This window comes from Capsicum annuum, chromosome 1, assembly GCF_002878395.1.
Source record: "Capsicum annuum cultivar UCD-10X-F1 chromosome 1, UCD10Xv1.1, whole genome shotgun sequence".
NCBI classification, from domain to species: Eukaryota; Viridiplantae; Streptophyta; class Magnoliopsida; order Solanales; family Solanaceae; genus Capsicum; species Capsicum annuum.
This window is the reverse complement of record NC_061111.1, coordinates 42,993,574-43,061,317: the sequence shown is the minus strand read 5'-3', so window position 1 is coordinate 43,061,317 and position 67,744 is coordinate 42,993,574. Positions and strand designations below refer to the sequence as shown.

Below are 67,744 nucleotides of genomic sequence, written 5' to 3'. Positions count from 1 at the left end.
CAACCTTCTCCCGGATAGTCTCATTCCGAACTCTATCCCCTCTAATCAGCCCACACATCCAGCGCAACATCCGCATTTCTGCCACCTTAATTTTTTGGATGTGGGAGTTCTTAACTGGCCAACACTCCGCTCCATACAACAAGGCCGGACGGACTACCACCCTGTAGAATTTGCCTTTAAGCTTGGGCGACACCTTCTTATCATACAGCACCCCCGACGCGAGCTTCCACTTCATCCATCCCGCCCCAATACGGTGCGAGACATCCTCGTCAATCTCACCGTTACTCTGGATCACGGACCCAAGATACTTGAAATTATCCCTCTTACATACCTCCTGTGCTTCCAGCTTCACTACTACCTTATTCTCCCGCCTCACGTCATTAAACTTGCATTCCACATACTCTGTCTTGCTTCTGCTCACCCTGACCCCTTTAGACTCAAGAGTTTGCCTCCACACCTCTAATTTGTCATTCACACCCCCTCGAGTCTCATCTATCAGAACTACATCGTCTGCAAAAAGCATACACCACGGCACCTCCCCTTGAATACGCCGCGTCAACACATCCATCACCAACGCAAACAAAAAGGGACTAAGAGTAGATCCCTGATGCAATCCTGTCAGGACAGTGAAATGCTCTGAGTCTCCTCCCGCCGTCCTCACCTGGGTTTTCGCTCCATCATACATATCCTTAATTGCCCTGATATATGCCAGCGGTACTCCACTCACCTCCAAGCATCTCCAAAGCACCTCCCTGGGGACTTTGTCGTAAGCCTTCTCCAGGTCGATAAACACCATGTGCAGATCCTTCTTCCTTTCCCTATACTGTTCCACCAACCTCCGTACCAGGTGGATTGCCTCCGTCGTCGAGCGGCCGGGCATAAATCCGAACTGGTTTTCCGAAATAGACACTATCCGTCTCAGCCTCACCTCGACCACTCTCTCCCAGATCTTCATAGAGTGACTCAATAACTTAATCCCCCTATAGTTATTGCAACTCTGAATGTCCCCCTTATTCTTATAGAGAGGGATCATGGTACTCCACCTCCAAGCCTCGGGCATCTTTGCCGTCAATTTTAAGAAATAAGAGAAAAAAGTATCACAATAAAAATTGACAAAATCTAATTATATCTTAACATAATGAAATATATATGTACAACTATAGTCATATGAAAGAGGAAAAATAAAAGGAGGTCATTTCTCTTTTTCGTCACTACTCTAGTCATTCATTACAATTATTTATTCTTTATTGCCCTCACTTCTTTTTTTTCATTTTTCTCATTGACATTAATTTTACAATTATAACTACATAATATATAAAAAGAAATTAATTATCATTAATATTCTGTTATATTAATTTCTCTTGTGGGTTGTCTCAAACAAATGGTGAATTGGGTTCTATTGCAAAAGATCTATTTTAAGGATAATTTTGATTTATGTTATGAAATTTTTAATAATCTATTTATTTAGTATATTATGTAAAAAAAAAAAAAAAAGGTGTCACGTCATCTTATCTATATTTCTTCTTTATATCTATTTTTAGTATAACGGCAAATAAAAGTGAACAAATTATGTAGTAATTTAAACTATATAAAGAAAGCAAAAAAGAATATATATAATTTTTAAAAAACATTCATCTCAAGTGGTTCTTATGTTCTTCTCCTCAAATCTTTACATAGTCAGCATTTCATCTTTACTTCATTTGTTCACTATTTGATCTTCTTTTTATCCCTGTAAAAAATAATAATCACAAAAATTAATATATTATAAAAAAATAAATTTAAATTATACATGTTCTTGCTTAAAAGTTACAAATAATATAAGATAACAATAACAACAAACTTAATGTAATCTCATGTATGAGTTTAGCAAATCAATTAAATGTCAAAGGAACAATGCACGTAGAAGAAGAAGAAGCAATAGCATAACCAAAAGAAAACAATAAGGAGGACATTTCAGAAGGTATACAAATGAATTTTTTTTAAAAGAATATATGAAAGTTCAAAAAATATATAGTGAATGAAATATCCTTAATTTTGATGATGGAGGAAAGAAAACCTATAATACTTCTATTTATAAGACAACAATATGGAATATCAAAGATATCATGAACATGACTATTAATATAATTTAGGAGTTGTGATCATCAAAGGTCATGAGAGTAATGATAAAGAAATATTAAATTTCTATATTAAAGAATAAAAATAAATGAAGGAGTAGCAATTGATTCATTCATTTTGATTATTAAGAAAATTGATTGATTAATGAAAAAAAAAAAAAGCTTAAAAAAACCACAAAAAAGATAAATAGCATTGGAGGCTTCTAAGATATGCCACATAGACAGTGAGGCTCTCTCTCCCTTCCACCATGCCACTAATTTCCTTTACTGCATGACTCTAGAGACTTGGACAACTAGCTTACAAAATATATACAAAGTGTATTGGTTGTGAATACTTACCTTATGTATATAATACTAGACGTGCATGATCCGTGTCAGCACGGACCCAACACTATAGACATCTTTTAGCATCAATATTCGATATTGATGAGATACAAACATAAATATACATTGATTTAAAATGATAATTTTTTAAATAATAACTATTTGACGGTACTCGCTAAAGAGTGAAGCTTTATAAGATAGTTTTTTTTTTCACATGATAAAAAAATATGATGTGGCGTGTAGTCGGGTTATTTTAATTGTTTGATGATAAGATTGAAACTTGTTACAAAATATAGAAAAGATGTAGAATTAATATTCATAGGATTATTTCATATAAATCTGGAACAAAAGATACTTCAATTAACAACAAAGTCTTGGATCATCTTCTCAAAGATGATTATGGTTGAAGCAGCTGCAACAAACATGTCATAAACGCATATTTTTCTTGTTTTAATTAAATACTATTAATTTTCTAATACATAAATGACTTATAATAATTAATTAGGGGTGATATAGTAAAATCACGGCGCAGCTCTTGAAGCAGCCATGTCGAAACCAATGTTTTAATTAAATATTATGAATTTTTAATACATAAATGACTTATAATAATTAATTAGGGGTGATACAGTAAAATCACGGTTGAAAGAGGTCAACTTAATTTAATACATCAAGAGTTAATTTATCTTTTTATGTCTATTTTATTTTTTAAAAAATATGATTAAATTATTAACACTTAGATGATTCATGATAATTAATTATAAGCGATATTTAGCAAAATTATGGTTGAAGCATTTGCAGTAGACATGTCATCTATTTTTTAATTAAATATTATTAATTTTTTAATACATAAATGACTTATAATGATTAATTAGGGATGGTATAGTAAAATCACGATTAAAGCAGCTGAAACAAACGTCATAAATATCTATTTTTAATTAAATATAATTAATTTTAATATATAAATAACTTATAATAATTAATTAGGGGTAATATAGTAAAAAAATTATTAATTCTAACATATAAATGACTTATAATAATTAATTTAGTGTAATATAGTAAATTACAGAGTAATTAGGGATAATATAGGCAGACAAGTCATCAATTTTTTTAATTAAATATTATTAATTTTTTAATAGATAAATGACTTATAATAATTAATTACGGATGATATAGTAAACTCACGGTTAAAGCAGCTGAAACAAACGTCATAAATATCTATTTTTTAATCAAACATTATTAATTCTAATATATAAATGACTTATACTAATTAATTAGGATAATATAATAAAAATATTATTAATTCTAATATATAAATGACTTTTAGTAATTAATTAGGGGTAATATAACAAATCACTGAGCAATTAGGGTATTATAGTAAATGACGAAGCAGCTGATTTTTTTAATTAAATATTATTAATTATTAATATATAAATGACTTATAATAATTAATTAGGGATGATATAGTAAAATTATGGTTAAAGCAGCTCAAAAAAACGTCATAAATATCTATTTGTTAATTAAATATTATTAATTATAATATATAAATAATTTTTAATAATTAATTAGGAGTAATATAGTAAAAAAAATATGATTAATTCTAATATACAAATGACTTATAATAATTAATTAGGGATAATATAATAAATCATGGAGCAATTAGAGGTAATATAGGCAGACATGTCATCCATTTTTTTAATTAAATATTATAAATTTTTTAATACATAAACGACTTATAATAATTAATTAGGGATGATATAGTAAAATCACGGTTAAAGCAGCTGAAATAAATGTCACAATATCTATTTTTTTAATTAAATATTTTTAATTCTACTATATAAATGACCTATAATAATTAATTAGGGGTAATATAATAAAAAATATTATTAATTCTAATATATAAATGACTTATAATAATTAATTAGTGGTAATATAGTAAATCACAGAGCAATTAGGGGTAATATATGTAGATACGCAATTTTTGATCCTCCCTGAGTTTAATATATATATCTTTTTGGTTTTAAATATTTACATTTGATACGATATTATTTTAACTCTTATTTCATTTTTAATGAATCTTTAGTTAAAAAATAAATAACTAAAATAAAGTTAATTTTGGGACATTTTGTTTTATTTTTATTCTAATTTTAAAAAATAATACAAAAACTAAAATATATTTTTCTTTTTAAATTTTAAATAAATAAGTTAGTAGTTTTACTACTATCTTAATTTTGGGTTATTTATAATTTTATTATATTTTTATAAATATAAAAATTAATTAATATATATATATTATTTATTATATTTTTATTATTATTATATATATATATATATATATTAAGAAAAAAAAAGAAAAAAGAACAAACTTTATCCTAATAAAACTATCCAACCTCCCTCCCCTATCTGTATCTGATTTCTAAACTGTTCCCTCCCAAAATAATCCCCTATTTAAGGACTCTCTAACCCCCAAAAGTATACATTTTTGAAACATCAGACAGGCACCGAAACTGAGAGAAAAACACAAATAGAACAAAAAGAAAGAGAGGATTCTACATACTTGGACACTGCATCAATACCTACACTGTATCAGAAAAATCAGAGAAGAAAGAAAAGACAGAGAGAAGAATTAAAAAAAAAATCAGAAAAAAAGAAAAAACAAAAGCACAAAAATTAAATTTCAGGTTTCGGTTTGAGTTTTGGTTTCGGTGATGATTTTTTATTTCATCACAGGTTCTATTCAATCATGAATTATTGTTTTTGTAGACTTTATTATGAACAAGCATGATGAATGAAAAATGTTTAAGTAAAGATTATGCTTTATTCGGTGTATATAGTTAATTGATTACGTAAATTTTTATATTATATGTTATACTATCAAATTAGTTGATATTTATATGTTTGTATTGTGTTGGTTATAAAAATAGTGCGTATGATATTCATCTGGTTTAGAAAAGCAGTAAAAAACAAAATGGATAGATCTGACTTAATTTTTGTGATTTAAAGTGTCTCTCCGGTCAAATTCACGGAAAACAAATCAAAACCAATACCAAATAATTATAATTAGTTCTACCAAAAAAAATAAATTAATCTGCATTGATCATTTACGTTTCAGTTGTGATTTTGATATTTGTATTGTGTTTGGACTCTTTTTATTTTTTATATAAAAACACAAGAAGGATTATTGAATTTTATAATGTTGGATCTTTTTTTTTCCTTCTTATCTAAGATTTAACATTAATATTTGATCAAGATTAACTTTTTAGTGTTATTTTGTTTGAAATTCTAAAAAAAAAAAGGAAATTTTGGATTGAGTAAGAGTATTAAGATTATTATTTTTCTAAAACTTTCATGTTTAAAGGTCTCATAATGCTCCGTGCTGGCACCAATTTTGAAAAATAGATCTGTAGGATCATAATGAAAACTAGCATAATACGATTAGGTTTTTTTATTATATTTATTATTATTTAAATTTTATTTATTTATTTATTGCATTTTATTTTTATTTCAGAGTGTATTTAATAAATCTTGATAATTATTTTGTCAAATTAATTAATTGCGTTAAATGAATTTTGCTCAAAATTTTATTGTTAAAGTTAAATAGCGTCTCGAATAGATAAAATGGTTACGAGTTAACAAGTGACGATTTAAAGCCTTTAATGTTAGGTAAATTTTAGGTATGTTTAAGATATATTCATCTTAATTAAGAATGCAGCGTACGCGTCTTTTCGAGATATTTAAAAATTAAAGGATGCAATCATACACCTTGAAAAAATATTTTTCTAAGAAATTAATTTTCACCGATTTAATACAAGAGTTATAGACAGCTATTAGACATTAAAAAATGAGCGAATTAGGCCTTAACATAATTTATTCAAAATAATTTAAGTCAAGATAAGTCAATGAAAGCGACCGTGCTAGAACCACGGGACTCAAGGGGTGCCTCACACCTTTCCCTCGGTCAACAGAATTTCTTATCCGGTCTTCTGTTTTCGCAGCCCAACAAAGAGTCATTTCCTTTTGATTAAGGATTCAAAAAGGTGACTTGGAACACCATAACTTAATTTCAAGTGGCAACTCTGTAAATAAATTAATCCATATTCAAAACCGTCACTTTAATTGGAAAAACCCTTCGACTCGAAGCCACGAGCGAAAAAAGGGGTGTGACAATATAGATGAAGCACTGGTAGAAACCATAGACAGACATGTCATCTATTTTTTAATTAAATATTATTAATTTTTACTACATAAATGACTTATAATAATTAATTAGCCATGATATAGTAAAATCAAGGTTAAAGCAGCTGAAACAAACGGCAAAAATATCTATTTTTTAACTAAATAATATTAATTCTAATATATAAATGACTTATAATAATTAATTAGGGGTAATATAATAAAAAAATATTATTAATTCTAATATATAAATTAATTAGGGGTAATATAGTAAATCATGAAGCAATTAGGGGTAATATAGTAAATGACGAAGCAGTTGATTTTGTTAATTAAATATTATTAATTTTTTAATAGTTAAATGACTTATAATAATTAATTAGGGATGATATAGTAAAATCACGGTTAAAGCAGTTGAAACAAATATCATAAATATCTTTTTTTTTTAATTAAATATTATTAATTCTAATATATAAATGACTTATAATAATCAATTAGGGTAATATAGTAAAAAAAATATTATTAATTCTAATATATAAATGACTTATAATAATTAATTAGGGGTGATATAATAAATCACAGAGAAATTAGGGGTAATATAGGCAGATATGTCATCTATTTTTTAATTAAATATTATTAATTTTTAATACATAAATAACTTATAATGATTAATTAGGGATGATATAGTAAAATAACGATTAAAACAGCTGAAACAAACGTTATAAATATCTTTTTTAATTAAATATTATTAATTCTAATATATAAATGACTTATTATAATTAATTAATTCTAATATATAAATGACTTATAATCATTAATTATGGATAATATAATAAATCACGAGGCAATTAGGGGTAATATAGGCAGACATGTCATCTATTTTTTAATTAAATATTATTAATTTTTTAATACATAAACGACTTATAATAATTAATTGGGGATGATATAGTAAAATCACGGTTAAAACAGCTGAAACAAACATCATAAATATCTATTTTTTAAATTAAATATTATTAATTCTAATATATAAACGACTTATAATAATTAATTAGGGGTAATATAATAAAAAAATATTATTAATTCTAATATATAAATGAATTATATTAATTAATTAGAGGTAATATAGTAATTTACGAAATAATTAGGGATAGTATAGTAATTGATGAAGCATTAGTCGAAACCAGTGCTTCTATTATATAGAAATATATACACCCACAAACTTATATACAACATATAAACTAATAGTGTATATATTGTGTATATTTATAATAAATATATACACCCACAAACTTATATACAACATATAAACTAATAGTGTATATATTGTGTATATTTATATTAGTTGGCCAAACAGTATATATGGTAACTATGTGTAAGGAAAAAGTGAGAGAATAATGCATAGTGTTAGCCCGTTCTTGATTCGCATTCCAACTCCTTCCCCCTCCTCCCTTTCTGTCTGTCTGTCTATTTATCCCTATCTGCTATTTTCCGTTGATTCAATTTCCATTAGTATATACACAACATATATACTAATAGTGTATATAGTGTGTGTATTTCAACCTTCTTCGTAAATTAGTTGACCAAACAGTATATAGGGTAGCTATCAATAAAATATAGTTATGTTAGAGAAGTGAAAGAATAATGCATGGTGTGTTAGCACGTTCTTGATTTATCCCTATATGCTATTTTCCATTGTAATCCCTCTAGTTGATCCAATTTCCATTATTTCTACCGTTCCATCAATAGAGTCCTAGTTCATACAGTTTTTTGCTAATATAGAAAAAGCCCATTTACAGTGATTTAAGCCCTACTTAACAAACAAGCACAATTAGCATTGATTAGAGAAATGCAGAGAAAGAGGGGGGGGAGGAAGTTTTTAACATATAAACAAAAAGAGAGTAGTACTACATGATAATTTTCTTCCCTGAACCTAGCTAACTGATTGATGATCTAGCTAGATAAGTCATCATGTCTAGAGACGAAGTGTTACAGTTAGTTAACTGTGTGGATCTGGGTCACATAGAGTCGTCTAGTTGTTGATCCAACACGTTACATAAGTCTGTTATATCAATCGAAGGATCGATGCACACTGATGATGCTTCTGCCTGTGATGGTGTTTGTGTTGGTGGCATAGGGAGGTGGTGTTGCTGCAGGGTGGAAATACGGGCTTGAACGTAAGCTAACTCTGCTTGCAATGTCACAGCCTACACACACATATCAAACCAAACAATTAGATACTATCAATGTTCAAATATGTTGAAAACACTTAAATCTTCCTCTGATGATTGCACATAATGTCTTGAAATAAAATGTGAACTCCAACCGCATGTTTAATATATTGGAGTATACGAGTAGAGTACTACCAGAGAAAGATTTAGTATATGTTTATAAATATACATTACCTTAAAGTTGGTACCTTGTTCTACCATGGTTACATTACCTATTAGTTCAATCTCTAAGTCCCCATATATTAAAAACTTATTCATGTGCTAAATGATAAGATCAAGATACTTCGTGGAATTGCATAGAAGCTACCTGTCAGAAAAAGTCTAATTTCCATCAGACTTTTAGTCAAAATGTATAGCTGCTGCAAGTAGTATATAGCTATTCTATACTTGCCTTCTTTGTTTATAGGGAACTCTATAAAAGTCCAAACAGTGTGTGCTATTTATTTTAAATAAAGAACATTGTAATGTTACAATGAGAACTCCAGAGCTAGCTACATATATGTACTCAACATAACTAGTTATCTTTTCATTAATTCATTGTAGTGGCCCATATAACAAAACAAAGATATAAATACCTATATATTGTCACTGATTTAGCAATTCCAAATTTTCTTTTTTATCCGACTAAGTTAAGAGAAAAAAGAAAGATCACGTGCGCTCAATAGTTTTTAATAATATTTTTTAGACTTTCATGAAAGACATCAAATCAATAGGAAACCAAGTCAAATTATTGATGTATTGAATATTTCTCGAGCTGCTAAAGTTGATTAAAGTTACTTGTTAGCTCCGGCAAGCAAGAAATTAAACACTATATATTAAAGTCCACATCAACCATCTGAATGTTTGTTGTCATGAGCCAAAGATCTATCGAAAACAACCTTTTTATATCACTTTTGAGGTAGTCATACGGACTTCGTACACTCTATCCTTTTTAGACACACTTTGTGGGAATATACCGGATATAAATGTTGTTGTTTTTGTATCAACCAACTATTGCATGAGTCCAATTTATATTTCCTATGGGCTGTAACAGTACAAGTCAGCTTAATCAATCTCTGTGTTTGTGTTTGGGGGGGTGCGGGGGGGGGGGGGGGGGAATTGTTCAAGTCATTCTCAATAATTCTTCAGCCTTGAACTTTATCATTAATGTCAGTACGTAGGGTTCAAATAGGCTAAAATGTACTGAGTTAATAAGTGATTTGAGTCATAAATGAGTCAACCTACTCTTCTGCGCTATATTTTTGCATTTCAGAAAATGTTCAACTTTTCCTTTGATCTAGTTTGTAAAAAAACAGTTTACACATATGGTGTGCATTAGTTAGTACTAATTAACTTGATAAAAATGATATCTAACAGCTTGATAACTTAAAGAGTTTCGGTTATATACATCGTTAATATAAAAAATATTAACACTATCAAGTCACTCAAAACATATATTATATCCACAGTTAAACCTCTTAAGACGCGCATGATTTATAATCTTAAAAATAAGATACAATTTACCTGCATCCCACAAAGGTAAGGTGAGATACTGAGAGCGCATATAACTTAAACTCATTGATCATGTCGTAGAAATGACTACTGTTAAATGTAGGAAAAGAATACCTGTTGCTGAAGGGTAAAGATGTGACCAACACAGCCATAGACAGGGTCTCTAACTCTAGCAAGAGCCTCATAACAAAGAGTAACAACAGTTTCTAGACGTTTGTTGGGTGGAATGGTGAGCAATAACTTGGAGGCATTGCTAGCTCCAAACACCTTATGGACAGCAGCAAAATGAGCCATGCCTTGTTCGGAGTCAAAATAAGGTGCAAATATACAACCCTTCACACACTTCCTTCTGAGAAACTTGCATGCACCACAAGGCCCACCACCACCACTTCTCATGTTTTTTGTTTCCATTGATTTTGTGGGGTATGGGGAATGATAATGAAGAAGAACAGGGAGAAGAAGAGTTAAAGATCTGTAAAAGAGAGATAGGGAGTATTTATTTAATTATAGAAGGTAGGTGGGGACTGCTTGTTGCTGTTTGTTACTACAAGTAGTTCAGTTCTACTTTAGATTTTTTTTAGATGAGAAAATGTTCAACCTTTTGGTGGTGGGTCACTTGATAGTTAGCTATGCTACTCCATTCAATCATATTTTCCAAAAGATTTAGTACTCTCTCCGTTTTGAATAAGTAAATTGTTGGAATATTTATTGGTGTTTCAAAATAAGTTAATCATTAAATTTTTTTTTAAATTTGCCCTTATAATTTGACAATCAATTAATTTTTGAAAAGGTATTACAAGGTCAATTTTTTTTATTTTTTTTTAGGTAAAAATAGAAAGTTGTGTTAAATTTATGTCTTTAATGTTTTTTCTTAATATGTATGTCAAAATTCAATAATTCATTTATTATGAAACGGATGGAGTATTATGTGATGAATAAAGTATAATAATTTCAGATTAAATGTAGGATTATTTTTATTTTATTTTTTATTGGAGTTATTAGTTAGTTTCTAGATTATTTATCCCACCATTTATATCTTAATGATGGAATAAGTTATCACATATACATGGTGGAATAACCAGTGGCGGATGTAGAGTAGAAGGTGTGGGTTCCCGGGAACCCACACCCGCTACCATAAGGCTTAAATTACATAGAAAAATTGTCAAAAGTTATAAATATTAATAGGTGAGAACCCATGACTAAACCAAGGGATAACTTAGTAGCAGGAAAGGAGCCCTTGGAAACCCACAAGTTTAAAATTCTGAATCCGCCTCTGGGAATAACTTATCCCAGATAACTAATTTCGGGATAATTTGTTCCCAATCAAACGATAGTGAGTCGTTTTTGTACGGTGTATAAGACTAGTATTGAACGAGGTTTACTTGTAATGCTGAAATTTGACATGTGTTGCTGGGATTAGTTTTATTGAGATTAATTTTTATCCACTGTTTGATTTAGTGTATTTAAAACAATTTTGTTTTTAACCTAGCTTATTTATGTGATAATCTTTGTATTGTTGCTAATATCTTTCATGGTGTGTATTCGTTATAATACTAAATAAGGTGTATAACTAATGTAGTTATACATAAACTGAAAATCCTACTAAACAAATGATTAAACAAATTATAGCTAGTACATGTATTATTTTTTTCTAATATATTCTAATCAAACATCTCCGAGGATCGTTTGATAGCTGGTTATGAGTTAAGTTATTCATGGATTAAAATACGATGTTTGGAACCATTCTTTTGATGGGTATAAAACTCAATATACCTAATACGAGTTTTGATTTATAATTTAGAAACATGTATAAGCTAAAATAAAATTTATGTATTGTTTTATATATGCAAAATGAAATTACGATATTCACGAGTAGCTAAATTTTGCATAAAACAATAATACATGAATATATACTTTCATAATTAATCTATGTATTACTCCCTCCTTCCCATTTTACTCATCCCAAATTAGGATGGCACAGTTATTAAGAAAAATAATAAATAACATGACTAGTTTACCATAGTACACCTATTAAATGATGTTTACATTTTAATTTAAAGAAAAAGTAATTAATGCAAAGGGTAAAATATGGAGAAAAAAATTGTCTTGTCTTGATAAGTAAAAAATGACAAGTAAAATAGGACACCGGATTAGGAAATTCGAGACGGGTAAAATGGAACAGATGGAGTATTAATTAATACTTGCTATCGAATGACCCCGAGGTTAATTATATGCATTGCTAGCATAAGATTTTCTTTATACTATTATGTTGCTTAAAGAATATCCATAGGAAACTATAAGATTCCTAATTTTGAAATAAAACAGGCTTGGTATAACAAGAAGAGCTGACATTCATAACTTAAAATCTCAAAATAACTTAAAACTCTTTTTGAGATTTTATTTATATGGTCTTCTTTATAAAGGTGTAAATTGTACATTAAGAAGGTGGCCATTCATGGATACTTTTAGATACAACACTACAGGTATATTGATATAAAATCTTGCATTGGGGCAAGATTATGTTAGCAAATAACCCTTCTATTTATATTACCGGTATAAAAGAAATGAAAAACGATTCTAAATAGACGGAAAGGGTGCCTTTTTGTGTGTTGGGTTTCATATATTGGTGTAAACTTAGAAGTCAAGGGAAAAAGAGAGAAGCAGAAATTAAGGGGAGAGAAACTGCATCTTGCGTGAAGCAAACATATGTATTAGTGTTAAGAGTTGATACAGGAGAGTAATAGTTCTATTTTAAAAATAGTTGAGTTTTATATTGTCGTTTTTTCAAGAAAAGAAAAAAACTTTCGTCAGGTGTCTAACACCTACTTTTGGAATTTGATTAACGGGATTTACCTCCGAACTCTCATTTTGGAAAATAATTTTTTTTTATATGTCACTCCGTGTCACAATCTTTGATGGTACCATGGTCTATTGAATGAGTGGTACAAGGTTGAAAATTGTGAAGGTATTTGTTCTTCCTATCAATCGGATGGAGAGAACCGATGCGCTTTACTTTACGAATATCAAACTGCGAAGATTATCTTTTTTTGACTGCAGGCGGGTATTAGCAATGGAGGTAGCCAAGTGGATTAAGACATTGAATTGTGAATTTACCACTCATGGGTTCAATTTCTGTCCCTTCAATAAATAGACTGTAGAGATACATGACATGTCTAGAAATCTCTTTGACGGTACAAGAATATGTGGAGCTCACCATGTCTGGAAGCATGAGAGAATGTTTAAGAAATAAGTGAGGACTAATATTAGTACTTTATTAGATGGAGTAGAATATATATAATTTATTTATTTATTTTTGAAAAAAGAAAAAAGAAATTGATGATAAAAATGTTATTCAGTCAAGTAGCAGAGGCACTGTTGAGTGACTCACAACGAGGTACAGACATCCCATCCAATTGTGTCTTAGTTAACCTTCGGCTCAACACTTCATTTTTTTTTTTCTATTGTCATTTCAATCACAATCACACTCACACTCAAGTCTTCACCACTATTACTACTACAGTTACCAATAAAAACTAGACTAGAAAAGGAAGGAAATGAAATGAAATGAAAATGAGGATTTTATTTTTCACCTCAATCAATTTCATAAATACAATGCAACAGTGTGTGACTTTTGTCGATTACTTGTGGGATTTGTTGGTCGCATGTTATACTTTTGTAGTAATTGATGCTGATATATTGATTAGCCCTGCGTCAAAGGGACTAAAACACACATCATGTCAATTTACTTAGTTCGATTTGATTAATTTGATATATACAAAATTAAAGAAAGTAAAAAACACTTTGAAAAGACATGTAAAATATATTAAAATGTTATTTAATTTTGTGGTGCTAAATATGTTAAAGTTTGAACTAAAAAGTTATCAAAAATATGAAAGTAAACACTCTTTTTTAAACGGAGCAAAAAAAGAAAGTAAGAAGAGCAAATTGAAATAAAATGAGTACTTGAATTTGTTGTAGATTAAATATCACAAGGATTAGAAATAAAAAATTTAAATAATAGAGAGACTAAATTAAAGTCCAACAACAACAATATTTTCAGTAAAATCTCACAATAACTCTAACCAATAAAACATTAATAAACCTTATTCCTACTTCACGAGGCATAGAGAAATTACTTCCAAAAGACCCTCTATGTAAATAAGATATATTCTATGTAAATAAGATATATCAATAGATACAGATACATAAATAAAGTAGATCAATTGTATAACCAACTTCCAGTTATACCATTTCCTAATTTAACATTAACTAAGACTTATCAAATCTTGCGTCAGGAGTTAGTTGACGCCGTAAAAACATCTTACATAAAATGAACCTCTACATAGATACTAGTAGTAAGTAAATAATATCACGGCATACAACAAACTAATTAATCAACGTGTGGTCCAATTATTTTCGTACCCCACACATGTCAGGAGCTTAGTGAAATGTTCCGGCATCAAATCAAATTAAGGATGATCAAACAAACTCCTTAATGAAGTTAACAATAGCAGCAGCTCTTCTACTATCAACCATATCAATTCCATGGAATCCAACATCATCAAATCTAGCTTCCACCATAACCCCTTCCTTAACTAACATCTGCACAAAATCTTGTTGCCTATCAACCAAAGGGTCCCCTCCAAATCCAATCACCAAACACCTCCCAAGTTTCTTGATCTTGTCCCTATATGACCCATCCACCATTGGATTACAAAACCTATGATCCCTATCTGCCCCTTCTGGCAATGCCAAATCCCATAACGTATCAATTACTGGCAATGGAAAAAATGTGTCCGCAGCTAGCCTCATTTCTGATTTTGTCCTCGTTTTCCCACCAAATAAAGGTTGATTCATTATGATCCCATTGATACGTAATGGCTTTATTTCTCTATCGAGTAGTTTAAGTGCAGTATTAAAAGCTACATTCCCACCACAACTCACTCCATAGAGGTAACACCTAGAGAAATCTCCATATTCCCTTAGCCATGTTTCACCATTAACGCGATCCAACGCCTGGTCCTTGATCCAAAGAAGGGCGTCCACCGCGTTGTGGTACTGGGTAGGGAGCTTGTTTTCGGGTGCTAGACCATATTCCACCCCCACAACTATGGAGGGGACTTCACTACAAAGATGGTTAAGACTTTCATGGATCATGCAAGTTGCTACATTGAAGTGAATCCACCCTCCTGCACCATGGAACATAATTTTTAATACTATAAATATGTGACATGACTAAAAAGTTCTTACAAAATAAAGTAAATCGTATATAAATCCTCTAATTTTTTCGATAAATACTCCTTTTGTTTCAATTTTACGTGTTTTTAGTCCATTTTAAAAAGAATGTCACTTCCTTTATGTAATAACTCTTCAATTCTAACCTCTCGCGTGTCATGTTTAAGATCATAAGATTTGCATTACATTTTGATATATTGTACAATTTTTTTTTGTTTTAGATCACTAAAGTCTCCCTATATGTTCTAGTATCAAATATGCTGTCTAGTCAAATTCAGGGGCCGGTCCAATCGTTTAGCTAATTATTGTCAGTATAAGAGCTATGAAACCCATAACTCAAACAAGGTAATGGATTTGCCATAAAATAAAAAATCTTACTCATCGAATTAAAATCCTAAATTTGCCTCTATCGATTTAGACATATAAAATGAAATTAAGAGAGAGGAATGTTTATGAGCACATAATTTCAAAAGTGTGATGAGTTCAACGGTATTCAAAAATTTAAATTTAAATATTGAATCAGGCTCTGACCTGAACGGAAATAAACAATGATGGGAAGTTTAGCGATAGATTTGTCGTTGGAAGGCAATTTGGTTGGACGATAAAGTCTCATCCAAGTTGTCTTTTCTTCATTTAAAGTGATGTCTTTGCTAACAACAGCTTGGCCAGGGAGTTGATCTTTATCACCAGTGGCTTGGCTTGTAGGAACCTCAATAAGACGAGTTAAAGTTCCATCTTTGTTGAGCAACACATTGAGATGATCATAAGGATCAAACTTTGACATGCTAGATAGCTTGCTTGTGTTCAAATTTAATTAAAGGGAAGAGTGATGAATTAGATTTATGCAACCAAAAATAGTAGTACTACTTTAACAATGAAAATGAAAAGTTGTTGTATGTTTTTGCTATGTCATAATGAGGTTGTGACAAATAACAAGTTCAACCTTAACCATCGGACAAATTTGTGCTTTTAACACAAAAAGTGGATTTTGGTTGTCAACAAATGCTTTAGTTTTACATTGACCAATTCTTTAGGATGTTCCTAGTGATAGTTATATATATATATATATATATATATATATATATATTATGGACATAATATATGTCACTTGAAACTTTTTCTAAACGCAAGAGATTTTTCCAACTTTGTATACCAAGAAAAAAATCGAAATTTTGACCAAAATAAACTATTTTAAAAATTAATTCACCAAGCTAATATTTTTTGTGAAAACTTTTTAAAACTAGTATAAACATTGTTGGCAGTAATGTATTAGGTTTTTTTAAAATTAACCGACCAAAATGAACAGTTCACGACGTTAAATTAGGAATTATTACTGATAGTAATTTTTTGACTTAAAACGTCACCAACGGCAACGAGACTCTGCAACTCTGCCATATCAGACTCTTCCAAATCAACTCTGCAGAGTCCAATGGGACAAAGTTACAGAGTCTCGTTACCAGTGGTAACATTTTAAGCCAAAAACGTTACTGTCAGTAACGATTCCTAATTTAACGTCATTTTGATCTATTAATTTTTTTAAAACCTAATACGTTACTGCCAACAATGCCATTTTGATCTATTAATTTTTTTTAAAATCTAATACGTTACTGCCAACAACGTTATACTAGTTTTGTACAATTTTCGAAAAACATATTACTACTTCAGTGAGATTTAAAAAATGGTTTATTCCGTCAAAAATTCCAAAAAATCAAAGGGCCAATTTGTTCAAATGTCCTTTTTAAGCAATTATTTGGATTTTATCCTTATTCTAATGCAAATATGGTCCTTGAAGAATTGTCCTTTCAAACAACATTATTATACTCGAGTATACTGTTCGTTCAATTTTGCAAACAAAACATTAGATTATCGTCTAACGTTTGAAATAACTTTCTGGTCGTTGTTGGGCTTCTGCTGCACACGTCCAGTATGTTCCATTCAGAAAATGGAAAGTTAAGCCCATAAACATTTTAAGACAAGTTTGACGATTGCATCCCAGACTAAGCCCATTAAAGTTTCAGATCCGTTAAAAGTTTTCGAGCGTGCTATGAGTTTTTAGCTATGAAAAGTACATAGAAAAATAATTATAATTTAATTAAAAATAAAATTCAGACAAAACTACCATTACTTAAAATACCGATTAACTTATAAAGGTTCGATCAACACGAATCGTCACTGGCTTTGAACCCAATGAATGAAACTCTAGAAAATTTTTGAACCTTATGAACTGTTTCTTGATTTTTGAACTTATAAAATTTCGAACCATTAATCTTTCCTTAATTTTGAAACTTCAACAAATTTTTGAATCGATAAAGTGTTTGTTGAATTTGTCTTCTCAATCGTTCTAATTGCAGCACCTTTGAAGTTATTCCGTATTTTAGTTGGGGTATTTTTATTCAAACTTTATATTTAACAAAAGAAAGGCTAAATATTAACAACTTCAAAAATAATACTAGTGCTAACTAATATTGAATAATAGTAGATATTAAAAGTGTTTTTTTACCTACTTCGTCCCATTTACATTGTCAATGGCACCATAAACTATAAGACATCATCTTTATTTTCTTAGAAAGTATTACTTTCTATTTGGATTACACTTCAATTTCCACTCTAAAAAGGTTCGAAAATTAATATTAAAATTGTTTTATACAGATTGATAAATAGACGAATTGGATATTTTCAATTTAAATAGGACCAAGCTTTTAAAACCTTGGCTTCAAATAAAAATTATTGGATCAATTATTAATTTTGAATTTGTAATGTCACGTGGTGAAAAGAGTACATTATATCTAACAAAATTCAAGTATTTAGTTAGTGTCATAACATTTAAAGATCTCTTTGACGATGAAATCAGAATTTAGATACTATATACTCTAAACGGAGAGAGTAAAGTTCAATTGTAGCATCAAATTCTATCGAATATGAATTAATTACTGTTAGATCCGCCCTTGTATACTTAGATAAAATGATATTCGTATTATACTAATAGGTGCATTTGTTTTATTAAAAATTAAATGATATTACCGCATATTTTCTCAATCACTTTGGCCCCAAATATTCCCTTATAAAATAATTCTTCAGATGATGGAACTGATCACTTGACCAAATCTACTTTTAATGTCATAAAGTGATTATTAAAAAACTAATCATGATTAGCGTTACTTTCAAACTTTAAGTAGCCTCGTTACTACTACTTTGACTCCTTTAATTATTCAGTATCCTTTAATTAATTTAATATTAATAATTAAATATAATTTTACACTAAATAATATGAATCATTAGCTTTCTTCTTAAATAAATCTACATAAACAAACTGATTTTACAATCAACAGCTACAATGCCGTATGTCGGGGTGACATCCTGTCATTTAAAACACAATTTCTTTCCAGAAATTTGGTAAATTGTTATACATTTTAAAGTCTAAATAAATCCAAAAACATCTTAATTTAGAGTACATTCAATTTTATTATACACAAAAAATAAAGTCGTTAGTACCGATAGAGGTCGCGGTGGAATGATAAGTACTCAATCATCCATAATCAGAAACCTCAAGTTCAGAGGCGGATTCAGGATCCAGATTCTTCGGGTGCCAAGTAAACTTAACAATGGATGCAGAGAGAGGTGGCCGGTGAGGCTGAGGCCGTGACCTTTGCCGGCGATCCCAAAAACTCCGACAGCAGCAGCAGCAAAGATCAAAAAAGCAGAGAGCAGTGCTGATTTGGGAATTGAGATTTGAGAGGAATAGATTTTTTTTTTTAATTTGAGGAGAGAGAATACAATTATGCACTTTTTAATACAAATATTAACTATTATTAATATTTGGAAAATAAAAGAAAAATTCAATATAATTACTATAAATACATATATAAAAAAGGGGTTGCCAACTGGAGTAGTAGTTATTTGTGGCTTCACATCACCCTAATCTTTATTTTCTTAAATTCCGTGTCAAGTCAAATAAGGTCATTCTTTTTTAAATGAAGGGAGTAGTAGTTATTTGTGGCTTCACTTCAGCCTAAAATTAAGGTTGCCAGCGGAGGTCAAACCCGCGACCTAGGGGAGCAAATGTGATACTCTACCACTCTGACCAAACAACACTTCAGTCTTGGGGATGGCATGTTAATTATTTGATTATATCCGTATATATATATGTATATAGAGAGATTACTTTCGTCGAAATTTGTGGGTGACGTGGCACTCTTAACTCTCTTAATAGATCCTCCCTTGCTCAAGTTTGTGTTCCCTCGATATATAATCGCACTTTACCCCTACTATAGAACTTCTCACTATAAATTCAAGTTTAGTCTAACTTTAATACAAATAATAAACATTGAATAAAAAATAGTAGAAAATCCTTAGTTTATGTTTCCTAGGTTTTGACCACACGAGTGAGAATCAAAACCTTTAACCCATTATAGCAAAGAAAAATTGCAGCCTGTAGGGCCATAACATTTTATAACAATATATAGCATCATCCAAATATAAATCCATTAACTAATTAGAAGTCTAGTAAGCTAGTTATACATTATTCTTTTGCTTTTTTGACCACAAAAGAAAGAGAAAATTGAACCATGTTTAGATTTTTGGAATTAAACCTTCATAAGAAACTGTAGGAATGTTGTAACTTGCATGGTGGGTTTACCACCGTTGCCATTAAATTACTTAACCATAAAAATAATGGCGCCAAATATTTTGTGCAAGTTATATCGATCTATATATTATTAATATAGTTTGACCTTTTGTAATAACATTTCGTGTCCGAAAAATTAAATAATATTTATTTTAATTTATTTTTGGTTTCGACATCTTGTAAGTATATATTATTTGCACGTAGAAAACAAAAAGTTTAGCAAGATGCTGTTGAATGACCGCCTAAAATGAAAATATATAATAAGTTGATTAATTACTTTCTTGGTGCTAGTATTTTATGAAGGGCAAAAACAATATATTAAATAAGTAGTGAAATACATATTATAAATAAATAAAAGAAGGTAGCAGCTGTCAGACAAAATACAAAATCAAAGTTTCAAATAACGTCATTTTCTTTACTTAGAAAGGACGTCAAGGCAATGTGCATGCTTAATTGCAAATTAAAATCTTTGAAATTGTTAATTTCTAGATTCAGAGTTGTTAAGGTCATACTATTTTTCTTCTCGATGAAATTAATTTGTCCAATATTCTCCAAATCTTATACTATTAAATAAAATAAATTTATCGTTTTCTTTTTATATATGTTAGTGGTCAGAGGTTCAAGGATCAATTTTAGATTGTTAATTTGGTGCGAAAAGTAGATGTATGATTGCTTTAGTGACACATGAATAAAAATAAAATAATTGACCAACATCCATATATTGTGAACCCTTTTTCAATCAAGCTTGTTGTATTTGATTTAATTATCTATTATATAATTTATAAGCTATTATCTCCCCCCCCCCCCCCCCCCAAAAAAAAAAAAAAAAAAAAAAACGGGAACTATGAGGCATAAATCAAGTCATCAAGTTGGGATTAACACCAAATTCATGAATTAAGTTGTGTGAGAGTTTTAGGGTCGTTTGGACATAATTTCAAATCAGGTCTATTTGAAGTTGAAATTATTTATATGTTTGGATGTGTAACTTGAATATAATTTTTTTTATGTTTTTTTCTCATAAATATGAAAATTCATAATTTATGAAAACTATATAAAAAATAAAATTGTCAAACAGTTGATTAGTTAATCTCAAAGAATGAGCAAATCATATATAGGTGATAATACGATATCGAAATAGTCAAAGTTCATGCAATTTGACTTTCGACGTGCGAAAGGTGAAAGTGAATGGAGTAGTTTGATAAAATAAACATTACTTCAGAGTTTGGAATTTGAATTAGTTTGATAAAAGATGCATAACATCAAAGTTTAGAATTTGAGTTCTTGAATGTGGTGATAAATATATGATTATAGACTATAGTGGTGTCAAACATTGTAGCACGTTTTAAAATGAAGTAACGTTGCATGAATGAGGACGGTGTAAGTAACGTTGCCAGTTTGGATCGCTAGTGTAGGGAAGTATTTGGTGGAGGTTTTATTCCTGTTATGATTCCGTGTTTCGTGTTCCATGTTTTATTATAAATCTGTGTGCTTTCCTCTGCTTTCCTCTGTTTTATATTACTTATGGGTGCCGTATTTATGTTATGTAATCTGCTTCTGTGCTTTACTATGTGTTTGTGTGGTATCTCGTGCCTTGAGCCAGGGGTCTATCGGAAACAACCTTTCTACTTCTTTAGAGGTAGAGGTATGGACTGCGTACATCTTATCCCCCCAGACCCCACTAGGTGGGAATACACTGGGTTTGTTGTTGTTGTTGTAATACGATATCGAAATATCCTAATGCGTTAGTAATAATATATTGCATATTCACATCTTTTCGTTTTTCAAAAAATACTTGCAATTAGATCTTATTACAAAATGGTAAATACACATAAATTTACAAAGATTTCCTAATTCAAAAAACAACAATAATAGTAACTAATTATTCTTTGAAATAATCCTTCCATATGAACAATTTCCTCGCGTTGCATATGAACTAGTCTTTTTTTTTTTTTGAATTGATATTATAATTTGAAATTTCAAATGATATGTTTTGGAGAATTTGGGATTTGAAATCATGATTTAAAATTGAAGTTGAAATTTAGTTATGATTACACAAACGAATGTTGATTTAAAATCAAGCTGCCAAATTTTATGGTGAAATGTCTACATGTGCACAATTAGTTTATTGTAAAAATTTAAAAAAAATTAACCAAATATATTATGGTTAACCTCGTAAGTATGGACATGCGATTTGGATTATGATTTGAAATTAGTGTTTGAACATACAATTTAAGATAATTATAATTTCATATTTCAATTTTTTTTTCTTTTAAAAATAGATTGGGGATTTCTATTGTGATTTCACTTTTTTTAAGATATAAAATTAAATTCAAAAATTTATATTTTATTAAAAAAAAAAAAACTCAGCATCTTCTATTTTTCAAGAAAAAAAAAGAAAGTCACGTTCTGCATGAAGAGATTTTTCGTACTATATAATAAAATTATATTAATGAACGTTTAGTTTTTACTATTATTAATTTTATTAATGAACATTTTGTTACTACTATTATTGACAAGTAAATCTTTATAAAATTTGGTGTGTCAAAATGTGTAAGTTTATTGAGAAATGATCATAAATAGAAAGGTGTGAAATTATAGTAGAAAATTAGACGGTCAGAGTATATTACGCTCTTAGATAGGAGTGTTGTTTTTATAATAGTCATAGTACTACGCTTACAATTTTTTATTCTTATATTCTTGTTGAGAGTAATATAAATTATGTATTCTGTATTTTTCTAGACCTGATTGTATGTAAATTTTGAATATGTTATTGTTACTGTGGATAGAAATCTTTCATTATAGGAAATGAGTAATTTCCAATTAGAAACAAAAAAAAAAGGAGTGATTAAAAGGTGACATCAGTGAATGGAATGAATCAGTACTATACCTTGAGGTTCTTGTGTTTGGTGAAAGCGGACTGTTCTAACGTAAGCAAGCGGTCATTTAAGAGAGTTTCACAGTAACACGTGGCACCTCACTATAGAAAGCCTATCTGTCCTTTGCTTCCTTCACACAACACACGCTTTAGACAAGAAACGGACGGCGCGGTCATATACAGCCGTTACTTACTGTTACTGATTCTCATTTACCTTAGTACCAATTTTTTTGACCAATAATTATTTTCTTTAATATTATTTACAAAATTTGTGAAAATTCTCACTAGCAAATACTACCAGTACTCCTATCTGATTAGATGGTTAACTGTGTTCTCCATTCACTTTTAAATGGTCTTGGTGATTTTGAACATTAAAACTGAAAAAATTAATAGTGTTATGTTGTTAATATTAAGTTGAGTGAATAACATTTGCACGTATATAAAAAAAATAAAGAATCATATAAAATAAATTTGTCTTTCAGTTTCACCGATAATTAACTATATCCTCCATTGTAATTTGTAGCAAAAAAAACTTCTAGTCAATACTCTTTCGTATTACATTTGGCTTTTTTCTTCCTTTTTTTGCTAGTTAGCCTATTAGCAATAGCAGTCTTTTTTAGATGTTATGATTTTCAAACTCATGTTATTAATGTTAAAGAGTCTTACATCGAAAAATGAATAGATAATTTATTTTTTTATATGGACTTAATAATTCTTTTCTCATACGCTAATTTTTAGATTGAGTTAGACACAATTCCCAAGTATCATATATCTTTATAACTGGATGTATGTTACCATGTCAACTTCAATATTTATTAAGTTAATTAATGATTAGAACCTATCAATATGAATTGTGGTGTAATGGTGGGACTATTCATCTTTAATCAGAGATTTTGGGTTCGAGCTTTGGGCATGGAGAAAATTCTGTTGAAAGTGTCACCCCAAAATGGGTCTTGCAGTGCACGATCCAAATTAGTTGGGTATAGAGAAAATCTTATTTGGGGTGTCACCCCCATACTTGTCACGACCTAGACTAACGGATCGTGTAGGCACCTACGCTATTCTAAGTAGTTAGGAGAACCTTTATTACCCAACTAAAAATATGCGGAAGACTTAATGTAAAGTGAATTAAATATTAATAAATTATTTTTTTCAAAAACTTCTTACAAATGTCAATCACTATCCCAAGACCTGGTCAGACATGTACAAGAGCTATCTACTACAGCATAGACTGACAATAAAATAAATAATACAAAAACACTAACTTCTGTCCTGCAATGCCACCTCCAGAATGGGCCCTGCAATGCGCGATCCGAATTAGTTGGGTATGGAAAAAATTCTGTTGGGAGTGTCACCCCAGACTGGACCCTGCAGTGTGCGATTTTGATTAGTTGAGACTCCGATATTAATGATTACAACCAGACCTAGTGATTTTGAAGTTAAAAGTACATTTTCTTCATTTTATTTTATGTGAGATATTTTTCTTTATAGTTCGTTCTAAAAAAATCACTTTATTATAATTAAAAAAAAAATTATCTTTAAATTTCCTTAATAAAATAATTTACAACCATATAAATATTTAAGAATTATTTTGACCTTAAATTTCAAAAGTACGGCATTTATATTCTCTCAGTTTCTTTTTTCACATCAAGGAAATAGTTGAGACAGACTCATTTTTAATGTTATAGTAGAGGGTCCAAAACGTGGTGAGATCATCTACACTGTGGCCGTTACGTTCTGGCATCACAAAATCTACGTGGCATCTTCTTATTGGAGACAGAAATGAAACGTCTCACAGGATCCTTTGAACGCCGAACTGTCCCTTTGACTTTATTCTTCTTCTTTTTATTGATAATTAGGTTCAACATTTTTATCTAATTACACATAATTCCTTACATATTAGAATATGTTTTTCAATTTTCTGTCAAACTATTTTTTCCTTAAAAGAAAATATCGTTAAAAATAAAGAAAATGACTTCCCAACTAGAGTAAACAAAAACTCGCTTGGATTCATATTAGTTGTCTGTTTTACTATAAATAGTTTTTCTAATTAACTTGTCATTTTCAAGACATAATTAATTAAAACTATTTCATTTTATCTCTACAACTAATATTTCTTTAAAGTTTAACCTAGTTTATAAAAAAAGGACATATGCTCATTTTATAAGGAAAGGACATAGTGGAAAAAGGATAATAAAATCAATAAAATTATTTATTTTATTTATGATTTCTTAAGGGGATGTGCTTATTAATTTCTAAAGTTGCGTTTAGAAATATTAAATATCTCGCATGTGTTTAGTACTTATGTCTTCCGCACATGTTAGATTCAATGCTCATGTCGCAACAGATATAGATATGCTCGAACCAGTAATGACATTAGGTGTCAACCATTCTCAGGATATAAATTCGGAAATTGACAAATTAACAAAGAAATCAAGATGTAGAAACGTAATAATCATATTCAACAACATTAGAAAAGCTATTAAATTCAATTTTCAAGATGCTAGATAGAATTCCCTAAGGTAACTAATTAATAGCTTCTAAGTCCCCATGATTAAAGAAATCACGAGAATGTTTAATGAATTTATGAATATAGATGATACTTATAAGTGCTTTCTTCTAAATGAAGTGCTCATTAGAGTAGTTTCAGTGATACATTTAGCATGTTGTACTATCATTATGTTAATAGGAAAATTTACACTTTGTCTTTTAATCGTTAGTAAATTCTGGTTTTGAACTTTATACTAATATTTTGTTTAGAAAATTTAATAGTGATTCAATATTTCAATTATCTAAGCTACACGTCTTGAGTCCCTATATATGAAATACATGATAATTAGACTATTTTTAATTAGAATTGTATTACCCTCAATATAAAGTGACAATTAAAAAACTACTACTATCATACATGATAATTGAACAACTTAACGGTTAGTAATTAATTAAATTTGTAAAAGAACTATAAAGAGAGGAATGAAAAATGAACAAATTAATTAAAGATTAAATGTAGCTAACGAAAAACTATAAGGACCAAATAAATTTTTTTCAATAATGACAAATAATATTTAACGGTTTATATAACTGAAACTCTTTTTAAAGCTGTCTTACAAACTTTTCATACTAGGACAAACTATTAGTATAGGAATTAACAGACTGAAAAATTCTTTTTTCTTTTTTGTTCTCTTCGTTTTTGAAGTGACGTGTCTATATTTACGACAAATATTAAGTAGCTACAGTACAACTTTGTCAACATTACGAGTTAAACCAAAGATTATTCCTTGCATTATACATATGATAATAATAGGCTTGGTCAACCAAATAATGAAATGAAAATTAGTTGAGCGAAAATGGAAATAGTTAAAATTATACAACCATATAAATTTACAAAAAAATTCCAACACGTCTTTCATGTGAAATGGCAACATTTCGAAAAAACTATATCTAAACTGATGATATGAATTTATATTGTATTATATTATATTAAATTAATCTTCCGTCTCATAATATACTCGCCACGTTCAATATTTTGAGAGTTATATTAGATGAATTTTGATCAATATTTTAAGATTTATTTTTCATCAACATAGTGATATTAGAAGAATTGTGACTTGCAACACTTTAGTGTAGTTTTGAATAGCTATATTTTAATTTAAAATATTAAATTAACTTCATCTGAATTAACTTTTAAAATTAGTTAAATTAACTCTTAAAAAAAAGATGAGAAGTATTTTGAAACGGAAGGAGTAGCTATTTACTGTTACAACAGGTCACTTACCCTGTTTTATAGATTTTCAGTGCATGCTCTCATGTAGTCAATTTTTTTTTGCCATGAATGATTAACTTATCATGAAATTAATCTAGTAGACGTCTAAGTTTATAAAAAGTAAAATCAGTCATAATGCGTATTTCACATTAATCTTCATCACTAGAACAATCATATATTTCTAATCATGCACGGCAAGAATACTCTAGCGTGACTAACTTTTACTTTTCCGGTTTCTCCATAACGTTCCGTATTGAAGTTTGATTAAATTTAAGTTTATGTAGGGAAATCTTACACCAGGGATATAGTGCTCCTAGCTAACAAAGGCAACTACGCTATATCCAACATGACTCAAGTTGAAGAAATCTCATTAAGGATAAAACAGTATTTACCGGCCTTCCACCACAATTTATCCTTTCATGCACTTTATATTATATGGACAAAATTCATCTTGAGCATTTTTTAATGGTAATTCTGTGAATATAGTCAATTTTAAGAACATACATTTTGAATAATTATTGCTGACACGATATGATTGATAATTCAACTAAATAAAAACAAATGAAATTAAGTTCCTCTCCTGAACAATTTTTTTTAATGGTTAATCTAATCCATACGTATTTAAGTAGTCAGAATTTTTTCCACAATGGGAAAAAAATACAAGCGATGGGACTTCACTTAAAGTGGGGTAAGATATATAAGTAGCAAAATTAGTAGTTTGAATGAGAAAATAAAAAATTTAAAACAAAACGATTGCTGTCAATATCAATATAATCCATATTTTCATCCTAATTTAAAAGTGTTGCAATACCAACTTAGCAAATCTTGTTATGGTTAGACAATGGACAAGAACCCAAGATAATAATTTTGCTACAAATGTTAATTTTAGTACAAAATTGTTACTTTCTTCCTTCTCTTCTTCATTTCACATCTTTTCCTTTTCAGTTTCACGACAAAACTTGACATCTTTCATATAAACATCAATTATATAAATCTCCATCGATTTAAATTATCACTATTAATTAAATATCATGCATATAGTCTTAATATATTTCAGTGTTGAGGAACTTTTAACACCATCAAGTCACATTTGTTTTAAGAAGTCTTATTATGACCTGATCATATATAGACGCTCTTTATAACTTAAACTCAAAAGTATACAAATGTTGTAAGTACTAAAATGATAAAACTCTTTCTAGGTAATTATGTCATTCCAACAAACTCTTTTATGTAATAGAAAAAGAGTATAAAGCCGTTTCTATTTGTAACTTTTTTATTTTATTTTTTAATATAGATACAAAAGAATGAAAAGATGAGGTAGAATGAAATCCTTTTCAACGTCGAAAGGGAGAGATATAGTTGGCGTCTTTTGCCCTCTACGCAGCTTGAAACACGCACAGAAAGGCTAATATAGACACTCCCATTGACACGTTTCAACGCCTCCTTTTCTCTCTCTCACCACAAAAACCATTCTATTAGGGACATTTTGGTACGCGAAATAAGGTGAAATATTTCAGGACTAAGTTTGTTTTTCTATCTCTCTCTTTTTAAAAAAAATATTGTCAACCAGACGTAATATAAATCTTATTCCAGACTTAATACTAAGATATCCCACCTTATTCATCCATCTTGGGATTAGTTTAATTTCTCCCATCTCTAAGGTGGGATAAATTAGTTTAAGGATCCAAGACTATAAACCTAGGATAAGTTAATCAGTGTACCAAACAACCCCTTAATATTAGTTTGTAAGTTAGGTGTCATATATCAATGGTTTTTTCATATATAATACATAAACAAACATTTAGATTTGACGTTTTGGTAAGTAATACTCCAACTTTGAGTATGCATATCTAGACACCTTAACTCGCGTCCACTGTATTAACTAGCTGAACACTCCAGTTTACAAGATGATCATCTCGATACCTTCAAATTTATGTGTCACATCCAAGTGGGGTGTCCACGAAACACAATGGGATGAGTTGGAGTGTTTAGTTGTCAGTTCATACTTTAATTGAGGTGTCTGGATGTGCATTCTCAAAGCTGAAGTGCTTATTGAGGCCAAGTTTGAATGTCCGTTTACGTAAATACCTTTTATTTCTAGTACAAAGCAAGATTGGATGTATTCCTCTTTGTATTACATCAAAAGTGGTATTGAAAAAGAAATTAAGATAATAATTAAAAGAAAAAAAGAATGAGGGAGGGGGGTTGCTAATGCTAAATGCTAAATGCTAAATGCTAGGCTAGCAAAGGCCAAAACTCACGAGAGTAAGGAAGAAAGATAAATAAAAAGGCAGTTGGCTAATCGCATGTTTGCTTCACGCAAGCAGCTAAATGGGGTTTGCTTCATCGCGTGGCTTTAAAGACTTCATTTAGTGTTTAAAACTCCCCCCCCTTCTTAGCTTCCTCCACTAAACAAATATTATTCATCTACTATATTCATATACTTCTACTACAACATACATAAATATATAAAATTAAATAACCAACAAAAAAAAGAAATTAATACCAACAAATACCACCAACCAAACCCTAGTAATAAGGCATACTCTTTTTAATTTCTCCTCTACAAGCCCCTTCAAATTATGTTCCAAAAGAGGTGAATATTTGTCCAAGAAAATGAGCTCAAATCCTAGTAGTAGCACCGGTGGTACTGTTACCGCCACGGTTGGAGGAGTTGGTGGTGGGACTAGTGGAAGTACTAGTAGTGGAGGCGGAGGCGGTGGAGGAGGTGGTGGTGGTGGTGGAAGTGGAGGAGGACCATGTGGTGCTTGTAAATTCTTGAGAAGGAAGTGTGTTGCTAATTGCATTTTTGCACCTTATTTTGATTCTGAACAAGGTGCTGCCCATTTTGCAGCTGTTCACAAAGTGTTTGGAGCTAGCAATGTTTCGAAACTCCTCCTTCATATTCCTGTCCACAAGAGGCTTGATGCAGTTGTTACCATTTGTTATGAAGCTCAAGCGAGGCTCCGAGACCCCGTCTACGGTTGCGTTGCTCACATCTTCGCTCTTCAGCAACAGGTCAGTATATGAAACTTTCAGCGTATATAACTTAAATTCGTGATATATAGCCCTTTGTAATCTTTGGTTTTATTTCTTACATGACTACTAGTATTTTAGCTGACGATCCATCATGTCAAAATTTTGTTTCTTGAAAAAGACTCATCATTTTGTCCTCATAAGAATAGTTTTAAGTTTTTTATTTTTAAAATTTTTTTTGGTTAAGTCTGTCTTATCACTAAAGTTGGTAAACTAAAGACACTGGCCTTTTCTTCTTCCGTTACAAATCGTTTTGCTTCTTCTTTTAGACTTTTTTTTTTTTTCTAACAAATGATTTATCAATATCTTCACTCTACTTCCACTTTGTGTCTTCATTTGTACAGATAAATACAAGACACAATCTCATTTGCGTATTCAAGAATCTATACTACTATTTTTTAACCATTTTCTCTCCATGCGTTACAAATGTGAAACTCTGAAATGTATTCTTGGAGTTATAAGAAATCTCTATATCTCAATGAGAGTTCAGATTATGATGATCCTGAAAACAAAGTACTTTGTTTCAATTTGGGTTGTCCGTTTACAAAAAAAGGTCGGTTTCTTTTTTTAGACAACTCCTTCGTTCTAACTCTCTACATACGTTTAAAGTTTAAGAGTACTCAAGATACAAAATTCTTCTAAATTTTCTTTAATTATGTCAAGTCAAAATCAGATAAACAAATTGAAACGGGGGAAGTATTTTAATTTATTCATTGACCAAGATACAAATTTTCTTTTAAGACTAGTGATGAGAAGAGACAGCTTTTACGCATTAGTGTTTATGTAGGAAATAAAGCTTACCTTCGTATTAATTGAGGAACATGGTGTTGGATCTGGCACTGGTTGTCAAAAGTAAGATAAAAAGACTTCTTCTTAAGGTTGCGATGATGAGTATGTTTTAAGATTTTGAGTTGGCATATGTTAATTTGTCTCCAACATTTTTGTGGGGAAATTTTAGCAATTAAATAAACTCCTATATATGTGACTGTGAGTGTAGATAATATACTCATATTCAGATTACTTAATAGATCTTGAACAAGATTTTCATGTACAAAGGGGAAATGGACCATGATGTGTTGCATTTAGGGAACAGTTTTAAACTTTGCTGAAATCAAGAAGTTGTTTGATAGATTAACTTATGATGATGTGGGCAACAGTGACTCCACTTTTCTCTTCCATAACTCTATCAATTTTGCTGTTATTAAGGAAATGGTGGGCATAGGCATAATTTTTTATTTTTTTTTTCTATTCGATGTTCGATTTTAGAAGCCCGATTAAATTTGAATTTGTACTTGGTTGGACTCATTTATGGGAGGCCATGCTTCTAAAGGAAAACTTTTTATTTCTGATGGTCAAAACCGAGACATCTGATTATGGATTATCTCGTTATCCCAAATTCATAGAAATAGAAATATTCTTTCTCTTTAAAAGAAATGGAATTGCTTTTCTACCTTTAAAGTATATTTTGGTTATTTTTAGCACAAGGGACAATGACCACTCTTTTGTTGTTTCTCTAAGAAGCATGTTGAAACCGATACTCCTCAACAAGTATAATACTTAGAAATTAAAAGAAGCTTTTTTTTTTTAACTGATCCTTCGTTTTAATTTATGTGACATTATTTGACTTAAAATAAAATTCAATATAGAAATAAAGACTTTTAAAAGTCATGTTCGAGAACAAACCGTAGACATTTGCATGACTGCAATTCTATAAATTATTTTATTAAGGGTAAAAAATAATAATTTAGAAGTTAATTGTTTCTAGTTATTGAAATGTAACTTTTCTTTTGACATAGAATTAAAAAGGAGTGTGTCACATAGATCAGTACAGTGGGAGCAGTAAGTAACAAGTGCGACTCTTTCTTTTTCTCATACCATTAATCCTGTTAGCAGCTTGACTTAAGTTTTGATCTACCAATTAATTAGAATATAATAGTGAATTGTGTCTGCTTGTTGATATACTTGTCCTTTTTAAAACATTTTTAACGTTAATTAACAGTGTAATATGTTTGGTATACACTACATTTAGTTGCTTTCAGTATAAGGGATAATAAGTTTGATTCATTAAATGGATTACAAAACTGATTTTTAATTGAAGTTGTAGTTCAATAATTCACTTGAAATGGAGATTTATTAAGATTATTGTCTCCGTGTCTGCTGGTTGACTTTGAAGGTTATTACATTTGGATCATTTAATTTCTTTCAATTTTATCAATTGGAGTATTGGGAATAGGGAATTGCTTTGATGACTTCTATACTTTCAGAAACTAGAACCTAACCCAATTTCTATTCCCTTGAATCCCAAAGTCCTTGCTCTGAAATATGTGGAACCTATAAAATATTCAACTCCTTATGTGGCAACATTTGAGTTTTAACTTGACACAAAATTTAATTTAAAATGACTTTTTTTGAAAATTTGTGGTCTAAAACACTTCTTGATCATTTTTATGAGAGAAAATACTCTATTACCATCTTGAACTATACGCGAAAAGATTGAGACACACCCGAACTTTAGGAGGGTTCTATTACACTTAGACTAGTTAAAATCGTATTTTTAACAACCTTAGTGCCTACGTGGCACAACACACTGAAGGATCCACGTCGGCACACGTGTGTGCCACGTAGACACTAAGGTTGCTAAAAATACGATTTTAATTAGTCCAAGGGTAATAGGACCCTCCTAAAGTTCGGCTGTGTCTCATCCTTTTCGCGTATAGTTCTAGGTGATAATAGCGTATTTTCCCTTTTTATAATGGTAAGTCCTTGTAAAAAAAGGATTTTAAAGTTATAAATATAAGTTTTTTATTACAGTAAGGTATCATTAACTAACTAATGGTGGTTTAGAAAAATGGCATAAGTATGAAAAAAGTGAAGTAAATATGGGACCTTTAGAACCAAGATCTTTGATGATTAATTTTGTCATTCCTATAGCAATAAAATCACCCCCCAGTTTACTTTGTGTGCACTTTGATCTGGCTTTGTAATTTGTGTAAGGGTTGACGTGAGTCCATTAGTTTTTGTTCATAATCTATATTGTATTAAAAAAAAAGAGTAAATATTTAAAAATAAGTCATCAAGGGTAAACACACTGAAGGTCTCCGGTTCGAGTCCGGGCTACACTGGATATATATTGCAGGGGTGGCTCAAGGATAAGGTTAGTAAAACGTTTGTTTTAGGCCTCAAAAAATTTAATATGAATTTTATGATTTTAATTTCACTTAAAATAATATTAAAGATTGTAAAATATAAAATATAAAAGATAAAAAATTTAAATTAAATTAAAAGGAAAGAAGAACTGTCTACATTTTATTAAAAATATTCTAAAACTTTTTATCAAATCATCATAGTAATAAATAAAGTTTTCCTAATAATGTTCAAGGTAATGCATTGCAAACAAATGACTAACATATTATTAGTTAAAATTAGTCTTTACTTTTATAAATAATAAAATTACTATGTGAAGTTAAATGCTTAATGTCTTCTAAGAATACTACACTAAAAAAAAAAATAGTACGTAAGAATAAAAAAAATAACTCTAAATTATTGATAATATTTTTGTTACGTGCATATATTTAAGGCTTCATATTAAAATTTAACTTTAGGCCACTAATTTTAGTGAGACCGTTGTTGTAGTTTGTAAACCCAATTACTTCTGGAAAACAGAAAAGTAAACGTACTAGTGTATCTTAACTTAAGATAGATGTTGAAATTCATAAAATTTAAATAAATCCCAAATCGTCTCGGACCAGGCTTTATATTTGTGAAAGATAAGTTTATGCATACCGATTCAGATTTTAGGTTCCGAATATTTTATGTAACTTGTTGCACAGTATTTTTTTTTGTTTCATTTTGACATGTATCTTGAACAGTTATAACTTTAGGCACTTAATAATTCAAATGTTACCGTAATTTTAATCTCTTCCTCTATCATTTTTGAACTGAAATAATTCAAAGCATAATTAATTTTGGCAAAATGTGCAGCATGAAACTATTCATTTTTCGGATATGGTATGTTATATATCCACTCCCTCTGCCCCAAGTTATGCATCCTACTTTTCTTTATAGTTTGTTGAGTTTCTAACAAAGAATGCCACACTTTTTACTTGAAATTAAATTAACTTGAAATTGTCCATTACTATGGATTGTTTTAGATCATCAATTTTAAAAGTCTTTTATTTCTTAAACTTCATGTTCAGTCAAATACCCAACATATAAACTGCGATGGAGGTAGCAGGAAAAAGTATGACTTAATTTCTATTACAATTTTTTCATGCATCATAAAACTCAGGTAGTGAATTTACAAGCGGAGCTCTCATACTTACAAGCCCACCTAGCAACTTTGGAGCTTCCAACACCACCACCACCTCCACCTCCACAACAACCTCCGACGATGCTCCAACAGCCAGCACTCACCATAGCAGACTTGCCAACAGCAGGTTCCTCATTGCCAGCAGCCTATGATTTATCCTCACTTTTTGACCCAATGGTTCAACCCTCGTGGGCAATGCAGCAGCAGTCTAGACCGCTGCCCCCGCCCCCTATGGAGCCGCGCCAATTTGTTGGCAGTACTAGACCTCCAGTGGACATGTCACCATCCACCTCAGGCGGGGGCAGCGGCGATCTTCAAGAATTGGCTCGTGAACTTCTGCATCGACATGGATCCCCAACAGTGCCATGCACAGAACCATCAGCTTTGCCACCACCACAGACCAAGTGAGAGACACTTTATTCAAAAGTACTGACTTATGATATGTTAAATAGTGGTACTCATGAGATATATTTTTCTAAAAAAAAAAGAAGGTTTCGATTTTATTTAATCAAAAAAAGAAAAAAATACTTAGGTAAAGTCATTTCCATGACTACCCATGGGAAAAAAATATCTTTAATTTTCACCCGATTTGTAATTTTTCTTGATCCTTCCCCTTTTTGTTTATTGTACTTTTTTGGATTAATACTAATTACATTCAATATTAGTTATAGATAATGCTTAATTACTTTAAATTACTCCCTGTGTGTATTCCAATATAGAAGAAAACTTCAAATTTCCTTTGGTGGTTACTTTGTTTGAATTGAGTGTTGAATTTCTATTCTTTGTCTAATTGAGTTTAATTTGTTGATACTTCATTCATGTCTTCTTCACTGTAAATCCAACAACTCATTTATAGTTTTGTTAGTGAGCTATATATGGGTGTAAATTGAATTGCTTTACGTACACTCATATAAGATTTTGATTTATTTTATTTTGTTTCGTTGTTAGATTATTTTTTTTCTTCAGAAAAGAGTTTATTTAGACTAAAATCTACATTTATTTATTGACTCAGCTAATAATTATAAAACATCTCAATCACTTGCGTTTATGTCTTATTCCTTTAATCAATTTAGTGACACTACTGCTTGTATTAGGATAGGTTGTGAAAGTTTTAAGAGGAGAGGTGAATTACTCTTTTCAATTTATCAGTCGACTTATTATTCTAGTCAATCAACTAAGGAAACTATATAAAGTAACTCAAGTGCTACGAATACTGTAAAAACAATTGCTGAAAGGTAAATACGACACCAAGTATTTTATACTGGTTGGGACCTAGAAGAGGTCTTATTCTGATCTCCTTGGTTTGCAAGGAATTCTACTATCTCTTCATTTGGTGAATAAATCAGTACAAGATTTGAGTAAAACTTTTTGGCTTATAGCCTTATACTCACACTCTTTTACTTTTTCTCATTTTTGAATTTAAGTTTGAATTTAAGTTTGATGCATCATACGTGTATTTTTTTGATATACAATATCTCACCACCTATGTCTTTCTCTTCTCTCCTTTTAAATACACAGTCAACTTCTAAAGAATGCAATGTTTAATAAAAATAGAGCAAAAAGCTAGAGAAGTTAAAGACAAATTGTATGTTTAATTTCTTCCTTAATCTTTCATTTTTTAAATAGTAAAGGTTGGGCTACTAGTTATTTGGAAGATTTAAAATAAAAAGTAACTCAAGAGATTTGAATTGAAAATGGAATGTAAAATATCATATTTTCAAGTATAAAGTTAGACCATAATTATGATCTTAATTATCCTAAACCAGCGATCTTCCTTCCTTTATGATAGGGTTTTGAGATAGGTAAAAACTTACACTCGCCCGGTGTATACACTAAGTCAATACATGCATGCCATGTGTTTGAATTTAAAGTTCATGTTACTTAACCATGATTAATGAATATGTATTTTACTTAATTTAATTACATTACCATGATAAAGAACATTAGTTTGGTGTATACACCGGATGCGTGTAAACCTTTGAGATATGTAAATGGTCCTCCTTTTTTTTAGTTCAAAATTTGATTCTTCTTTCCTTTGATACAAGATGGTGCAATTAGTTGTTGAAGGAGTATTTTGATATCTTTTCTTTTGGGCAGTCGTTTGATTGATGCTCTTTACTTATGGGTCTTTTTTTCAACTACTCTTGATTAGTTCTTTCACAGTACAACTCTCTAAAGTTGTCATGCATTGAAATTGGACATTATCAGGTTACTTCTATCAACACCCCTCGACATGTTGAGACCCTTTCCTGAATTTCAATAACGCAAAATACTTTGAACATCGAACGGAATGGTGCTTTAGTTTAGTAGCATCCACTCCATCAGTCATACCTTTTGGACACATGACTAATACTGTTGAACTTAATTCTAGTATACTGTCTTTAATTTATTTGGAGACATATATATCTTAGGATAGACAAAGAAATAAAGTAAAGCACACACAAATAAGAAAACGTATTTGAGATTAACAAGTATTAGATTTTTTTTTTTTTCAAGTTTTAAGTAATCATTAACGAATCTCATGATACAGATTAAGGAGGAGTTTATGTCTTTTACGTCTCAAAAAGGATAATGGGACACCACAAGTCTGTATCAATTTCCTTTTTAGTTTTTATTATTAGTGTTTGAAGTACAAGTTATCTTTTCTTTTTTTTTATTCGGTGTTCGATACCCGCATTGGAGTTTGATTAATTCGGATTTGTGCCGAACCCGAGACCTCTAGTTAAGGAAGGAGCAGCCCCATCCGCTGCACCACATCCTTTGGTGGTAAAGTACGAGCTATCACCAATTCAGAGTGTTGGCCTAGGACTATGATTTCTTTAATAACACCATTTTCTTCCCCCTATTTTATTTTTTGGTAAAGGATATATAAATAGCACTTCGGATGAAATTATTGACACAAAAATAGTCATTGAATTTTAATTATATTTCGTAGTCATTTGTTGGTAGTTTTATACAATACTAATACAAATTTTTACCCATAAATTCGCTGCTCTATTTTTTTTACGAACTGTATCAATATGGTATATAAATTGTATCAATATGGTATATAAACTATATATGAACTACTTGAGCCAAAATGGCCCAAATTATGAAATAGTCATAATATGAAATTTGTTTGGACCGTCTGACCATGAATGTCCAGACTCAAACGTGGACCAATTGTTTTGAAAAGTATCATTCCATGTCCTTTTTCCTTTACTTTTTTTTTGTAATTTTTATTATTCAGAATAATGTGTGTTTATAATTAGTTGCAATCGACTATGCAATCAATTTTTTTTCTTTTTTTACTTTGAAGAAACATAATACTACCATTTTGTTCATTGAAGTTTCTTCATTTTTTTCCACTTTGTTTTGTTTTTCTATAATTTCTAATATTAAATTATTACAGTTTCCTGATCATGCATTTTGGTGTAATAATAAAGATACTGGGCGACGCCCACAAATACATGTTTTTGGGACTGCCATTTAACTTAATTATACCCACCCAAAGTTAATTTATTTATTTTTTACAAGTTAACCGATTTAGGATCAACTTTAGACATACGTGACTGAAGTTGTGAAATTCAGTCTGATTTCAAATATTTATTTTCCGGAGTGTGGTCTTATGATTTTTTATTTTTTCGAAAGTGGTAACTTGGTCTTGTGCCCTATCCCCTTTCATCCTGTGTGCACTTAAGGAGGAGTATATTTCAAACAAGCATTCACATGTGATAGCTAGGTCTTTAGTTTGTAATTTGGATTAGTCGAGATGATTTTATTCTCCCTAATCTTGCTTTTGGGTACACTTCTAATGGGATTGTTTATTCATTTGACCAATCAGAGCCACACATCATATCCATCAAGCTAAACAACATTCTATTTACAATCTGCATCAAGTCTTTCATCTGAAGTGCGACCTACTAGACTGACCCTGACGTGGAGGGTACCTACCCTGAGAACCTCTGCCTCTGAATTGTGAGAAATGAACTTACAAGTGAAAAAAGTTACTTCCAGTCAAGTGTAGAACCAGTTTTCTGATTGAATATATTATATCGACTGATATAGAAGTATGATTAGTTCTCAAAAAGGCTATACACCTATCTTTATCAAGTGAGGTCCAACTTCAGAAGATATAACTTTGTCCTTAGTAGAGTGAAATGGAAGATTTTTGCCATTTGCTGCTTCTGGATCTGCAGTATCTCCTTAGGATCTTGAGTAGTATCCTTAAATCTTTTTTTCTCTAATCCAAACACTTGGATTTTCGCATCACTAGAACAACTACACCTCACTCTCGAACAACTACATGTCAGTCTTAAACAAGTTGGAAATCAGCTAGCTATATACGATTGAATCCTCACTGATCATGTTTATCTATTTAAGTATCAAAAAACAAAACAAAAAAAAGAGCTACAAAGGAAATGGTTTCACATGACAAAAACTGAAGCTGATAAACCAACACTTGAGGGGCATAGTCACGAACACCCTTGTTTCTTCCAACCATATTGTACTCTTGTTGCCGAAAGACCAGCTGAGACGATGTTTCAGCATTTGAGAGTTGCTTATATCCACAAGAACATGAAGAGCTCATCTCTAAATTGTATCAGGCACTGAACCACTTAACAGAAATATGAAAAACATACCTCTGCTTGTTTTGTTGATACAAGCAGCTGTGACTTGTGATACTTTCCTGGGCAGTATGTTGTATCAAACGTACAGCAAGAGTGATGATACCTGAACCAAAGCCAACATTTTAAATTAAAACACTAGGCTCAAAAATCTTGACATAGCCGGTGCACGAGACTATATTGTGCTTGAATATATGCACGTTCACATATTTACGAGTATATTCACCAGGTCAGATTGGAAAAAGGTAAACTCCTGTGTCCAGTTTTCTTTGTTTTTCTACCCCTTTTTCTTATTGGGAAGTGGGAATGGCTGCAGTTTATGTAGACAGGTTTTGGCAAACCAGTTTCTTTAGTGAAAAAAGTGTACGTACCGGCAGATAGGAAAACAAGACTGTTTCTCATATAGATACAACAGAGAGAAACTCCGGGCTACAGCAAGAAAGCATCAGTTTCTCAATGCACCAAGTTTGATGCGTAATCTCTCAAAACAAGCTCCACTTCTCCAACTACCCCAAGTTTCTTGAACCAACGAGCCAATAATTCAGAAGCTTCTCTGCCAAGCACAACACCATCCCTCTCCAAATCAATCAAAACATCAAGTGCCCTGCTCAGGTTGTTTTCTGTTTCATAAACTGTCAATAGCAATGTGATACACTTATCATTTGGTTCTATGCCAACTCTTCTCATATTTTCAAATGCAATACAAGCTTCACTCAATTGACCGGCCATAATATAGGCATTCATAAGCAGACCACAAATCGTCGCATCAGGGATTACTCCTGCTAACTGAAGTGCGTCAAAAACTCTTTGAGCTCCTTTGCTATCACCACTCATCGAATAGGCTCTCAGAAGTGCTTTATAAACTTCTCTTCCGGCATATATCTCTTGTTCTTCCATTTCCTTCAGTAGAGCCTCTCCTTGATCAAGCTTTCCAGCTCTGACATAGGCCATGATCATTGATCCAAAGGACCTCTTATCCAATTGTACTCCAAGCAACCTCATCTCTTCAAAAGTATCTTCAGCCAGCTTTAGGTTACCAGCCTTGCTATACATGTGAACTAAAGCTGTCAGCATCACCTGATCACATGTGAAACCTCTACTCTTCATGCATAAGAGCACACTTTCAGCTTCATTCAGCCGATTCTGCTTTGCATAGCTATGAATTATCTTGGTGTAATCACGAACATTGGCTTCAAATGATTCTGCTAAGAGGCATAATTCAGCTACCTGAGATACAGAAAGTGCACTAAGGAGTTGATAAATTAACTGATTTCCTTGTCTTCATTCAAAAACTTGTTGAAAATTCGGTGGACAGACTAGTAAGCACATAGTTTACTGAAATCAAGAAAATTCACAATAATTGTAGCCCTGTTCCTGATTCCTATCTTGCTAAGTGGACTAGGATCAGAGAAGGATGTGTCTTTAGTCATTCTTAATCAAACTGTGACTCAACAAATGATTTTCTAGATTCCAACAATTCTCGGGCTAGATTGACCACAATTTAATTCACTTGAAGGGTTTAATATTGAAAAGGAGATGAATAACTCTTTATTGAAAAACAACACAATGAAAAAGAAGAATTAAATGCTCTTTAAGAGAATACTAGAACTACTAGAGGACTATCCATAGACTTAAATATTATCACGTGATGGATTTGGAAGATCGGAACTGTTAACCCCTTTAAACAAAAAATGAAAAGGCGATTGAGCTTTTTGTACCGATGAATTTTCTAGGTATAGTGGCTTCAAATGACTCTTCTGAGAGAGAAGGCATATAATAACCAGTCCTAGAAATTTCATAGCCATCGCAAGGGTTCGTAAAGATAATTCTATATTCACGAACCATTAATGAATTAGAGAATCTTCATGGTATTCTAGTGATCCTACTTTCCTGGTTGAAAGGGGTTTCAAATACTAACATGGCAAGCACTGGCCTGATGCATTCATACATCTTATCTGAATAAGCTAGCACTTAGATTTCTGGTCTGTTCCCTCAACCTCTCCAGAAAAACCTCTACCATTTCCCCAGGTCTAAACTAATGAAGTTTTTAGGATTACTACGAAATAGGAGCTATACATGACAGACAGTAAAAGCAACCAGCAATGTCAGCTAAACTGTTCAGTAAACTTACAAACAAGAGGGACTTTAAATCACACCTTTAGCAGTCCACTCGGATTTCAGAGTTCACACTTCACCTAGAAGTAAAGAGATTCTCCTGTAAATCACTTCCTCTAATAAAAAGTGAGGAGATCACACAGACTCTTAACTATTAAAGCCACCTGCACTGAGAAGCAGTTGAGAATAACTTGCTGCCAGGAAGACTGAAGGACATTACTTGTTCACACAGACCTTAATGTGATTCAACTGAATTACTTTTCCAGGCTGAACCTTACAAGATTACACGGATCCCCTTTTCTTCTTCTCATGGAAGACACAGAATATATAAACTCCATTAGAAACGCTATGTGCAACTTCAGGTGAAATAGTTCAGAAATTTGCAAGCAAGACTAAAAATCAAGGCATTATCTGTCCTGTAGAGATCAACCTTCACCCAGAATTTTGATTATTTTACCGTACATCACCTTTCAAGATCAACCCTACACCTGGAATGATTGCTTGAGCCTAGCCATATTTTCACTTCTACAGTCCTTACCCACTCTATAAAAGGATACAAGACTTGGCAAAAGAGACCTTGTTTTTATATTTTTTGCTGGTAGCTGTTTCGATATTCAAATGATATTGCAGTTGCACTTAACTTATTTTTCTCTGGGAAGTGCAGTAGTCGTGGTGACAAGAATGTTACAGAGTGGCCTTCAGGGCTTGGTTCAAGTGGCAAAGGTTGAGGGAGTTGTGACTTAGGTCACAGGTTCAGCAGCTTGTATAAAAGCCCAGTCAGCAGCTAATGAAGGCAGTTACACAGCTAACTTGAACCAAAACTATAGAATTATGTAGGGAAAAGGTAGTGACTTGGTACTTTTAAATCACATGAATGAAATTTGAATGCCTAGGATCAGCACAGGCTGATGGATGTTTCATTTATTTGCTTAAGAAGGTGCAATAGATTAATAATCATCAATTTTAAAACAAGATAGAGACAGCAAACCAAGAAACGTTTTTGCTCTTTTTTTCCCTTTGAGTAGATAAAAGTTCATTTGATGATTCATTACAATAGTCTTCCACACCCTTACCATACTCCCATCTACAGATCATGTCTAAAAATGATCATAGATGTTCTTCACACTTAGGAGCTTTTCAAACAAAGGGAAACACACAGTATGGTAATTGTTTTATGCAGGGGAAGTTCAAACAACGGCTTCCAAATGCATATGAAGCAACGGCTGAGAATATATATAAATCAAAAGCTTAAGAAGAGGAAACAAACATTGTTTGACAAGAAATGGTATCAAATTCCTGTATGACTAAAGTTAACCCACCATAAAGTGATGGCACTAATACTTCAAGCCATTACGCCAAATCACATGTGCTGCCATAGTGAGCCCTCCAACTAAACTCCAAAAGGATGGAAAGGACAGAGAAAACGTGGGGAATGGACTTGGATCCAAAGACAAGGGTATTCAATTGAGAAACTGAAAGAACAAACAAATTAGCATCAATGGATAAGGTATGGAAGACATGAAAAAAAGGAACAATGCACATTATTTGGTCGACTAGATTCAGAACCACTGATGAAAATGGTTGAAAAGAGAACACCTTCAAGCTAGTAACAGCAGGAATATCAACAGTTGTTGAGCAAAAAATTATGGAGATGGTTCCAAACAGTGGCTTAGACACAGAGTGAAGCATAAAAACTCTACATTGGAAAATTATATTGTATACATATGTCAAGAATTACTTACATAGTTACATATATATTAAGCCTTAAACACCCTTAACAAAGTTTCCGGTTTCGCCATTGGTTCCAAATGACCACCCTTGAGTGATGTGCCTTCAGGTGAGCTTTGAAAAGGTGAAGATGGAGGAAAATCAACGACCAACCAATAGCAGGTAGAAAGAATTTCAACTATTTCTGTTTACATCCATCAAGTTTAATGAAGGCAATGTGACAGTCGAGCACGCACAATTTAATCTACGCTTGAGTTAAAACGTGGTTAAAGTAATGGCTTTAGTCAACAATCGAATGCTAATCCAGCAAACTTTAAGCAACAAACTCATAATCACTGCAAACAAAAGCCAACAGCAAGCAAGACTTGGGTGAAATCAACAAAGCGACATTACCTCAAAATACATGGGATGATTCAGCCTGTCCAATTCTTTAAGTACAGCAAGCCAATCAGCTCTCTCAGGCTTCATACTCTTCACCCAAGCCTCTAACAAGAGTGACAAACTACCCTTTTCAGGTGAATAGCATATAATCTGTTGCATTAATGCCTTACATCTATTTATCATCTTTGGTGGTAGCTTCAAGATTGCCTTTTTCTGTTCCTCAGTAATATCAGAACCTATCTTAACCCACTTATACCTTGATTTATCACTATCTAATGCTACATCACTCTCTGCTGATAAAGGCTTAAAACCCAATTCACAACACCCAAAGATGTTAACTTTTTGCAAGAAAAAAACACCCTTTAAAGAGTAATGACGGATTCTTGCTCTTCCAATGGTATTGGTTAGTACATATGGTTGAGTGGAACAAGAAAAGACATCAGATACCACAAAACCCATGTCAAAAAACAGATAATTAATACAAGAACACTGCAAATTTTTGCTAATTGAAGTAATATGCAAGCGGAAAGTCAGTAGAAAATCTAACTTGGCATCATCACTGCAAGCAGCCAATCAAGAATTGGTACAGGGACAAACGCAAGTGTTGCTTGGAAAATAATTGGAGGGGCTAAGTGGATACTGGATAACATAACGGGTTAGTTTTTACTTTATTAAGTGCCAGTTTAATGCGGCCAACACAGAATTTATTTCGAAATTAATTTTAAAATGAATTTATTTTATGTTTAATTGAGCCAAAATTATAAAATATTTTAAAATTATATTACTTTATTTTTATCCACTTATTAAACTTGACCGAGGAGTATTCAAAAATGTTCGAATTTACTTGTGACTATTTTTATAATTTGATTTCATGTTTGTTTTTATTTTTAACAGATTAAAAAAAAAGATAAAAAAAAAATATATATAAAGTTACTATAAACCATTATTTCCTTAATAAGTATGTCAAGTCAAAATATAGTAACTGAATTCAAATGGAGAAAAATAATACTAAATAGATATGATATAGTTTTAGTTTGTTCGGACAATTACTTTTAAAAGGTTTTATAATTTTTTTTATTGAATTACTTGTTTGATTTTCATATTTTATATTTTAATTAATGATTAACCTATAGCTCAAGAAGCTAAGATAATATAATATTATTTTAATTTGATAATACTCTAAATTTCTTTGTATCTGAGATTGTGGTTCAGTTGAAAATTCAAAAGAAATATTAATTTTTGTTTTAAAATGTTTTGACTTAAAATTATTTTTGGCCTCCTTGTACATTAAAAAAATGTTTCAGCTTGAATTATAAATTAGGAATGTAAGTATTTTTTGTAGTTATTTCTTCTTTCTTGTTTAGTTAGAAGAAAAATTAAGTCTTCAGTATGAATATATTTACACGTATAAATTACAATAATCAACAAGTATTCTTCACCTAATTTGAATGATTCATTCATCAGGTCATTAGGTGCATTTATGATTTTACTATAATTTAACGTATCTTAATTACTTAATTTTAAATAAAATTTTAATATTATTAAATTAATTTTTTTTTACCATTAAATCTGTCACCATTGATATTACTATAACTACCGATCGATCATCCCATTACCAAAATACTTTCAATTACAACTTTATTACTACTATCACCATCACCAAATACTAATCACAACTTTGTCGCCACTAACACCAATCACTGCCTTATCAATTATTACAATACAATAATTGTTACAACAACCACCATTATCGCCTCAAACAACTACAGCTAATCACTATCACTATCATTAGTCACTATTTTCTTATTCTTTTTTTCTTGTCTGGTATATTAAAATAAAATATTCAATAAAAATTGTGTAATTTGAAAAATCAATAAATAATTGGTCATTTTGTGTCTATTTTATTCATTATTATTAAATATCATTCATTATTCAGTGCATTTTAAAAAGTATTAAATCTGTTATACTTAAAGAATGATATATTCAAATTAACCTTATTATGCATTATTTCTTTAAGATGTGCGTCAAGTCAATAATAATAAATAACTAATGATAAGCGAAGGAAATAACTGACACAATTATTATCACTGCCAATTATTACTATTAGTCTAGCAACGTTATCGTCAATCATCATCACCAATCATCAAATACCACCACCATTGATAACAACCACTAAGATTACCTTTATCAGCACAATCGCCACTATCATTTCATAATCTAATATTTGTGAATCTTATTTAAATTATTTTATAATTTTTTAAATTAAACTAAATTACAAGTATTCAGATAATTTTTTCAAAAATAATTTTAATTATTTAATATTTGAATCTAAATACTAATATCCCAACAATATTCACAGGTCCTAAATGTGAACATCCTAGTTTTAAAAGGGAAATTTCATTTGACATTCATATAGTAGGGTACTACTAATGTCTTTTTCCAATCAAATTTCCTAAAATACGAAGCAACCACCATGTTCATTTTGCTTTCTCCATGGTCTAATCATCGGGCTACACACCACCTGTTTGATAATATTACTATATGAAAAAAATACCCATCGCGATCTAGATTCTCTCCACTTTCCATCACTCCCGTCACTCAATTCTCCTCCACCCGATCCACATTCTGGCCACCACTATCGCCGCCGCAACCACCGTCACGCCGCCGGGCCACTGGTGAATTCAGATCCAGCTTAATCCGACTCGGGAATGGCTTCTTCGGAAGCCGATTCCCGGCTAAAGCAAGCGCTTATCCCAGCCCTTGAGAAAATTATCAAGAATGGATCGTGGCGTAAACACTCAAAGTTATCTCACGAATGCAAATCCGTTATCGAATTTCTTACGAATCCGAATCCGAACTCGCAGTCTTCAACCCCGCCCACTTCCCCCTCTGCTCAATCCGATCCCGATTCGGCAGCGCATCCTGGAGTTCTTCTAGATCTTTCGTTCAATGATTCGGAGCTTATTCTTAGCCCTTTGATAAACGCTGCGGGTTCGGGTCATCTGAAGATTGCTGAAGCTGCGCTTGATGCTGTGCAGAAGCTCATTGCTCATGGTTATCTTAGGGGTGAAGCGGACCCTACCGGGGGTCCAGATGCTAAGTTTCTAGTCAAATTGATTGAGTCTGTTTGTAAATGTCATGATTTGGGTGATGATGCCGTGGAATTGCTTGTAATTAAGACTATTTTATCTGCTGTAACGTCGGTTTCGATTCGAATACATGGGGATTCTTTGTTGCAGGTTGTTAGGACGTGTTATGATATTTATTTGGAGAGCAAGAATGTGGTGAATCAGACGACGGCTAAGGCTTCATTGGTACAAATGTTGGTGATTGTTTTTCGGAGAATGGAGGCGGATTCGTCTACCGTGCCATTGCAGCCTATTGTTGTTGCGGAGTTAATGGAACCAGCTGAAAAAGCGGATGCTGATGGATCAATGACATTGTTTGTTCAGGGGTTTATAACCAAAGTGTTGCAGGATATTGATGGGGTTTTCAATGCAGGGACTCCGAGGGTTGGTGCTACTACTACTGGTGCTCATGATGGGGCTTTTGAGACAACTACCTCAACCGTGGAGTCGACTAATCCTGCTGATTTGTTGGATTCCACAGATAAAGATATGTTGGATGCGAAGTATTGGGAGATTAGCATGTATAAGACGGCGTTGGAAGGGCGAAAAGGAGAGCTGGTGGACGGGGAAGGAGAAAGGGATGATGATTTGGAGGTTCAAATTGGGAATAAGTTGAGAAGGGATGCATTCTTGGTGTTCAGAGCTTTATGTAAGCTCTCAATGAAGACCCCGCCCAAGGAGGCAGCAGCAGATCCACAGTTAATGAGGGGCAAGATTGTGGCGTTGGAGCTGCTCAAGATATTGTTGGAGAATGCTGGAGCAGTATTTAGGACAAGTGACAGGTATTTACCTTCCATTTTGATTTAAATCTTTTCTATACCTCAATTACTTGTGTAATTGCTCGTCTATATTCTAATAACTGTACAATGGTTCTTATTTCTAAGTATTGTTTTTCTGTCATTGGTTCATTTTTTGTTGCATAAATGTGTAAATGGCACACATCTAATTTTGCTACTTGATCTAACTTGTAAAGCACTTTTCTTTTTTGAATAGGTATTTGCAAAGTACTGTTCTCAATGCTTCAAATGAAAAAAAAAAGTTATTTGTTGCTCTTGTATGCTCTTAAGCTGAGGTATTACCAACCAATATACAAAGAGTCCAAAAAGTTGCTCACTTTGTAATACAATGAGTCCAATTACTTTCCAACTTCTTTTTTAATCTTCATTTGTCTTTGAAATGGTATAGCCTTCCTTTTCCTATTTCACTCTGTAGTCACCATCTCTTTGGTTTACGTATTCTTGGTAGCATAGCTTTTAGACTATTCCCAGGGAATAAAAAGAATTTTCAAAATATAAATCAACTGTCAACATATGAGTATCTATGCCTTTTGTGCTGCTAAAAGTTTGAAAGTGACCTTTTCTTGCTTGGACAACGTCTCCAAGGCTACACTGACTAAATCAACTAAAAGAAAAGAGGAGAAAAAAGAGTTGTCGTATCTTACCTTACGTTGGGGAGTGGAAGCTCACTGTTGTCACTCAGCTCATGTTCGATCATGATCATGTGCTTCCACTTAGTTGGGGAAACATATAGAGTTGCATAACACTATGATGTTTCTGACAAACGTTCATCTTTCTGTGATTTGGATATCCTGAACTATTTGAAGCTGTCAAACCTAAAGCTTATTCTGCTGAACAGCTCTTTAGGCTTCCTTTGTTAATGTGGAGAGCTCTTGAATTTGACATCCTTCAATGCTATCTTTGGGGGAAGAATTACGTTTTTGTAAATCAAGGATTGCACTCTCGAGGTCTGTTGGTAATGCTATGAGTAATGTCATGAGGAACAGAAACCTCCCGACTTTTTTGCAACACCTGTTTTTTAATTAATGGTGTACTTTTATGACCCCGTTACTTCGTAAGGGTGACACTCCTTAGGTGTCTCTTCGGTTAATGAGATTGTTCATACTTCACATTTCTTGTCTATTAAGATGATTTATAGTTTTCTACATAGCTATTATAACTTGTACAAGCTTGAGACTTTCCAATCTTACTGTCCTAGGATTTGAAACGATGAAAGGAGCAAGCCCAAATTACGTGATCGTAGCTAGTTAATATTAGCTACTAATTGTAGGTATGATTACTTAGAGAAACTGCTTTCTGTCATCAATTACTAGTTACTGTTACAGTCTATTTCTTAGTTATATCCTGGACCGCTGCGTAACAGCTCATGAACTGCTGGCAGTTGAACTCGAAAGGGGGTTTGCTGTGAAGTTTGCCCTAGGTAAATCCCAAATTAGAATAGGGGAAAGTTAGGCGTCTATATAGAGGTGAGTTCACGATTCTAACTATCGAGACACGTTCTGGGTTTATTCTTAAGGGGACAAAACCATAAGACCCGAAAGCCTTGAGGTGGCGCAAAGGGGTCAGTCCAAAGCGGACAATACCCCGGCAGTTGCGCTTGGGCATGCACCATGACGTGTTCAAGTTATGATGGTGGTTTTCCTTTCACTTATAAAGCACAAGTCAATGAGTAGTCACAATTTCTCATATTTCTGTTAGCTTGGTTTTGGCAATAACTTTTTCCTTCTGGTCGTCCACTGGTTTGATGTGTAAGTCTCATAACATCTTTTTATTTGAAATGTCTTGGCTTGACTGAATCTTTGACATACTGCAATCAGCAAGGGAACTTCTTTTGCATCTTCCAATTACAATAAATTCTCTGATCTTCGTTATTTTTGGTTTTAATTGCTTATTCTGTTTTAAAAATTCTTACAGGTTTTTAGGTGCTATTAAGCAGTACTTGTGTTTGTCACTGTTGAAAAACAGTGCTTCAAGCCTCATGATTGTCTTCCAGCTTTCATGCTCAATTTTTATAAGTCTGGTTGCAAGATTTAGAGCTGGCCTCAAGGCAGAAATTGGAGTTTTCTTTCCCATGATTGTTCTTAGGGTATTGGAAAATGTTGCTCAACCAAATTTCCAACAGAAAATGATAGTGCTTCGATTTCTTGAGAGGCTTTGCATTGATTCACAGATTCTAGTTGATATATTCCTCAATTATGATTGTGATGTCAATTCGTCAAACATATTTGAGAGGTATCTTTCAAATCCTATTGTCTGTATTATTTAGTTAAAAAAATTTCAACCAGAGTGTGATTTTAAATTCCAATCTTTCGCATTCCTCCTTTATTATCTGCAAAATTCTTTCAGAATGGTCAATGGGCTTCTTAAAACTGCTCAAGGTGTACCTCCTGGTACTACAACAACACTTTTGCCACCACAAGAATCAACCATGAAGCTAGAAGCAATGAGGTGCTTAGTGGCTATACTGAAGTCTTTGGGAGATTGGATGAACAAACACTTGCGTATTGCAGATCCTCTTTCAACCAAAAAGTATGAGGCACCTGACAGTAACTCTGAACCTGGGATTCTTCCCATTGCAAATGGCAACGAGGATGAGCCTACTGAAGTATCAGATTCTCATTCTGAATCCTCTAGTGAAGTTTCTGATGTTTCTACAATTGAGCAGCGTCGCGCTTACAAGCTTGAACTTCAGGTAGGTGATGAATATATTTGTTCTTTTGACCAGTAAGTATTCTGATTGCCAAAAGAATTGTCATGAGCAGTGTCTGGGACATATTCTAATTTGAAAATTGTGCAGGAAGGTATATCTCTGTTTAATAGGAAACCCAAGAAAGGCATTGAATTCCTGATTAATGCTAATAAAGTGGGAGATTCACCAGAAGAAATTGCGGCATTTCTTAAAGATGCCTCTGGTTTGAATAAGACCTTAATAGGTGATTACCTGGGGGAAAGGGATGACTTAGCATTGAAAGTAATGCATGCGTATGTGGATTCCTTTGATTTCCAAGGAAAGGAGTTTGATGAGGCCATCAGGGCCTTTCTACAAGGATTCAGATTGCCTGGTGAGGCACAGAAGATTGATCGAATCATGGAAAAGTTTGCTGAACGGTACTGTAAATGCAATCCTAAAGTTTTTAGTAGTGCAGACACTGCCTATGTCCTTGCTTACTCAGTTATATTGCTCAACACTGATGCCCATAATCCTATGGTCAAGACCAAGGTACACTTTCCATTTTGCAGGAGATGACTGTTTGCTTCTGCCCATTTCCAGTAAATCCGTCTTATATCCTGTTTTACATTCTGTAGATGTCAGCTGATGATTTTATTAGGAACAATCGCGGAATTGATGATGGAAAGGATGTGCCGGAGGAGTATTTAAGATCTTTGTTTGAGAGGATATCGAGAAATGAAATTAAAATGAAAGATGATAACTTGGCTCTCCAACAAAAACAGTCTTTGAACTCTAACAGGATTTTAGGTTTAGACAATATTTTGAATATTGTTGTCCGTAAGCGAGGAGATGAAAGTATGGAGACTAGTGATGATCTTGTCAGACACATGCAGGAGCAGTTCAAAGAGAAAGCTCGCAAATCCGAGTAAGATTCACTTAGATAATTCTTCTATGCTTGGACCTGCAGAGTTACATTTTTGAAGTATTATCTTACTTCCGTTATTCTGTCCTTATTCTTAACCGCTCCTTTTTAACCCTCTGTAGCAGTTTCTTGTGAAGATATTAAAGTGATAGCTTTAAAGGAATAGCTTATCCATCTGGTTTATCAAATAAAAATTGAAGAGAATAATGTATCAATCTGCTGCAGAAAAATGATGATATTTACTGTACTTTTTTGTTAGATCAATCTCGACACATTCTTATTGACAAGGAAGCTTTAGAAGCATATGTTATAATATCTATGCTTATTCTATCTTTTACAGAGAAAGAATATGTAATTTATTCACTATTCATTGTCAATCTTGTGTATCGCCTTCATTCCATTGCGTGGTTAACATAGATCACCTTGAAAATTGAAGTCAACTTGCATTTGCAGGTCAGTTTATTATGCTGCAACAGATGTGGTGATCCTCAGATTCATGGTTGAGGTTTGCTGGGCTCCGATGTTGGCTGCCTTTAGTGTTCCTCTTGACCAAACTGACGACGGTGTTGTGATAGCTCTGTGTTTGGAAGGATTCCGTTGTGCAATCCATGTCACTGCTGCAATGTCCATGAAAACACATAGGGATGCTTTTGTGACTTCTCTTGCGAAATTCACTTCTCTTCACTCACCTGCAGACATAAAACAGAAAAACATAGAGGCAATCAAGGTTTGTGTTTGCTCCTGCTTTTGCATGCCTGTGCTTCTACTGTACTAGTTGATCTTTTCGTTGCAAATCTCATTTTGGTGATCTTATCAGCTATGCATTTTTTTTTTTTGGGTAATAGAGGCCACACATTATATTCATCAAACCATGGATGTATGCATTGTTGTCAGGATTGTTTTCCCCTGAGCTAATGACTTATATGAACTCCAGCATCAAAGTGAATGATTCACCTAGAAGACTTCCTCAGTGTTGGCAGCTACTAATACAGTTTTGTAACATTAGGAAGTCGGCATTATAAATTTTTAACAAGTTAAGAGTGAGTAACAGATTTGGTTTGTGTCGTACACGATGGGTATTGTGTGTTCTGTGGAACTGATTGTCATGATAAATCGGTGGAATTGATTAATTGAGCTAACGTACCTTCTATGGGGTAAAGTTGTGCTAGTTTTCATTAGTTGAGCCTACCCCTATTAGCTTGTAAAACCATGACTCCATTGATATATGGAGCAAGATGTTATGAACCTGAAATAATGTTCGAATCAAAGTAATTGCCATAGAGTTGGGCAATGAGCGTAGTTTAATTGTGGCTTTAAGCTTTCTTTTAGGCATAATATATAATGTGTCAAAGGATAGTTTCACCACATTTTTATACATAAATGAATTTAGACTTCTCTATGTCAAAATCGTTTTAATCTTCATTCCTAGAAAATTATGAGTTGTAACCATTTGTCAACAACTATTCTCAATCAATGTGGAATGCCACTCGTGATACTTTTTTTCACCTACTTCCACTAGCGAAGTCATTTTCCTCATTCTCAAGGAACTTGTTTTCCTTGAGAAAACCAACTGAACATGGGAAACTCATTATGTTTCCTTTTTGTTTAACAGGCAATAGTTACAATCGCAGATGAAGATGGCAACTACTTACAGGAGGCATGGGAACACATTCTGACATGTGTTTCTCGGTTTGAACATTTGCATCTCTTGGGGGAGGGTGCCCCTCCAGATGCAACTTTCTTTGCACTTCCTCAGAATGAATTTGACAAGTCAAAACAAGCTAAGTCTCACATCCTTCCTGTCCTGAAAAAGAAAGGTCCTGGGAAGATTCAAAGTGCAGCTGCAGCTATGAGAAGGGGTTCATACGATAGTGCTGGTATTGGTGGCAGTGCTTCTGCAGGCATCACATCTGAGCAGATGAACAACTTGGTCTCTAACTTAAACATGTTGGAACAAGTTGGTGAAATGAACCGCATATTCATAAGGAGTCAGAAATTAAACAGTGAGGCTATAGTGGACTTTGTGAAAGCTTTATGCAAAGTCTCTATGGAAGAATTACGTTCTACTTCAGATCCAAGGGTTTTTAGTCTCACAAAGATAGTTGAGATTGCGTAAGTCCTTTGGTTTCTTGACATGAAGTGTATTTTTACTTTCCTGTTTGCTTCCTGATAACTAACGGAGCTATTGATTCATTTTGTTGAACAGGCACTACAACATGAATCGTATCAGATTTGTTTGGACAAAAATCTGGCATGTCCTTGGTGAATTTTTTGTGACCATTGGCTGCTCTGAAAATCTTTCAATTGCCATTTTTGCAATGGATTCTTTACGTCAGTTATCAATGAAGTTCTTGGAGAGAGAAGAATTGGCTAACTATAATTTTCAGAATGAGTTTATGAAGCCTTTTGTGATTGTTATGCGCAAGAGTAGTGCCGTGGAGATCAGAGAATTAATCATCAGATGTGTCTCTCAAATGGTTTTGTCTCGAGTCAATCATGTGAAGTCCGGGTGGAAGAGCATGTTCATGGTATCAAATTTTTCCCTTATCTTGCCATGGATTATTTTGAAATTGTTAGTAGTATAGACCATCTTTTGATCTTTGCTTCATTATGGATTGCATGTTAATACTGTGTATGCGTTCTTTTCTTAAATTTCTCATTTGTTCTTTTGACCTGATGCTCTTTGCTTCTTTTTCTGATTCCCCAATGTTTTCAGGTCTTCACAACTGCTGCTTATGATGACCATAAAAACATTGTGTTGTTAGCTTTCGAGATAATGGAAAAGATTGTGCGAGATTATTTTCCATATATTACGGAGACTGAGACCACCACATTCACAGACTGTGTTAATTGCCTTGTTGCATTCACTAATAGTAGGTTCAACAAAGATATTAGTCTCAATGCCATTGCTTTCCTTCGTTTATGTGCGGCAAAACTTGCTGAAGGTGATCTTGGCTCCTCAAGGAACAAGGACAAAGAAACTTCTGCGAAGATTTCACCATCATCACCTCATAAAGGGAAAGATCACAGCATTGAAAATGGAGAATTGACAGATAAGGACGATCATCTTTATTTCTGGTTTCCGCTGTTGGCTGGTAAGGACAAAGACATTTGACTTAGACCAAGATCTCATTCCTGCAAATCATATGCTCTCTTTTTCATAGTAAGACAAGTTCAGGTCAACATTCGGTACAATTATTTTAGAAATTACTCTTTTTCTCTTGCAGGACTATCTGAACTTAGCTTTGACCCGAGGCCTGAAATCAGAAAGAGCGCTCTGCAAGTGCTGTTTGATACCTTACGCAATTATGGGCACCATTTCTCTCTATCATTATGGGAAAGGGTGTTTGAGTCTGTTCTATTTCCCATCTTTGACTATGTTCGGCATACGATTGATCCTTCAGGTGAAAACTCACCTGCACATGGAATTGATGCTGAAGACGGTGAGCCTGATCAAGATGCATGGCTTTATGAGACCTGCACACTGGCACTCCAACTGGTTGTAGATCTCTTTGTTAAATTTTATAACACAGTCAATCCACTTCTGAAGAAAGTGCTGTTCTTATTGGTGAATTTTGTCAAGCGTCCTCATCAGAGCCTTGCTGGTATTGGCATTGCTGCATTTGTCCGTCTTATGAGCAATGCTGGGAATCTCTTCTCTGAAGATAAATGGCTTGAAGTGGTTTTGTCCCTTAAAGAAGCGGCTAATGCAACTATTCCTGACTTCTCTTTTCTTCTCAATGAAAATAACAATTATTGGTCCCAGGAAGAAGATATGGCCGAGAATGACAATGCAGAAACCACTGAGACAGATACTCCAGACGAGGACTTGGAAAACCTGAGGAGGCACCGTCTATATGATGCTATTTCTGATGTGAAGTGTAGGGCTGCTGTTCAGCTATTATTAATTCAGGTATCTAGCAAAGCCACTACTGGGTTTAGTTCTAATTCATTTATGTATTCTCTAGCTTAGAGATGGTCACAGACTTCAACCTTAGTATCAGACCAAGCCTCAGGTCTTGGGATCAAATATCACCGCCAGTTATTATCAAAACAGTAATAATTTATGTATTCTCTCCTGAAGCGAGTAAAGATGGCTGGCTCTACACTATGTTTAGGGGTACAAGATAAAAGGGCTTAATCAGAAAATTGCTTCACGTTCCTTCATAAAAACAAATAATATGGACTCAAAAAGCCCAATGATCGTTGTAGTGTTTGAAAAATCTTTTAAATATATTGTGGTTTGACTTGACATGGTTAGACACAAAGAAGGTGGATAATGTGTCAAATAAGTGGGAGAAATATGGGGTTGTTTTATAGGATTTGGTTGCTGAATGTATACGCGCGGTTAGAATCTTTGGACACATGTAAGTTTGGTGTGCTCCTGTTGATTCTAGTCTTAAGTTAGACATATATATATAACAAATTTATGTTGGAAGTAGATGCTAGTCTTAATTGTCTAGAAGGATATACCTTGGAGTAATTTGATGAAGATTGGGTAAGATATTTAGCTACTCCATTCGATAAACGCCCTACCATTATAATTCAAGAGTTGTCAAAACAGGCTTGTTATTTTTCTCACAGTGTTTAATCAATCTGAAGTTTATATTAGTTTATCTTGATATTTACAGCTAACTAGTTGCACCTTCTCGAAGTTGGTACCAATTTTATTTCATCATAGTTTCACTTTATGTATTGACTAATATTGGGGAAACAGAATCAAATTACAATCGACTAAGACTACGAACTCTCGATGCCTTTCTCAAATTTCGGACAATCTTTCTACTGCTGATCCCTGTAGCATGAGATTAGTAATGTATCTCAGAATTCCGTTGGAAGATCTTTGATATGATAGTGTCCGTATTTTTGGTGTGGGTTTGCATTCTTTTCTAGGTATCTACTTGCACTCGGTTTGTATTTTTGTTGTTGCTTTCTTTAAGGTCATGTCTTCAGAAAGAACATTGACATTATTGGAAATCTTGTATGGTAAATTTGATTATTCCTGTTTTCGTGTAAATCCGGGAAATTTAATTTCTACCATAATGATCTCTTGCGCATTGCAGGCTGTGATGGAGATCTACAACATGTACAGACCTCAGCTGTCTAGCAAAAACATCATTGTCCTCTTTGATGCGATGCACGGTGTGGCATCTCATGCTCATACGATAAACAGTGACACGACACTGCGGTCAAAGCTGCTACAGTTCAGTTCCATGACCCAAATGCAGGACCCTCCATTATTACGGCTTGAGAATGAGGCTTATCAAATTTGCCTCTCATTTTTACAAAATCTTGTGCAAGATAAACCTACTGGTTTTGAAGATTCTGAAGTGGAAACTTACCTCGTCAACCTTTGCAGAGAGGTCTTACACTTCTATATTGAAATTGCACGTTCAGGACAAATGTCTGAGTCATCTCTTGGTGCACAGCTTCGTTGGTTAATTCCCCTGGGTTCTGGTAGAAGGAGAGAGTTGGCTGCACGTGCACCTCTTGTTATTGCAACTCTCCAGGCAATGTGTAGTTTAGGAGATGCGTCATTTGAGAAAAACTTGTCTGGCTTCTTCCCATTACTTTCAAGCTTGATAAGTTGTGAGCATGGCTCAAATGAGATCCAGTTAGCCCTGAGTGATATGCTCAGCTCATCCGTGGGTCCTGTTTTGCTTCGATCATGTTGAGCTTAGGGTACTCATTTGTTTTTTCTTTTTTTGGGCGATATATGGTAATATTTCTTGTATTTTTGCAAATTTTGCTATCATCTAATATTGCAGAAAGTTAGTTTCGGTGCTTCAGAAGCTAGTGATTGTTTATATGCCCAGGCATTTAGAACCTTCTGCAATATATTAAGGGGCTTTGCTCTTTGTAGAGTCATTAGAGCAGGAGTTCGGATGTTGTATGTGTAGCATTTTCCTCTATAATATATGAGCAATTTCATGCCTAAAGATTGCTTGTTCTGTATTGGCTCAGAATTACTTTGTCGGCTTTGTTTATCTGATTAGTTGTAGAGGTTTGGCAGTTAATGTTTGATTTTACAGCTCTGAAGCAGTATAAGACATCCATGGCGATTCCGTTGGTTATAAGAGAAAGATGTTAGTCTTTGATGCACAGGTATGCGTATGCTAGATTGATGGTTACTTTTTTTAAAAGTTTATTTCTGATGGTGAAAAATAGTTCCCTGTTATAGGACGAAGAGTAACTGTGGAGATTAAACTGTTTCCACTTTCCAACTAGTTTCTGAACCTGTTTCCCTTTTTCTGTTATAGACATTTTGTTGAAAAATATAGATACCATTGAGTGGTTAGCTCCCATATTGTTTTGTATCCTTTTACATTGAAGTGTTTTGCATATGTGTATATTCCTTTTATCTACTTGCAATCACAGCTGCTGCTATTATCAACTTCTGTTTATGTAGATTTCTGCAGATTTATCTGATTTGTGTTGTTTGAGATTTGTGCTGTTTGCAGTACTTTCCTTCTGCAATAGCGTATATTACTGTGTTTAGTCTCAAAGCAGATATTGACACTGATGACAATTTACGTCATTATCAACCTATTTTAGATATATGCACATTCCAATTGATTCTGCCACGAGCATATAGTTTTGCTGGTTCTCAAAAAAGGAAATAGATGAAAAAGTGCTATGGAGTATCTGTAGTATCTTGAACGCGAGATACTTTCCGTGTCATTGGGGAAGAAGAGTAATTTTCCTATCTTATATGTGTCGTTTGGTTTGAAAATGGTTATCCCGGGATAACTAATACCGGGATGAGTTATCCCACCATATATATGGGATAAGTTAACCCGGGACTAAGGGGAAAAGGGTGGAATAAGTTATCCTGGGTTGGATGTATCCCTCCAACCAAATAAAGGAAAATGTGTTCTTTTATTTTATTCCGGGATAACCATTTTCAAACCAAACGACCCGAGTGTATTGTTAACATAGTGCTTTCTTATGGTCCTATCATTTGAAAATTGAGTTTTCATTTACCCAGGGAACTTTTGAACATTTTCTAAGTGCTTGACCCTGAAGTCTCAATCAACTTTCGTAAAATATGGGGAACTTGTTGCGCCAATTTTCCTAGTCCCTACTATTCGAATAAGTTAATGAATATTTCATTTGTAATTCTGTAATGACCGAAAGACCTAACCAACTTGGTCCAATAATAATTTCTAAAGTTTCTTCTTCTAGATATCAATGTGAAAAGGTGACAAAGTTTCAAACCAATTTTGTGAACGTGTTATGAGTGGTCTTACTGGTATTTTGATAAGAGGACAGTTGTTGTAACTTACCAAGCTTCTGGATATTTGAAAATTAATACAGTATTGACAAATGAATGATCTAATTATGTCTAGTTAGATTTGGGAATGGTTCAAAATGGGATGGAGAAAGGAATAGGGATATATAATTGCTACTACTACTATGTGACTTCTATAGTGTTACACCTTGGTCCCTAAAGAATCTGAATTACTTTCTCTTGCTATTGGAAAATGATGTTAAAATTTTGCCGTCTGACATGTAAACACCAAAAAGATTGCTCACTAACATCTTCTCAAGCACCTTATTCTTTCACAAACGGAGACTCCAAGGTCCCAAAAAAAGAAAAAAAATGTGAACTGAAAAGCAGAAAAAATTTAGCACACTTGCATCGCCTCGTATTTTGTATGTGTAGAAAAACTCCTTTAATATATGTAAAATAATTTATTCGAAACTTAATAAATTGGCTTAAAATTTAAAATGCATAAACTCAAAATTCTAGCTCTCGCAACCATGATGACAAATATTGCCGGCAATTTTTAAGAGGATTATTTGTATATCCCACTAGGAATTAGTCTACACCCCACACCACGGCATGACTTCTTCCTCTTCTATTTTCTGCTACTTATTACTAACTTGCAAAAGTAGCTTCACTATTTATTCACTTTTGAGTACTTAGAAAATATAGGCTAGTTCCTGTAGGACCAGTCATAGGGCTATTGTATATGATTAGAAAGTGACAAATAACTCAGTTTACTTTTCCCAAATTCCACCCTTACATACATTTCTCTTCAATTCTACTTGCCAATTAATCACTCTTCCTTTACTCTTCAAGAATTCCATGGATTCTTTTAGAATATGGTTCAAGTCTTTGAATAACTCAGTTGGGAAATTTCTTGGACAATTCAAGTACTTAAAGAAAGGGAAAAAGAAACCAAGGAGAACAGTTTCTGATTTCAGTTGGTTATCAGGTTTTGCAGCTATGGAGTTGTCTAGTCAACTGAAATTAGTCTTTAAATTCATTGATGCAAATGGAGATGGAAAGATATCTCCTTTAGAGCTAAAAGAGATTTTGTTGAGTCTTGGACATCATCATCAAGAATTGAAATCTGCTGAGGAATTAGCTGAAGTAATGGTAAAAGAAATGGATTGTGATGGGGATGGACTTGTGGATTTGGATGAGTTCTTGAATATCATGGGAGTGGCAAAAGATCAAGTCTTTGGTGATTCTGTCAAGGATATTGATGAGTTAATTAGAGAAGTTTTTCTTGTGTTTGATGCTGATAAAAATGGGCTTATTGATGCTAAGGAGTTGAGGAGAGTTCTAATTAGTCTTGGTTGTGTAAATTGCAGTGTTAAAGAGTGTAGAAGAATGATTAAAGGGGTTGATAAAGATGGTGATGGATTTGTTAATTTTGAAGAGTTTAAACAAATGATGGCTGCTGGATGCAATATTTAGTCCACATAATCTATTTTACTACTATCTGTTTTGTTTAGGGAGTGCCATAGACAGTGAGGTTCGCCTGATCCCGGACTTGCTAGGGAGGATTGAGCCTTAGTAGTTGTAGTTCACTAGTTCTTGTTGATGAGATTTCTTCAAACAAGTGAGTTAATTTGTGTCTTTGAAGTCCTTTTGTTGTTGGATTATTTAGTGTTCAGAATTTGTGCAGCTTTCACTACAGGTTTTAAGGTAGGATGATATCAATGTTTTGAAAGCAATTAATCAGCTACTCCAGATTAGCATAATACTCCTCTTTCCAAGTTGTATCTTTGATGCCTTTGTTTGTGTTCTTTTTCATGTGTTTTTGGCTGATCGTTCAGCTTACACATACCTCGACTAATTTGGTTATTTGTTTCTTCATTTGCATGTCCACTAATGAAGGTTGAACATTTCTTGTAATCATTATTAGTATTAGATAAAGGCTTGGTATTCTCAGGCTTGTGATTTTTTTCTCGTCAATTTTGTTAAGCTTGGACTTTTATTGCCTCCAAAATATTACCCCCTCCGTTTAAAAAAAATAACCTATTTTTTTTTTTAGTTTATTTTAAAATAAATAATTCTTTTCTTTTATTAATTTTTTAATTTTAACTTTTTATATAATATATTTAAGATCACAAGATTGAAGGACAATTTAGTATATTTGATATATTTTTAATTTAATATTACGTTATTTAATTTTTTTTTTATTTTTTTAAATTTCGTATCAAGTGGAGATAAAGGAAAATGAATGTGTTGGATGAGTGTAGTATATACAGAGTATACCTAATACAAACAGGAGCATTTATTAGCTGCCTTATCACGAGACACGTGTCAAGTGTGATATGCTTTCAAAGGATGTAACAGCAAGAAAATATCAATACTGTTGTTACCACTATTGTCGCAGGTGGAGACAAAATATACCCATAAAATTAATAGTAGTATTTTGATCATTTGCAAATGAATAGAAAAAATAATTTTTTAAAGGTATATTTTCTATATAAAAATGAAAATGTGCTACTCCCCGGTCCCATTTTATGTATCATGGTTTTATTTTTGATCCGTCTCAAAAAGAAAATATCATCTTTTCTTTCGTTCTCGTTTTATTCTTGTTGGGATTCTACTTAATAAGAAAAAGATAATTAAAAAATAAATATTGAAGCAATTTTGTAAACTTTATAAAGTCATCACTTATTTCTTGAACTTATCAAAAACGAAACATAAAATAGGATGCACTACGGAGGGAGTATAAAAAAAATATAGAATAAAGAGAATAAGGGACACAACCAATTCTCTCCATATCTCTTTATCCACAAATTTTCATCAAATGGAAGACTAATTAAAATTCATTATTTTTAAACGCTTCTGACCTTGATTAGTTAGCTTATCAGGTGACAATTATAAAGTAACTAGATTAGTTGAACAAAGTTTTGTGGTAAATAATGCATATTGCTTTCAACAGTTCCAAAAACAAGAAGAAAAAATTAAAAAAAGAAAAAATAATAAACAAAAGAAAAAATAAGACCCCCTTTCTTCTTCCCTTCCTCTTTTTGGATAACCATAATCAAACATACATTGATGTCCAGAGGCGAAGTCAGAATTTTAAGTTCGTGGATTCAGAATTTTAAGACAAAGAGTAAAAAATAAAAATACTAGTGTTGCTAGTGTGGTTCGAGAACCCACTGTGGGCGATCCAATTTTATTAAATTCAAATCCGTATAAAAGTCGGACAATATTAAATTTAAAATATATTAGTCCCAAATAAATATTGCGGATTAATATAATTAGATTAATTATTTAAGTCCAAACATATATGGATTTAATTAAAGTCCAATTTTTTATTGGGCTAGCCCATTGATTTGGGCTACAAATGATGAGCCCACTTTACTAAGCCCACGTTATTGTCATATTCTAGAGGCCCAAATAAGCGTCACGTGTCAAATGATGTGGCATGCCAAGTCAAGTGAAGGAGCCAATAGGACCATGCCATGTGTCAAAATGATGCAGTAAATTAAAAACCCATAAGAAATGTCATGTCACTTAAATCTGATTGGTCAAAAGAAATTCATGTTTATCATGACTCTTTATTTCCTACAACTATAAATAGGGTCTTATAATTCAGAAAAGGAACAAGTTTAACAAGAAGCAAGAGAGAGCTCGTGGATCAAAACAACAGATTTCTCTACAAATTCAAGAATTCAAGACCAGTTCATCAAGTTTCAAGATCAAGAGTTCAAAGTTCAAGAACAAGCTCAAGATTTCAAGATTCAAGAACAAGTTCAAGCTTCAAGATCAAGACTACAAGATTCAAGAACAAGCTCAAAGGTCCTTGAATTCAAATACAAGTTGAGATCAAGTTCATCAAGTCTTCAAATCAAGTTCAAGATCAAGATTAAGACCGCAAGATTCAAGAACAAGCTATCAAGCCCTTGGATTCAAGCACAAGTCAAGATCAAATCCGTCAAGTTCAAGTTAAAGTTCAAGATCAAGCTTGAAGCCCTTGAATTTATAGTTGAAAAGGCGAATCAGAGGAATCATAGAGATTGTAACACTCACTTATTGAAATCAATAAATCGATTGTTGCGGTATTTTTCTCATCTCGATTATTATTTTAGGTCTGCGAGAATTTTACTGTCCAACAAATTCTAATTTGTATCCAACATAATTTAATTCATGAAAAATAAACTCTAAGCACAAATAAAAATATAGGAACATTTGGATTTGATCTCCTTGTTTCCAACATAGTTTAATTCTTGGAAAATAAACTTCAACAACAAATAAAAATATAGAAACATTTGGATTTGATCTCCATGAAAGAAGGCTTGTCTTCTTGAGGTATTTGATAATCTTGAGGTATTTGATTATCAAGAAAAGAGGGTTTTGATCTTTATGAATATCTCATGAATTTATTGGGAATTTTTAGATCTTTGATCTCTTTGTGAATATCCCGAGAATTTGTGAGATACTGGAGATGCCTCTTTAAAGGGATATTTGCCCCCTTTATATAGGCATAATTTAGGGTTTAGGTTGAGTAGCCATCAAGCTAGATTTAGGGTAAAGTAGCCCTCAAGAACTCTAATCAAAATTAAACTCTTTTTGTAGAGTCCACAAAATTTTAATGTCTACAAATGCCCCCTGCTTCAAGGTTTGTCGGAGTGTAGACTTGATGAAACTCAAAGACGAGTCTTGAAGTTCCGCTTCCATCTTTACGATCCTACGACTACAGATTTGCATATTTGATTTATAAGAGAAGATATGAAGGACAGATTTGGTCCCACTGGGCGTGGCAATTTGTTTTTAACATAATTTAATTAATGGAAAATAAACTTCAACCACAAATAAAAATATAGGAACATTTGGATTTGATATCCATGAAAGGAAGGTTTTTTCTTGAGGTATTTGATAATCTTGAGGTATTTGATTATCAAGAAGAAAGGATTTTGATCTTTATGAATATCCCATGAATTTATTGGGACTTTCCAGATCTTTGATCTCTTTGTGAATATTTCGTGAATTTGTGGGATACTGGAGATGCCTCTTTAAAGGGATATTTGCCCCCTTTATATAGGCATAATTTATGGTTTAGGTTGAGTAGTCATCAAGCTAGATTTAGGGTAAAGTAGCCCTCAAAAACTCTAATCAAAATTGAACTATTTTTGTAGAGTTCGCAAAATTTTAATGTCTACACCCACGTCTCTGGGGTGGAAGACATTTTACTCTCACCTCTTCTCTGTTGTACCAGCGTCCCATGTTTGTATGTGGGTTCGCAGCTATATATTTTATATATTATTTTTGAATTCTATAGTATAGATACAGAATTTACGTAAAAGTTACTGGGTTCAACCAAACCCCCAAATACCCTCTAGCTCCGCCTCTATTGATGCCTAGCTAGAACACATCTAAGTTTTCATGACGGGCTAAAATATTATATTATATATAAGAGAATAATAAACTTAGTCATTACAAGGCTATTTTCGTAATTTCAATTAATTTGTTAATCCACTAAAATTGTGACATGTAGTTGATAAAGATAAAACTACTTTATTTCTTTGTTTGCCAAATGTGAGTATGTATGTGGTGTATCATAATATGAGAAATCATTATTGAGTTTTTTCTTGAATTTTTAATTGTTTAACTTTTTTTTTTTAAAGAATAGAAAATAGGGAGGTAATTACAAAATGGGAAATCAAACCTTCACCAATAAGGTGAGAGTTCAGGCTCACAATCAACTGAATTTTTTGGATTCTCCTGTTGTTTAACTAATCAATAAATCTCTAACTAATTGTATAAGATTATATTTATTTTTGATGAACTGAGTATGATTCTCAATATTTCCTAATTACTTTTTATGAATTGAATAGAATTTTTTATGGACAATTTTATCTTGCTTTTGAAATTATCAATAAAATATTTCAAATGTTGAAAGTTGAAATTATTGATAAAGTTAAATATGAAGGTAATGGTAAATATCTTTTTTTGATTAATTGATAATTGATATTTTTATGCATAAATTATATATAAAGAACTAATAGATTTTCAAAGTTTATTTTGATGAATTTAGTTTTTTCTTCTTAATTTAAAGTAAAACTAAGCTTAAATTACCATTATAACTAACTTAAATTCTTGCCACGTGAAATTATGAATAAAATTAAGACTTAATAGATATTTGAAGAAATATATTTCTATTTATAGATATAGAATATATGTTCATAAACTGATAAAAATATTATTTTTTTTCAATTTATGATTTTTCTGAGTTGTTATTATTTTATATATTTAATTCTATTACTATATAAAATATTAAATTACTTGCGTTTTGGGCTCGAACTTAGCACGGGCCTTATAAAACTAGTTACATATATAAGTGACATGTTTCAATCAATTAATATTATTAAGTTACTTTAATTTGATTGATCGAAATTTTTTTATCTATCTTCATCACAACTCTTCTCCTATTATATAATTATCAATAGAGGTTTTCTTAATTCAGAAAAAACATCAAAATTCAAATAAAAATATTATAATTCAAATTAGAAATTAAACAGAACTCATGAATCAAACACTACAAATCTCTTTAGCTACAAGCTGCAAACAATGAGTAATCAACAATTTCTCTACAAGTTGCAAATACTCAAAGATGAAGCACAAAAACAAATCAAATACCAAGGTGTTCAAAATCAAATTTAACGAAGGCAAATCAAATATCAGGGCATTAATCAAGATCAAATTTACCGGTTCATGGATAGTTAGTACAACATCAATCAAGAATCTCAAAGGTTATCGAATCAATTTAGAAAGGAAAAATTTTAATTATATAAAAAAAGTAAATAATTTACAATAAAAATAAATATTAGATCATTTTTTTCCCTTTTTCTTTTTGTTTTTGCAGCAGTTGTTTTTAAAAAACAAATGTTTTTTTTTTATTAAAAAAAAATTTCAAACTTTTTTCGTAAAACTTTGTTTCATTTATCAATATTGTATAAATAGTTATGTAGTGTATATGTAATCTATCGACATTGTATAAATAATTTATAAACATATATATATGTATATATGATGTACAAATAGTTGTGTAGTGTATATGTAGTATATCAATATTGTATAAATGTGTATCAATATTGTATAAATAATTATGTAACGTATCGACATTGTATAAATGATGTACAAACATGTACTAATATTATATAAATAGTATTTAGACGTGTATCAATATTATATAAACAAGTACGTAATATATTGGCATTATATGAATGGTGTATAATCGTGTATCAATATTATATAAACAATTATGTAATGTATCAATATCGATATTTATGTGACTATCATGCGTTCCACCTTAATAAATAACATTATAAACAAAAAATAATAAAACTACATAAATATTCATTTTTTTCCATAAAAAGTAAAACAATTAGTCATAAATATCATTTACAACATTTTGGAATACGTTTTTACTTTATTCTGAAATATTTATTTGACCATAAAAATAAAAAACGTATTCCGAAATTTATTTTCATAATTTTTGATTTTTTTAAAAACATCTCTTGAGGTGTATTCATTATTTTTGGATTGAATTTTTTCTCTCACTTTACTTTTATATACTACCCAACAGAGGCGGATTTAGCATTGGTGGAGGGGGTTCCGGGAACTCCCAAACATTTTCGTAAACGGGGTAATTATATTAAAAATCTGTTAAATATATAAAAATTATAAGTGAGTATGACTATTTTTAACTTCTTTTGGTATAATATTTATTTTATTGGAAACCCACAATCACAAGCTTAAAATCTTGAATCCGTCTCTGCTACCCAAACTGTTTATTTTGTACAAAACCCCCAACCAAATTAATGTCCAACTACAATTGAAGCTTATTCATCTGAATTTTGATAAAACTTTTCGATATTTATTGTGATAATGATTTTTTTTGGAGTTGCAAAGTTTTGAATCATAAATTGAATAACCATTTCTTGGTTTTAGTTTTGGTTGTTTGTTTATCATTTATGTATGTATGTAAATGCATGCCATCGCGTGTATGTATAAGTTTACGTGTGTGCCATTTCTTTTTTTTTGGTAAGTTAGAGATATATTATATTAGAGAAGGAGTTCTACACCAAATGATATTACAAAACACATAAACTGACTATCAGTCAGGTTCATAACAAAAGCTTGTTTCGTTATCATCATTAGGTTGATGATTTAGTTTCCTAACAAAGGTAGTTCCTAATACGTCTGACCACACATGTTTAAGGGCATACACAGGAGAAACTGCCAGATGGTTGATCTGTCCAAAAAGTGCCGTGTTGGCTCCATGCTTAGCTAATGCATCAGCGACGCTGTTCTGCTCCCTGTAGCAATGTAGGACTGGTGGGTTCCCTATCTTTCTCAATGCTGACCTGCACAAATGAATAATGGGGTCATAGTAAAGGTTACCATTTTTTAGCATATTAATTACCTGAATAGAGTCAATATTAATTTCAATGGGCAGCAACTTCCGTTCTTCCACAATTTGCAGGCCTTCAAAGAGGACTATTAGCTCCATTTGGTTGTTGGTAGCAAATCGAAAACCTTTAGTAAAACCCATGTGGTTATGAGAGGCGGAAACATGGCTCCATGTGGTTATTTTTAATGTTCTATAGTAATGTTTTTTATTTTTTGTATTATAGTGCAGTTCTAAAAGTTAATATGGGTTATTTTACTAGTTTTTAAAAATTGAGGGCACAAATTATATTCATAAAAAAATACATTAAAAGTTTAAATTTTTTAAAAATATTATGATCAAACACAACTTTTAACTTTATTTTCAACTTTAAAAATATAAAATAAAATAAAAACGTTTTTAATTTTTATGGCAAACGAGTCCTTAGAAAAGAAAAAAGATTTTATCAAAGAGCAGCAAAAAAGATTTAAACAACGCAAATTTTTTGTTTTTAAATAGCACATAAAAAAAGAGTTTTTTAATTAAAATAAAATGGCCAAATGTCCGAATGGCCAAACGACCAAACATTCAAGTAAATGAAGCCCACCAAAGTTTTGGTATCAATTGACCTACCGGTCATTTTTAATACTAATAACTTTGCCAGTTTCACTTATTATAAAAAATCTCATCTCTTAAAATATATTAAAAAATCTTATTTTTTTAAAAAATATATATACATAGCTTTCTATGTATATGTCGGCCCTATTATGTATATGAATCGGCTTTGTTCTGTATATGTCAGCCTTGTCAAACTTGTTATGTATTATGTATATGTCCGCCTTGTCATATACAAATATTTCTATGTATATATCGATTTTGTTATGTATATGAATTGGGAGAAAGAATAAAGTAATTTAAAAAATGGAAGAGAGGGTAAATAATTTTAAGAAGGTTGGGATTTATGTTATTTTTTTATTTTTTTTTCAATGGGTAATTTTTCCCATTTTAGAAACGTGATTCGCCATCAAAGTATTCTTAGGCCTTTCCCATACCCTGCTAGAGCCCATTTTATTATTACGGCCCAAATCACTTCTTGACCACCAATGGCCCAACATGTACGACTTTGGTTAGTAAACAAGGTAGAATTCCTTTACCCATAACACTAGTTTTTTTTTTGGTTTCCATCCGGTGTTCGGTATCTGCATTGAAGCCCGATTAATTCGGATTGCGCCGGATAGGACCCCATTCGGGGGTAAAAGCTATTGATAGAAATGCCAATCAGTGCGTGACATTATCTTTCTGAATTAAAAAAATAATAATACACCAAGAATGTGAAATTGGAAAAACAAAAACAAGACATTAAAGTCGTAAAAATTTCAATGCTATGTTACCAGCAATATACTTAGTTAATACTACCATATAGTATATAATATATACTACGATGCACCAAATTCTTTAGCCTATGTTTCGTATTAAAAACCACTCTTGTGGAATATTATAATGCATATATAGCCAGTAAATTGATCTTCTAATAATTAAATGAGTTTTGAAATTGATCTCAGCAAAGAGGATCTAAAGGCAA

At 32.1% G+C, this 67,744-nt stretch overlaps 6 protein-coding genes across 6 annotated transcripts; 3 read left to right on the top strand and 3 right to left on the bottom strand.

Moving 5' to 3' along the window:
* Positions 1 to 8,461: 8,461 nt before the first annotated feature.
* Positions 8,462 to 10,976, bottom strand: LOC107854280 (LOB domain-containing protein 19). Its single transcript, XM_016699294.2, has 2 exons — positions 10,442 to 10,976; positions 8,462 to 8,812 (listed from the first exon to the last, which is right to left on the bottom strand). The coding sequence occupies exons 1-2, from the start codon at positions 10,736 to 10,738 to the stop codon at positions 8,624 to 8,626; spliced, it is 486 nt and encodes a 161-aa protein (XP_016554780.1). The 5' UTR covers positions 10,739 to 10,976; the 3' UTR covers positions 8,462 to 8,623.
* A 3,506-nt stretch (positions 10,977 to 14,482) lies between these two features.
* On the bottom strand, positions 14,483 to 16,500 carry LOC107854288 (probable carboxylesterase 9). The gene is made up of 2 exons (XM_016699299.2): positions 16,094 to 16,500; positions 14,483 to 15,516 (listed from the first exon to the last, which is right to left on the bottom strand). Exons 1-2 carry the CDS (start codon positions 16,344 to 16,346, stop codon positions 14,807 to 14,809), a joined length of 963 nt encoding a protein of 320 aa, XP_016554785.1. The 5' UTR covers positions 16,347 to 16,500; the 3' UTR covers positions 14,483 to 14,806.
* Positions 16,501 to 29,035: 12,535 nt separating this feature from the next.
* Positions 29,036 to 34,842, top strand: LOC107873234 (LOB domain-containing protein 30). The gene is made up of 2 exons (XM_016719996.2): positions 29,036 to 29,842; positions 34,149 to 34,842. Exons 1-2 carry the CDS (start codon positions 29,441 to 29,443, stop codon positions 34,575 to 34,577), a joined length of 831 nt encoding a protein of 276 aa, XP_016575482.2. The 5' UTR covers positions 29,036 to 29,440; the 3' UTR covers positions 34,578 to 34,842.
* Positions 34,843 to 38,170: 3,328 nt separating this feature from the next.
* Positions 38,171 to 43,666, bottom strand: LOC107873243 (pentatricopeptide repeat-containing protein At1g01970). The gene is made up of 3 exons (XM_016720007.2): positions 43,013 to 43,666; positions 39,148 to 40,003; positions 38,171 to 38,882 (listed from the first exon to the last, which is right to left on the bottom strand). The coding sequence occupies exons 1-2, from the start codon at positions 43,457 to 43,459 to the stop codon at positions 39,230 to 39,232; spliced, it is 1,221 nt and encodes a 406-aa protein (XP_016575493.1). The 5' UTR covers positions 43,460 to 43,666; the 3' UTR covers positions 38,171 to 38,882; positions 39,148 to 39,229.
* A 1,720-nt stretch (positions 43,667 to 45,386) lies between these two features.
* On the top strand, positions 45,387 to 56,457 carry LOC107873248 (brefeldin A-inhibited guanine nucleotide-exchange protein 2). Its single transcript, XM_016720018.2, has 11 exons — positions 45,387 to 46,910; positions 48,840 to 49,157; positions 49,272 to 49,617; positions 49,723 to 50,145; positions 50,232 to 50,521; positions 50,972 to 51,245; positions 52,131 to 52,630; positions 52,725 to 53,046; positions 53,235 to 53,613; positions 53,746 to 54,431; positions 55,582 to 56,457. Exons 1-11 carry the CDS (start codon positions 45,709 to 45,711, stop codon positions 56,191 to 56,193), a joined length of 5,352 nt encoding a protein of 1,783 aa, XP_016575504.1. The 5' UTR covers positions 45,387 to 45,708; the 3' UTR covers positions 56,194 to 56,457.
* Positions 56,458 to 57,193: 736 nt separating this feature from the next.
* Positions 57,194 to 59,598, top strand: LOC107854299 (probable calcium-binding protein CML23). The gene has a single exon (XM_016699309.2). It carries the CDS (start codon positions 58,611 to 58,613, stop codon positions 59,226 to 59,228), a length of 618 nt encoding a protein of 205 aa, XP_016554795.1. The 5' UTR covers positions 57,194 to 58,610; the 3' UTR covers positions 59,229 to 59,598.
* Positions 59,599 to 67,744: the final 8,146 nt, after the last annotated feature.

What these genes read in the sequence shown, in the direction of transcription:
- LOC107873234 (XM_016719996.2), top strand. Translation starts at nt 29,441, where the DNA reads ATGAGCTCAAATCCTAGTAGTAGCACCGGTGGTACTGTTACCGCCACG. An exon ending in TCTTCGCTCTTCAGCAACAG is followed by an intron (nt 29,843 to 34,148) that starts GTCAGTATATGA and finishes CATAAAACTCAG; the next exon opens with GTAGTGAATTTACAAGCGGA.
- LOC107873243 (XM_016720007.2), bottom strand. Translation starts at nt 43,459, where the DNA reads ATGGGTTTTGTGGTATCTGATGTCTTTTCTTGTTCCACTCAACCATAT. An exon ending in ATCATCCCATGTATTTTGAG is followed by an intron (nt 40,004 to 43,012) that starts GTAATGTCGCTT and finishes TCTGTATCTCAG; the next exon opens with GTAGCTGAATTATGCCTCTT.
- LOC107854299 (XM_016699309.2), top strand. Translation starts at nt 58,611, where the DNA reads ATGGATTCTTTTAGAATATGGTTCAAGTCTTTGAATAACTCAGTTGGG.
- LOC107854288 (XM_016699299.2), bottom strand. Translation starts at nt 16,346, where the DNA reads ATGTCAAAGTTTGATCCTTATGATCATCTCAATGTGTTGCTCAACAAA. An exon ending in CATTGTTTATTTCCGTTCAG is followed by an intron (nt 15,517 to 16,093) that starts GTCAGAGCCTGA and finishes TCCATGGTGCAG; the next exon opens with GAGGGTGGATTCACTTCAAT.
- LOC107873248 (XM_016720018.2), top strand. Translation starts at nt 45,709, where the DNA reads ATGGCTTCTTCGGAAGCCGATTCCCGGCTAAAGCAAGCGCTTATCCCA. An exon ending in ATCCTATGGTCAAGACCAAG is followed by an intron (nt 50,146 to 50,231) that starts GTACACTTTCCA and finishes TACATTCTGTAG; the next exon opens with ATGTCAGCTGATGATTTTAT. An exon ending in GAGAAAGCTCGCAAATCCGA is followed by an intron (nt 50,522 to 50,971) that starts GTAAGATTCACT and finishes TTGCATTTGCAG; the next exon opens with GTCAGTTTATTATGCTGCAA.
- LOC107854280 (XM_016699294.2), bottom strand. Translation starts at nt 10,738, where the DNA reads ATGGAAACAAAAAACATGAGAAGTGGTGGTGGTGGGCCTTGTGGTGCA. An exon ending in TCTTTACCCTTCAGCAACAG is followed by an intron (nt 8,813 to 10,441) that starts GTATTCTTTTCC and finishes ATGTGTGTGTAG; the next exon opens with GCTGTGACATTGCAAGCAGA.